General features: G+C 38.4%; 1 protein-coding gene across 1 annotated transcript; it reads right to left on the bottom strand.

The window, feature by feature from the left end:
- Positions 1-4,297: 4,297 nt before the first annotated feature.
- Positions 4,298-53,336, bottom strand: LOC146131982 (dual specificity calcium/calmodulin-dependent 3',5'-cyclic nucleotide phosphodiesterase 1A-like). The gene is made up of 15 exons (XM_083396449.1): positions 53,080-53,336; positions 25,195-25,621; positions 22,069-22,191; positions 19,933-20,048; positions 18,718-18,863; positions 15,519-15,635; positions 14,638-14,778; positions 11,400-11,500; positions 10,512-10,637; positions 9,452-9,553; positions 8,970-9,053; positions 8,504-8,622; positions 6,661-6,868; positions 6,083-6,195; positions 4,298-5,081 (listed from the first exon to the last, which is right to left on the bottom strand). Exons 1-15 carry the CDS (start codon positions 53,282-53,284, stop codon positions 4,873-4,875), a joined length of 2,337 nt encoding a protein of 778 aa, XP_083252575.1. The 5' UTR covers positions 53,285-53,336; the 3' UTR covers positions 4,298-4,872.
- Between the last annotated feature and the right edge of the window lie 544 nt (positions 53,337-53,880).

Below are 53,880 nucleotides of genomic sequence, written 5' to 3'. Positions count from 1 at the left end.
ATACGTGATAAATGAAAACAACAAAGTTAATGGTTATGGCCTAGGTCACTTCTAGTCGTATTTTAATAAGTCATAAATTGACGATTCAAAAGGTTTGTGCTATTGACTGATGTTTTACGAATGCTGCGCACATTTTCCTTTAATTTCAGTGAATCGCATTTTGCAATAATAAAATCGTTTAAAAAACATGTGTTTGTTTTGTTTATAATTGAAACGGATAAAAATCACACCAAAAAAATTGCCAAATTCTACGGTGCATTATTATTACACAAAAAAATTAAAAAAAAAACAACAATGATAACCCAAATGTTTTTACGCAAAAAAACAAAAAATTGAAAAAGCAATCAAAACGGCAAAATAACCGGACGATTTGCTTGGGATTCGTGTGAGAATTCGTCGACCACAATTCGGGCCTCATCGGATGCAATCGTCCAGTAATTAGCCGGTCCTTGGTGGTTTCGTGCGTCAAAGCATACAGGGCGTCAAGTCGGTTTGGCTATACAAGGAAGAAGAATTTCCACCTTGGTACGATTGCATGTTTTGGTTCAGTCCGCCAATTCGTTTGCAGATGACTACAGTAATTATAGGCTTCACGAAATCATCAGTAAAAACACATTACCTTAAGCCGTAATTGTTGATCAAAAAGCAGCCTTCAGAAGGGCTAGATCACAGTTGTTGAACACATGTGTATCTTTAATTAAAACAACATATTGTCGAGTCGTTGGTTTCTGTTTAGCTTAGAATGTTTCCACTTTAGAATGCTGTAGTTCACAGCTGCCGAGAATAGCCAAAAAAAATCATATAATTCTGTCCTCTTTCGATTGAGTGTTTACACCAGTGATTCCCAAACTGTGTGCCTCGAGAGATTGCCAAGTGTGCCGCGAAACTTTTTGCAATTTTTGAAAATAGAGTATTTCTATGACCAATAGGCGGCATACACGCAAGCATTTTAAACTTAAATACGTACTATTACAAAATTGATTATATTCTTATTACAAAATTGATAATTTTGAGACATTTATGTATAGTTGGTCGCGTGAAGGGCGATTGTAAAATGACTCTATTGTTGTTCTGTTCAAATTGTGCGGCGAATTATTCAAGATATTTTTAGTGTGCCGCGGACCCAAAAAGTTTGGGAACCACTGGTTTACACTTTACAGCGGGGGTGTGCAACATTTTATGCCAATAGGCCAATATGTGTATCCAGATAAGACCATAAGGTAAACGCAATTTTCCTCAAATAAAACACCTTAACCCGAAGATCCCTTCTTCAGGTGTTCAGTACAACACTGCTCCGCAACCGTTTTTCACTTCCGGCACATACACAAAGTATGTCAATAGACAAAAGAAGAAATAAATCAGAGTTAAAAAAATTACGTCTTACACTCCTTTTGTGTTCTAATTAGCGATTTTACGGTCCTCCTAAAATGTAGTTGAACTCCATTATCATAGCGAGTCTCTTGACATTTGGGGCTTCAAAACTGCATTAGGGGTTTGGTTGCACATCCATATATACGAGAGTTGATTTGTAAAACGTTAAAAGGCCTGTTTATTAAAATTCATTATTTTAGTAATTGTGAGAGTGTCTCATACTTTGAAAAAAAGTGACGCGATACCACCCGATACCAAATGACGTCATTCAATGCTTAAACAAGTAAAAAAACTGAAATTGAAACGTTCAATAGTAAGGTTTCCAGGCTATTAGCAATAAAATTTGCGTTTGCATTAGGAAATTTTATTCTAGTTGACAACCAACTATTTTTTTTGCAAATTTACCTTTCAAGTTAAATCAGATGCGTTTGATCGTAAATCATGGCTGAAATGTTCACACAAATTTGGTATAGGATCGGCGCCGATACCCAGTGTTGTAAACAAGTCATTTTGAAATGACTTAAGTCCAAGTCAAGTTCTACACGACACCTTACGTACCACACTTGTAGCTACCAAACCCTGATTGACTGTGGAAGGCGAAACTTAACTAAACAACATCAACGCCTGCTGAAATGGAACTCATATGGCACTAAAACCCAAGTAATGACATATAAAGGGTAAGAAACAAAAAAAAGTATGAGTAATAAGGCCCATGTTGTGACAACGACATTTTTGGCGCCGATACCACCCTAGTATCATAGTATTCTACCACTTACTCCGATCCGATATTATCGGACATCCCTAATGACTTGTAAGCTGCCCTGAAACTAAACTGAATAATTCCGATGAATCAGTTCTTTTCCATCAGCCAATACAGGACAAACAGAAACCGCCGCGTTCGAATGCTTTATATATAATATATATATAGAATAACAATATATGTGTGCGTGTACGTCGAACATTTAAAAGGTATTGAGGAAACTTTGAAAAAAAAGAAGAAAATGCACAGATAAGGAGTAAATAAATAGTTAATCGTCGACGAGCAATCCGCGGCTTTTCAGGGGAAAGGTGAAACACGCAAGGAAAATGAAATCAAGCACAGGAACATTGAACAAAAAATCCAAGCCGGTTCAGTTTAGGACTCGTTCTAGCGAAAGATAGTAAAAGATCTTACCGGGCCAGATTTGGAAATCAGCTTTAGAGGAATTGAAAGTTGATTATTGGATGGTTGGATTGCTTTTGAGAAGTGCTTTAAGATGATATGTGTAAAGCCGGTTGGGAAATCGATTTTTTAGCTTAAACGCCAAAATTATGATTTGCTGTCAAGAAGGACCTTAAAGCCAGAAGCTGTTTAAAAAACACGAAGCGAATTCTTAGTTGATAGCTGTGTTTGAAATGTTTATAAATTTAACAGTAAATAAAATGCGCCGTGAAAATAAAAATTGGTGCATTTGCTGTAAAGGGTAAATTTTACAGGGTGCTAAATAAATTACGCTGTACGGTTAGATCTGTATACTTCTAGCGAAGCTAGCAATTCAGGTCAGACACTTTGAAAAGATCTTAACAGCTATTATATTTCGCCGGCAAAGGCATCTTCAGTATGTCTGAATAAACAAACACAAATTTGTTTAATAGTGTCTGACCTGAATTGCCATCTTTGCTGAAGGATACAGTATTCTGCTGTTATATATCACGAATTAAAGACGATATTTATCTTGCAAGGGTCAAGGTGAATTCCATTATCACATATTCAGTGCAACAATGGTTAACTCTGTTTTATTTGGGTCTTTAGGAAAGCGGTTTTGTATAATGGTCGACATTATTTGCTGCGATTTCGGGAATTCGGCTGACGTGGGTGGTTGGTCCATCTCGCTGTTCTCGCAAGAAAAGGGGAAGAACAATAGGGTCGGACACAAAGCAGAAAAATACGCTGGCTAAGTGAATAAATGGCGCTCTACACAACCACGGAATATGCAAAGTGACTATGGGGCTTGCTGCTGTTGGCAAGCTTAGGGGAAGCGTTTTGAAACAAATAAGGGATTTTCTATAGGAGATTACATTGGTTTCTCCTAAGAGTATTCAGCCTATCTTACTGACAAATATGTAGTTGTAGTTTTATCCCTTGATTGAGAAAAAAAATATTATTTTATTTATTTTAGTGTTTTTATAATTTCTAATTTACACCGTTTTTTGTAATATTTTTTCTGGATTACAGCTTATTTATTTAAAAGCCAAGTAGGGATGTCCGATAATATCCGATACGATACTCGATACCGAGTGCTATTATCGGCCAATAGTTCGATACCAAGGTGGAATCATGTCAAATTAAATTAGGCCATTTAGCAAATGTATAAAATATTATGTTTCGTTATTAGACCATAGTTATGACGTTATTTGGTATCTAGGGATGTTAAAAATAAAAAAAAGACTTATTCGAAACGTTCAAAATGATACTTTTGTAATGCCTTTGACAATCTTATTACGTCATAGCACAATCTCCAACCATTATGCCATAAACGTATATAATCAGATCGGAAGTACTTTTTTCCAGATATCCCGGGCATCGGAATGAAAATACGACGTAAGATTAAACGTCTAACGTCGAGTATTGATTTCGTGTTTGCGCAGCGGTGCTTTTATCACGGCCGTGTTAACTTATGAAGGGGAATAACAAAAACAGCTTAAAAACGAAACTATTGCAGCCGACCACCTTAAACCAAACCTTTAAGTGAAGTAAGCGCACAACAAAAGCTGAATTCAACACTGTGGTCTTGGGGTTTAAAAAAAAAACTGAAAATCGACCAAAATTTTACAATATTCTGCGAAACAAAATTTCGTCCATCTTCAAAAGTCGAAATTTTCTGCTGAAAAACGACAAGGTACCGCAAAAAAATCTGGAGCACCGCAATAAAAACCACACAGCAAAGTAAAACGAGCGAAAGTAATGGGTCTTGAAGAAAGAGAGGCGCTCAGTGAATAAACGTAAGGTTGGTCACAGTAGGGGCAACCGCCACGGATTTATCGACGGGGGTCAGGGGTTTTGGGGGAGGGGGTGTTAAATGGCGATCGACAGTCTCTCAAACGAACGGGGATCGACAAAAAAGCAAAAAAATCAACAGCGCGGTTACGCTCTAAAAATTGCGAATAAACGTTTATAAAGAAAAAAAAATGGGCCTGTGGTCTGTTTGGAAGCAAATTTCGTTACGACAGCTCGCACGCTTTTGTAATTTTTGCGTTTTTTTTGCGATTTGTTCTTTCGTACACAAGCAACGCTTCGAAAAATGCGAACTTCGAACCGAAAAGTGGTTCTTTTTCGCGTTCCGCGCTAAAAACAAGAAAATCGAAAAAAAAGAAAAAAAGCGCGCGTTCGACTCTTTTCCACAGTGCGCCACCGTGCGGATCGAATTACAACTCTTTTTTTCGTCGCCGCCGCGTTTTATTGGAATTCGACCAATAAATAGGAAAAGTAACAAAAAACGTTGAACTGCGAACGAAGAGCGTTTAAGTGGGGTCGGCCATTTTTCCGTCGTCGCTCGTCGTGGCCGCTTCCTCAATGACCCCACTGTCCCGGGGGGAATTCCCCACTTGGGGTGCCGGTTCCAGGCCGTTGGCCATCGGGTGCGGGGTCAGGGGGAAGGTGGGTAGGGGGTCAGGCTCGAAAGGCGGCGCCTTTGTGAAGGAATCCTCGCCAAAAAGCTTGCGTTCGCTCTCTATAGAGTAGGAAAAAATATTTAATGAAATTTATTCATTGTATAATTTTTAATTTAATTAAGATTGATTTTTTTTGTTTCATTTATGCATTTTTTTCTTTTATTTAATTCGCATAGTTTAAAAAATAAAAGATAATTTTGTTTCATGTAATTGACGTTTATGGATTTAGGTCTTTCAGGTGTTTCATTTTATCAATTTTCATTATTGTTCGATAGGTCTTTCCATTATTAACTTTATATTCTATTTTGTTTTCGCATTAATGAACTTAATGTGGTCAAACAATTGATATCTTTGATTGCACTTCTTTTTGCTATTGCTTTTTTTTTTTTTAAATTATCTGTTTTTCCCTGTTTGTTTTTTTTGTTTATACCAGTGGTTCTCAAACTGGGGTCCGTGGTCCTTTTGAGGTCCGCGAGACAATTTTCTGGGACCGCGAAGCACCCAACAAAAAATGAACACGACGCTCCTAATTGAAGTAAGTACTTCACCAAACCAAGTTGATTATTATTAATTGTTTATTCACGTTATTGTACGCTTCAAGTTGAATTGTCCATTGTCACGTCATAGTGTTGCATTGTGCTAATGGGAATTGCGTTTTTACTGCTTGCTGCGCTGGCAATGTGGACTGTTCGTGATCGCTTCACTCAAATAAAGTGATTCGTCAGACTGGTTAGAGGTTAACATAGCCGAGCTGATAGCAAAAAAGCAAGTGCACCCGTCCCTCGATAACATTATTATTTTGTGTGTATTTGTGTGTATTTTTAAGGGACCGTGAGCAATTAAAACAATTACTGGGGGACCGATGCGTAAGTTTTTAAAAAAAGTTTGAGAACCACTGGTTTAAACAAAATAGAACGAGAAACTTAGGTTTAGACAAAATCGCAAACAAATCTTCAATTTTTCTTCAATTATAATTTATTTTCGTTTTTTCAGCATTTGAACGCCTATTGATGGGTAACTTTGGGTATTTTCTCGATTACAAACAAAAGTTTCAACAAACCTATCTCGTTCTTTCGCTGCCACTGGGTTCTGTTGTGGTCAATGTAGGAAAAGATCTTTCGTCGGCCTTCAACCGTCAACCTTCGGATCTCGGCTTTGTTCGTGATTGCGGAACTGCGAAATTAAAATCAATCTGTGTTACTTTGTTTTATATTTAAAAAAAGTGGCTTGCTGTTTAAGAAAACAACTGTTTTTGCCGATTAGAAAATTAAATTGGGATTCGTAGTACGGTTTCACTTTTATTTGGAAAACAAAAAGTGCGGTAACAGAAAAATTAATCAATAACCAAAATAAAGTTGCTGAAAAAAAAAGGTTCGGTAAATTTGCATAAACCGCTAGGAAAATTGTTTTACGTACACAGATATATCCGTAACAATTTATTACAGAATAAAAAAAATAAATAAATAACATTTAACAAAAAAAAAAAATTTCCCCAAAATTAAGCAAACAATCCGTCTAGTAGAGAAACTAAACCCTTAAAAACAAAAAACTAATTTTTTTTTCATACTTTTCTAACATTTTTATTATTTTTAGTTGTTTTATTTTCTAACCCTCGAAGAAAAAAAAAACGAAACCGACCTGTATGAGCTGCAGTCGCTGAACCGTCTCTTGAGCACGTCGTCGGCGGCCGAGCTGCGACTGGCCGCGGTTCCAGCGGTTCCCCTTGGGCCGCCGGCGCTCCCGGACCGCGCCGATAGAACGTGCTCGTGCACCGCCGGCCCGTTCACCTGCTTGAAGACGTCGAACAGCAGGTTGAAGGTGGGCTCGATCACGTAGTCAATGAAGCCTGGTGAGGTAAGAGGAGTTGTGACGCAATCGAGGCGAATTATATTCGGAAATTGCTAATGAAGTAGACTTAGATCAAAATTGACTCTTTACATTAGTAGGCTACTCTTAAACCGGTGTGCACGGTGTACCCTAGGGTGCACCAAAATATGTCTAGTGGGCACCGGAATGAAAAGGATAATAAGGGTGCATCACAAACTTTTAATGAACCGGTAATATTTAACATTCATGATATAAGAAACAAAGATGTAGGTTTCAACTGTTGTACAAATGAACCTGTATTTTTTTTTGAAATGTTGAAACAGTCTCTTTGCTATTTTCTCAAGTTTGTTTGAATGCTGTTTTATGACATGCAATACTACTCGCAAGCAGCCTGCAGCCATAATCGAACTCTCGCCGACAATGTGAAAAACTTCGGCAGCTCCGCTCGGTTTAATTGACATGATGATATTGATATGTATGATTTTTCATATCGCTTTTTACGTCAGTTCACCTTTTAAGTAAACAGGGTGCATGAGTTCGTCACAACAACTTTTAGGGTTAACCAAACCAAAAAAGGTTAAAGAGCACTGCTTTACATCATTAGTATAGGGGAACAGACAATAAGGCCTAAAAACTGAAAATACTTCAAGCTTAAAAATCAATAGTACTACAATATTAGGACCAGCGCCATGAAAAACAAAAACGCAGTAATATCCAGAAAACAAATATACCATCTAAAGTCTTCAATTTATCGGAATAAGGCCTACATGGCCAAAATTACGCCTAAAGCGGTAAGAAGAGAGGGTATAGGACGATCAATCGGTCTGATATTCGCCGTTTTGGTGAATACGTTTGGACGCCCAAGTTTGAATGACGTCATTAGGGCGCCGCTGTTTTGGTACCGGATTGTTGGGCCCTGTTTTGGGTTATTGGTGGGTAATAGGTGGGGTTACAAAATGGATTACGGTTGAAATTATTAACGAAGTGAGTGATTTAGGGTGGAGTTTTGGGGTAAAGTGTTGTATAGCCCTCATTATGGTCATTTATGTGTTACTACACGACAAGGCATTACACAATAACACACTTTTAACAATTTTCCTCTGGATAAAGTTGTTTCAAGCATTGCTTGCTTCCTATAAGCCTTTTTTGTAACAGGCAGGTTATTTCCAACATTCTTCAAGTCTGATTAAAGACACATATTATTTCTAAAAAATCACTAAAAAACTTTTTCCTTCAGGTTTAAATTGCCTGCAGTTTAAACAAGAAGCAATACAGGCTGTTCAAACCAGGGCTGCGGGGTCGGTTAAAAATAAGCCGAGTCCGACTCCGGTCAAATGTGCGATTTGGTCATGTCCAGAGTCCGGCCCTGACTCTACAGCCTGTATTCCGCCAATTTACTAACTAAACACTGTGGATATTTAGCAATCCACACATTGGGGTGTCGAGTAATTCATTCACTCACAACATATGGTTGGAAAATATTCCACCATATGCTATTCAACCTTTACCATTTCCAGTTGGCGTCCATATCAGTTTTAAAATTTGTTAGTGCGCATGCGCATGTCGGACTCGGGACTCAGGTAGTTTTACGCGGTCTTACTCGAGTCCCGAGTCCGACTCCGCAGCCCTGCTTCAAACGACCAAAGTAACTAACCGATCTGTGATTGAGCGACCATGGTTGTGTGTCGGTCGCACAGGGGCGATATGGGAAGTCCCAGCTCGCGTTCCTTGTCGCCTTGTTCGAAGAACTCGATTACAAGTCGCTCCGTCCAACTGCGATCAGGAAAACAAATCTCTTATTAATATAAATGTAAGTTGCGACACCAAACAGTTTTATAAAAAAATCAAATACATTTAAAGACTTTTCAAATAAAAACATAGTTTTTTTTAAGACCTACTCACACGCGCACACACACACACACACAAACACCCACCCACCCACACACCCACGCACGCACGCACGCACGCACGCACGCACGCACGCACGCACGCACGCACGCACGCACACACACACACACACACAAACACCCACCCACCCACCCACACACCCACGCACGCACACACACACTCAAACGCCAGCACACACATGAAAGGACAAGCACATTCAGTCGTGCACAAACCCGAAATGCAGGTTCCAGGGTTTGGTTGGATGGTTGATGTCGGCGCAGTGAATCATCAAGCACATCGCACGAGATTTCTCCATGCTGAAGGAAATAGAGAAATATCGGTTGATTCATTGTTGTTTGACGCGAGCAAACCGTTCCCTAAATCACTTTTTTAACGTTCCCTAAATCATTTTCAGTTTCTCAACCTTTGACCGCGGTCAAAATAAGATAAAGTTGAAACGTTCAAAGATCATTTTTTTATACTACTAAATAGATTTTTAAAGTTTTATCTCATTTAGTTTTTAATTTTTTTTTTCAAATTTAAATTTCAATCCGTCAGGAAAAGTGAAAATGTTCAATTAAAGCAAACAATTTTCAAAAATCGCAAAACTAGATAAAACAAATTACATATTAATCAAAAAGAATTGACACAGTACAAAAACAGAGCTGAAGTTAAAAATATAGTGTTTCAGAACAGAACGAAAACGCCAACTTACCCTTCTGGGTGCTGCACAGACTGCTTCATCTGCTTGATTTGTCCGAAATGTTGGCTCATGTCGGTCGCAAGGACCATGTCGATCATAAGGGCGCGACACTCCCTGCAATTTAAAGGCAATATTTTTTCTCAAGGATGTTAAGGTTTAATAATTTTCGTCCAAGGACACAATGATACGACTTCGATGGGAAAAGAGACGAGGTGAAACACGTCAGACAGCGACGATTTAGCAGGAAGGCATTGGAGTACAACTGGGATTTAATACGAGATAAGGAGAATCAATATACACTGATTCTCATCGTAATCAATATACACTGTATGTATATTATACAGCCCTCAACTTACTTCGCCTTGATTTTAAGAGAGCCTGATAGAAAGGTGATAAGTTTTGGAACAGAAAAAATGGCTTCTGAAACTGTTGGAATCATTTGGACGGTGGTTAACAATGCATATGGACTTTTCAATACAATAAATCAATTTAAAGACGTTAAAAGAGTTTTAGTTTGGGTTTGAATATTTAAATATGTTTCAGAACCAACATTGCAGTGCATGGGTTTCGTTAAATTTTTTGCCACTAAACAAAAAATTACGACTAAAAAAATGTTTTGCGTGGGCAATGTATTTTATTCACAAATTGACGTCGAAATATAAATAAAAAATTTCGACAAGAAAACACGAAAAGCAAATCTCTACCGACACCTAACGGAACTACAATTTACTTTTTTACAAGACCAAGACTGGGAACGTGTTTATTGAATAGTTCCTGTTTGAATGTTAAAGCCTATCTTTCCAAGAAAGACTTAGCTTTAATCGTTGCCTATTGTAGCAACAAGTAGACGCCGTTGTTTAATCGTAGGCGCGTGTGAGTTTACGGTTTCCGTAGAGTTTCAAACCACAAGTGGTTATACAAAGAGACTGAACCTTCTATTTTAGCAATACATGGAGTTTGAATTTGCGAAGAAAAAGAATACTAGGAAATAGAGCTTAAATAATCAAGTGTTACGTGGGCACGATATACCCGGAAGTTATTTTAAGAAAAGAAAAAAAACGTTAAATCTCACTGGTAGTCGTCCTTGTTCATATTGACGAGGATGTCACAGTCATCTTCGTTCATCAGCCGGAACGCAGAGCTGATGTGGTGGTTCTCAAGCACCGAGCGGTCGTTGTACAGCTGCGCCAATTGCGACCTGCAAAAAATAGGGTTTTGTTTATATACAAATTTTCTGTCAGGCAAAAAGTGCATCTAATCTTTTTGCAAAACTATTTGATTGTAGTTGTAAAATCTCAAAGAAAGTTGATGCAATACTTGTTAAAGACAAAATTTATCTCAGAAATCTTGCCTTCCCATTTATTGAAAACACGATTCTTTCTTCTGGAAAGAATACAATTTTACAATTGATGCTATGCCTAGCAGCACAAAATATTCATAACGCAGCTAACTTCAATTCTTTGCGAAAACTTGTCAAGATTTTAATACAATTTTTGCCGTTATGTTTTAACAATTTGCCGTTATGTTTTTACTAGGATAAGACTTTGTGGTAACTCTGGGGTAATGACTTTATATGGTCTCGGAAAGACGGTATTTTTAGCTAAAATTTCGGACATTCATATGGAAATATAATACTGAGTATATAGGAACCTAAATTCTGTTAAAATTCAAGTGGCACTGTTGACAAACGATATATTTAGAGGCATTTTTGACCTAAATAAATATGTTTGTGTGGAATTAGGACACTTAAAAGTAAAAACACATCAAGTGCACTTAAAAATACAATAAATACACTTTCTTAATTTCACTCAAGCAAAATACAGCTTCTTTCGAAAATATAAGCAAAATTTAACTAAATAATTATGAAATCACTGGACTCGAATTTTTGGTCCGTTATACAACTATTTCAGAAATTTCAGAACAAAACAAGAACAACATCGACCAAAGGCCCAAAATATACCTTGTATTTGTGTGGAAGTTGTTGGTGGTTCCAGTGTGTTCCAAGTCGTGTACAACGGCCGCCGTTATCATGGAAAAAATCTCCAGGTCGGAAAGCCAATGCTGGGAAAAACCAAAAAAGTTGCTCGTCATTTGACACAACCCAGTGTTGCAAAGAGTCAATGACCTGACTAAAGTGCACTTAAGTCACTGTTCTCATATGACTTGACTTGAATCTTTTGGACAAATGACTTGACTTAAGTGCACTTAAGTCACTGTTTTCGAATGACTCGACTTCAGTCTTTTGGACAAATGAATCAACTTAAGTCATTTTTTTTCAAATGTCTTGAGTTTACTTAAGTATTTTTGAAAATAACTTGACTTGCACTTAAGTCATTGTGTCAAATACCTAGGGTTAAAATTAAGCGTTTTCTTTAAAATCAGGTTATTTTTTTTAATTTCTGCACGTAAAACAATTGGCTTGCTATATGCGCGGTCTTCTTATTTTTTAGTTCAAATATTGCTTATCCACAGATGAGAGCCTAACTTTGTTATCTCTATATAGCCAGTATACTAATTTCAGTTTTCAAGTTTTACTATACATAGACACTCTTCGGCCGTCAATATGATTCAAATACAACAGCTACAAAACAAGCCGACAACTTATAATAGCATCGCGTGTAAACTTAAAAAAAAGTAATTATCGGAGTACTATCAGCAAGCTATATCTTTGCAAAAAAATGACCTGCCGCATGGTAAAGAATCATTAGGTTGAAAAATACTACATCAGACAAATCACGAAAAAATCGCCATTAGCAAAGCTGTATATTGCTTTTATGTATAGTTAAAAAAAAAGACCTATGGTAAACTATCCTTAGTTCTAAAAGCACTAAACTAGACATATCATGAAAAAAACGCGCTTCGCGCTTTAAAATCTGTCGATCTGCAGGGTATAAAAAACGCTCTTTGTCGAAATAACGGCGAAAAACGTTCGGAACATGTGGGGAAAGATATTGTTAAGATAATATATTTTCGCCATTCTTATCGCCTTTTACTTGCGCTTGTGCTTTTATGTGCATTTTAATTGTTTTCATTTCTACTCTGACCTGATGGAGCACGGTTGTGCGAAAGCTTGTCGAGAATTCAATGCAATTTGTCTTTATACAGTGCCACCGGATTCCTCTATTTAGAATTAGACAAACACGGCCATGTACAAATATGGTTAAGATGAATCTGCAACGAGGTTCTCAGTGGAGTTCAAAAAGCACGTGACGAAAAAATCGATTACGGCAACAGGGCGCAGCGACACGAGCAAAAACTGCGCTCACCTTTTTGACTCGAATCGACCCGCTATCCTCGTGTCCCCAAGCTCGATGCATGATGACCCCCACCTCACCCCCTCGGGGGGCGATTATTTATTTATGAGGGGGGAATTCGAGGGCGCGCGCTTTTCAAACGAAATTTATTTTATTCTTTGATAAGGCGATGCGAAAATACTGCGACTAGAGATTTCATTCGATTTTTTATTTCTTTTTTTTTTTTCTTTTTTTTGCGATTCAGGTCAGATGGTAAAGGAATTTTCGTTTTGCGGAGTTTAAGAAAAAGTTTACCGCGTTTTGTTTACTGAAATACTTGGGGTTCGGTTTGTCGAATGAGTTCAGTTCATTGGGAGGCCGCTGTTTTTACTTGCGTAGCTCGAAATGCGAAAAATTGATTTAAAACAGAAACCCAATAAAGAAGTAGATAAATTGTGCAAAAATGTTCAAATCATATTAAAAAAAAAAAATATATATATATATAGTATATTTATATTTATATGTATAGTATATATTTATAATAAAATTTCACGAGTAGGAATTTTACCGGTTACAAAACTCGTATTACAAAGTTATCCAACCGGTAATATATATATTTTTTGGTCGAATATATTGATTGCCAACATGTAAAAAAGAAATCGTAATAATTGGAGCTCAGTGTAGTGTACATACCTCAATACCAAAAAGGTAAAAATTTTGAAAGCTGTTGTACGGGTGTGTTAAGCGTTAGCACGATTTCGGTATCAATGCCTTCAGTTGTACTTGTACAGGATCGGCACCGATACCACCCAAGTATAGGACGAGTTCCGATACCCAAAAACGTATCGCAATTCGACAAAACGAATAGCAAATTTATCCCTTACCAATGACGTCATCATGTCAAAATAGATAAAATAAAAAAATTCCTATATAAATTAAAATCATATCGGCACCGATCCGATATTATCGGACACTCCTAGTAATGTAAGACCAGAAGCGATAGACCCAATACACAGCGGACCATTCGTTCGGTTGAGTTGATTGATATTATATTCGGTTGATTTTGATTGACAGGCGAGTCATTGACATTTTCGGTTGACGCGAAATACCGCGGGACCCTGTTCAATGCCAGGCCATTGTCGCCGAACAGAGATCGCGCGTCTGTTACGTCACAGTACCGTCATTGTGCTGTCAATCAAATTCGCTTGTGACGTCGACGCCGAAAAGGGCGGCTCTGCGGTCGGGCGCGACAATAATCGCGGCAAAACACGCACGAGCGTCGAATGTCGCGGCGGCGAAAAATAGACAAACGACACGCTGTGACGTCACAAAGGCGACGCGAAAATAAAAGTTTCCGGCGTGGGAGGGAAACAAAAACAACGGGCGCTTGAAATTCAAGTCTTGTTTTCCCTCAGAGTGTTCGGGAAATATTATTTCAAGGCGTTCGCAATTGGGAGTGCGTGACCTTTTGACCCCTTGACCGCTGACCGGGGTCATGGGTCAGCGTGCGATTACCCCCCCGCAATTAGGCTTGTGATGTCACAGTGCGAATGGCGAGCGCAACTTTGAAAGGCTTGGCCTCGCTTTTCTCTGATCGAGCTTTGATTTGATTTTTATCGACACCGAAAAAGAAAAATTACGTGTTGTTTTAAACGGCTTGTATCCAAAGTTGTTTAGCGCCAATTCGGTTTTAATTCATTAAATGAATCTAAGGTAATTTTCCAATTTACGGAAACTGCCGTTATGTAAACTTTCATTGCCATTTTGTCTCAGGCTATGATCAATTAGCAAAAAAATTGCTTGCATAAGTGGAAAAGAATTAATATTACAAGAAGGACGATAACAACATGGGCAAAAAAAAAGAAGAATGCCATCAAATGACATCGTGACCTTGCTATGCTAACAGCTTGTAAAATGCTTGAGAATTAATCGTTTGAGGAGGTTTGTCTAGTTTTGGGAACTTACCGCAAATCCTGACTGCGACAACATGCAGTTGAGCGACTGAGCGACATCGGCCGCGTGAATAGGGTTGTGGTAGCGGTTGTTGTGCTTTCTGTAGCCTTGCTGAAGCTTGATGCAATAAGCCCACAGAGACTTGAGTGGAATCTGGTAAAAGTACAAATTTTAAATAAATTTAACAAAGGGGTCTGTGTTTCAATAAAATAAAACGATAAATTATGTTAAACCTAACTTTTTTTCTTTTCTTTCTTTATGTTGACGCTAACTTATTTTTTATTGATAATTATGGTTTGAGGCCCTGCAAGAGGGTCATACAACTTGAAGTTGAATATTTTATGCTTCGTGGCCACTTGTATACATACACTTGGCTCCATTAAAGAAAATACCCGTGTCTCGTTCATCGCAAGTTATTGCTTTACCGTTTTCACGTATCTGGCCTTATTCGCAATGTTAGGCAAAAAACTAATAAACTTTTCAGCATAATGGTTGGAGGTTTCAGTTAGACGTGGTAGAAATATCAAAGCTTGAAAACGAATTAAGATAAACGGGAAACGTACAATCGGTTCTTTTTTCTTTTTTTTATATGGGCTAAGATATTTCTACTATAAGTCTGCATTATCTGCAGTGGTTAAGAAAAGCATTTAGTTTTAAATATAAGGGTAAGGGGTAAGGTCTTCTCAGCGTTAGCTATACGAATAGGACATTGGAATCAGCTATTGCAAAACACTCAATGAACAATCATTAAAGTTGTGTCAAAAGTAGTGTAAGGTATTTTAATTTTGGACCGATGGTGATTGGCTACTTTCTTTAAAGTGTTGCTTAATTTGACGTTCCATTTTTTAAATTTAGAATTATATTTTTGTCTTTATAGTTATTAGTTGCCTTACCTTGAACTTCCGTATGAGGTCGTACTTGTTAAGGAGGTGGTAAAAGACGAACTTGAGCGAGTTCCCGTCGCTCACCCGCTCCAACTCGAACACGTCGAACGTCCACTTGTCGGCGCCCTGGAGCAAAAAACATTAAAGTTGGGGACACGAGGTCATGGATAGGGATTCGTATAATATCGGATCGGAGCCGATAACCGATGCCAAGTGGTAGTATCGGTACTCGTCCGATACTATCTTGTATCGGTGACGATCCGATACCGAACTCATATAGGAAATCCAGCCTTGATTTGCGATCTGCAGTATTTTCTACCTTGAAAGATAGATTTATTAAGTAATAGTGGGTTAACGACTGAAGGTAAACTAAACTTCTTAAAACCTAAGAAAATTTTGGCCAAAACATCAGGTTTTTTTTTTTTTATATAGATCTACAAAACGCCACAAAACTGCACCAACCACGCTTGCACCAACCATTTTGTCAATTGCGAAATGTAGAAAGTCAAGGACGAAAAGCATAACGCAGCACCCTGATTGAACCTCTAAAAATTGACCTAACAAAGGTTTCAAAATCATCTTTTTTTTGCTTATTTGAGCCTATAAATGACGTCATTTGGTATCGGATTGAATCGCGATACTTTTTGTCAAAATTATCGGCTATCGGTATCGGAGTAAAATGTCAAGTATCGAACAACATCAACAGGGATGTTCGATGACTTTGAACAAGTCCAATAAAAAAATTATCAAAAAATAGTTAATTAGCAGGCGAACAGACGAAGATGACTGAGAAAGTAATCTTTTGAAACTCTGGAAAAAATTACTTCACATCCTTTTTTTATCAGTTTTGGTAGTTTGACCACAAATATTTAAATCGAAAATCAAACGGAATTGACCCAAATCAACCAACCTTATTAAGGAGCAAGCAGTGTACTATTAAGGTTGCTTTGGTAAAGCGAAACGCGCAACACTAGTTGGCGAACATTCCGACCAAACTGCATTTTATGACGGAGAGCGCCCAAAACAAATAAAGTCAAGTCCGCGACAAGCGAAACCGGCACTTCCTGCAAAAGCCATAACTCAAACAAATCAGCCGCCAACAAAGGTTTGTTGAATCAAGTCATGGATGAATTGCAAAGCCAAAAAGGTCGAGTAGGTCTCGACACTATCTTGATTAAGACGCTTCGACATGAACTTGTTCAGTTAATGTGACTCAGAAGTAAATCAAAGCATCACTTATAAAAGGTGACACGCAATTGTATTATTCTGAGTTTCTATAGTCGGAGCAACTCAAGGTGATACTAAGTTCGTATCGTCTTTATCACGATGAAGTCGATCTACTCCACCTTTTTGGCTTTAAAAGGAATTTATCAAGCTACATTACAGATCAGTGAATGTACCCAAGTCATGGGTGTTTTCCGATTCGATTTGATCATTTATAGATTGGATGAAACTGAGCTCTCCGTCATTGGTATTTTGTTGTTCATTAATCTGAAGAGTATTATCCATTTTTAGAGAGGTTGTACCCAATGATTATTATCAACACAGTATGTTTTTTCATGGCCTTGTGTACCACTGGGATGTAAATATTTAAGTGTGACGTTTTCCAATAACCAAAGCAGACCAATGTTGGCTGTTGCAATTGTTTTTTGATGTTAAAATTTATTTATACCCGTAATTTGTGGCGATGTTGTACTCTCTATGTTGTAGCCTTCACAGCAGACTATATAATGTGTTATATATATATGATCACGTGTATATATGATCAAGCAACTAACTTATCACAACCCTGGACACATGTTGAAATAAAATCGACGATGGATTTTTTAAGAAAGTCCTATAAAAGTAGAAAATAACTATGTTGCAGAACTTCCGAACAAACGAAAGAGTTGTTAGCTTTTTGCCAAACATTAAAAACAAAACAAACAACAAACCGCAACACCAACTAAAGTTTTTTTTAACATTTTTATCAAATCATTAATAATAATATGAGAGCCTTGAAATTTATTTTCAGGCTAAATTTTTTCCCCCCTATACTGTGTTTCATTTCGCTCGTACCGACAGAAAACGGCAATCAAAGAATCCAGGTTCTTGCAAACCAATATCAAACGCATTCAGCTGTGATCAAAACTGAGCCCAAAGTTCAAAAGTGGTCACCTAAGACGGAAAGCCGATTCCACGGCTGCAACGAAGGTGTGTATTGCCACCACAAGCTGCATGAAACTTAAGCAGATAACCGACTCCAAAATCGAAGAAAGATTGAGTTGAACAATAACTTTTCTGAACTGCGAAGCAAGACGAACTCGCGCTCATAATAGCTGAAGGTCAAATACCGAGCGCAAAACACGGCTTCTGTGGTGAGGAAATAGGATCAGTACGCTGAAGAATTTGCTCGACGTCGTACTATTGGTAGAGTTGTCTGAAACTATTTATTCCTATACCGATAACAAAATACGTCATAGTCATAAAATACTGAAACAAGCAAAATACATTAAATTGAAATGTTGTGAGATAGCTGATTTTGACAATTTTAACTCTCGAGGTTGAAGGGCTGCGTCGGTTACCAATTCATGGCTGATATTCCAGAAATAATTTAGTATTGGATCGGCACCGATACTACCCTCTAGTATCGGACAAGTACCGATACTACCACTTGGCAAGGGATGTCCAACATTTTATTATAGTGGGCCGCATTGACACTTGAAATAATTTAATGGGCCGCAGAACCTATTAAGTTTCAAGATTAAGTATTGCTCTTTAGAGTTATAACAGGCCTTCAGAGTTATATATATATTTATTTACCCATATTGTACTATTAGTGCGCCCCTAAAAGCTGACTGGTACATTTTAGTTAGGCTAATATTGAACGTTTAAAATACTACTTGGAAGTGAAAATGACTAGCGGGCCGCACAAAAATTTCAGACGGGCCGCAATGTGGCCCGCGGGCCGCAGGTTGGACATCCCTTGTACTAGGGGTACATCGAAAAAAATCATGGTTGTTTCTCGACTCGCTTCTCTCTAAGCCTGTGTAGCTCAGTTGGTAGAGCGACGTACCCGGTATGGCCGGAGGTCGTGAGTTCGAACCTTAAAAAAGCAGCTTTCGAAGGGCTCGAGCACAGTTGTTGAACACATACGTGTGTTTGAGTATCTTTCACTTATCCAGCGTACGTTTGTGCTAAATAGCTAACAAACCAAACGGCGACTCACCTTGAGCATTTCGACGACTGCTGGCGGCAGGTTGTTGGCGCTCTCGACGCTCTTACGGAAGATTCGCTCGACGAACATCCCCGCCTGTACGGCGTGCACTACACTGCGCAGCGATCGCTTCTCCGTGTCCCGTTTGCTCCGGATTTCTGTAAGGAACGGTAGCGGTTTTTGGTCGAGGACAAAGTTTGTGCTAGTTTTTTTTTTGTAGAAAACGTATTTTGGGAGGCAGAAGGCATATTATCGTATTTTGTTTCTGGGAGGAACGGTAGTCGTTTGGTCAGTAAAGAGGGTGTGGCGGCAGTGTTTATTTTTTTTTGTTTGCTTTTTTTCAGTGCGAAACGCTTTTTTCGAAGCAAAAGGTTATTATCGTGTTTTGTTTCTGGGAGGAACGGTAGCGGTTTTTGGTCAGTCAAGGAGGTGTGTCGGGAAAGTTTGTTAAGATATGTTTATATTGGTGATGGACTCAGTAAGCCCTTTTTCGGAAACGTCAGATGGCACATTCTTGTAATTGTTATGTGGTTGACAATATCTTTGGCATTTTAGCGTTATTGGCTAATGTTGCGGCAGTTTTCTGAGTTTGACAACATGTTTGGCATTTTTTTTCCTGTTGTTTCTGATTTTTTGAATTTTTTGTTACCGCCAAACGCATTCTACGCATTTCTAATTTTTTTTTTGTTTTTTAGAAGCGGAAAGATTTTTTCGACGTTTTCGTTCGTAAAGCACATTTTCGTACTTTTTAATAGATAAGATACTTCATTTTGGCACTAATTAGGCTAAAACGGATTTTATTGTGTTTCTTTAAATGGACCACATTTTTGGCATGGTTCTAAGCGTGAGTGAAAGGCAATTTTAAATAAGTAACGTATTTTAGCAGACATTTTTTAAGTTTTTTGAACTACAAAGTTATATCGACCGTAAATAAAACAAATATTTGAGAACTGACTTAATAACAGATTTTTAAAATTATAACAAGGCTTCAAATGTATAACTTGACGTTTTTATATACATACGTTGCCTATTCCTGTATAGACATGAACGGTAAATAAACCTAACTTTATAGTCCGGTAAAACTTTAAAGTCTACTAAAAACGTTGCTCAAGTAAAATTGCCTTTTACAATTTCGAAAATATACAGTGTGCGGCATAACAAAACCTAAAAATTGTAACAGGACATTATGAACGACCTGTACAGTATAATCATAGCGGCCTTTTTTACCGGCTTTGGAGTTGCTGAAGGTTTGCAGAAGCCACCTTTTTATTTCTGGGGGCACCGGGGTTTCCCCATTGGGGTGAATGGACATTTCATCTTCGAAGCTGTTTTCTTCGGCCGTGCTGGAATAAAAAAATAACGCAGTTTAATAAGTCTTTGTGTTTAACTCAAGGCATGCATCTGGAAAGCGGTATCAGCTTGTAAAGTAGAGTGTTAAATTTACATTTCGAATTTAATAAAAAGCATTTTAACAACTCATAGGGGCGATTAGATATTGCTGGAAACTTACAAATGAAAGTAGAAGGTCATTTCTCCTACTAGCGTATCATTGAAAACAACATTTGCTTTTAAAAATTGTTGCTTTTAAATTTTACACTTTATACGTATATAGTGAATTTGACTACTTGCCTATAGAAAAGATGCAGAAACACCACTTAAAATTTTTGCAAGAATTTGCCTTTTTGACAAATGACTTGACTTGGACTGAAGGTGTGTAAAATAACTCTGGTTGAAATTAAGTGTTTTAAATAAATATATTTTACCTAAATTAATTTGCTATATATTGGGTCTTAAGTTATTTCAATGAACACTTGACTAGGTCGTTTATCACTGAACCATTGGTATATAGAAAATCCGGTATCGGTCAATAAAAGTAATATCGTTCGACCTGTATAGTTAACTATGTGGTTCATTTCGAGAAACCTATAGGCAAATCGCCATACAAATCCAAACGAGTATAAAATAGAGTTAGCTCAGCCAGGTACATTTTCACATTCCAATTTAGAACGTAAAGAAGCATGTTTCATCAGTTAAAACAAAAAAACTGTTGCGAAAGAACAAATAGTAAACATCCGATCAGCGAATATGCCACTGAACCACAGCAATCAATTATAAAGGTGTGGAGATTACCCGTACAAATGAATGAATAAAGCGCTGAACCATATAATGCAGTGGTTCGTAAACTTTTTGAGACACGCCCCCCTTTTACAACTTTAACCAAACTCGCGCCCCACCTTATTGTTTAAAATCAAAAAAACATAAAGAAGAACAGCAATGTATTTCCAGGTAAGTTGCATTAATGCGAAGGATGCAACTGATTTTTGGATGCCAATTGTTTAATTCGAGTATTAGTAGCAGGGAAATATCACTTCGCCTTAATGTTTAGCCATAATTCATACACAATTTGCTAATTTTCGCGCCCCCCTTTTGAACCTAACCCAAAGGGGGGCGCGCCCCCCCAAGAACCACTGACATAATGGCAAAGCTGCGTCAGGTCAGACGCCTAATATGACATTTTTTTCAGCAGCGTTTGACATAAGCCAACCGCCAACATACATGGGACAACGTAAAAGTCACTTACGCGCATAAAACGAAGCTCTTCGACCGTTTTAACTCTCGTGCAATTGGGGCACGACTTTAGGAGAAGGTTCAGTAGAACGGTTAACGCGTATTAATTGCACCGAGGCATTTAACGCTTGTCTGGTACGAATTTAAACTTAAAAACCTAACGTGAAAGGTCGATTACAAGATGGAAAACTGCCATTTTGTAGATTGCTTTATTAAGGAAAGATTTAAAAAGGCAAAATGTCAGCCGAAATCGTATTTAGTGTTGGGTTTAATATGCAATTGGTATTGGGGATGTTGGAATGCGTGAAAAATGCCAACACAACTATAGTGTTTTATACCCTTTGCTTTTCTAAATATGTTAGAGAGCCCCAAAGTCTATAGTTTTAATTTACTCTCTACATTCTACTTTTAATATAAATGAAAAGTACGAATCTCATTTTAGCCATTGACTAAATAAGGCGGCAAAAATAAAACTATAGGAACCTTTATTTCGAGCGTAAACCATTTTTTTGGCATTTTGCTCAGCAAAGATAACAGTTTAAAGATGTGTAGTTCAACAGTTGTTATTTACATGGGTTGAACCCAAACAACCAATTTCGACAGGCAACCAAAACAATAAGAAAACTTTGGAGCATAATGGTTGGAGGTTGTAAGACGTAATAAGAATATCAAAGCTCATACAGAAGTAGATATCATTTTGAACGTTTCGAATAACTCTTTATTCATTTTCAACATGTGAGAAGGCACATAAGTGTATAACAAGAAAATTCTCTTTTAAAAGCAGCCCAAACTCACCTGAGGTCCTTTGCGTGTCGGTGCTCAAGCACATCGATGACGTACTTGAGGTTGTGACGTAACACTTCCGGCGAGCAGGCCTCGGGTTCGTTACGGTCAAGGTGGCCCAGGAGTCGCCGGAGTCTGAAAGCAAAGAAAAAAGGTCAAAAATCCGACGTGGCATTGCTTATAAAATTCTTTGCCAAAAAACGTTTTTTTTTTGGTTCATATCTTTTTGTTTGCTGTTTTTATTTATTTTTGCTATTACCACATTGCAATTTGTTTGTAGGGCACATTGTGGTTTGTTTTTTGCTATTAAAGTATTTTATTTGCCTTTCTAATACTCGTTTGTCTACTGTGGCACTTTGTTAGATTTTCGAAATCTTTTGATATTGTAGCATTTCATTTACATTTTGTACGAAGCTTGGTCAAAAAGCATTTCGTTTATATTTGAAACGTATTGTGGCATTGTAAAACTGAGTTTACCATTGTAAAATTATTTTGCTAATGTAAAATTTCTTTGATTTAAAAAAAAAAAAAAAAAAATGCTTTGCTGCTAAGGTTGTGAAATATAATTGGATCGGCGCCGATGTCCGATAACAGAAGGTAGTATTTATCGGTGCTCGTCCGATACCACAGTGGAATCGATGTCGATCCAATACTAACTTATATTATAGTAAATTTCGGCCATGGTTTGTGATTAAAAGCAACGATTTACAGCTGGTAAAGTAAATTTCTTGAATTAAAAAACTCGTAAGTACCAAAAAGTCGTTGAGGCTAATACAAATACAATTCGCATGTTTCAATCTTATTTCGTTTTGAACATACTAATGACGTCATTATAAATGGGATCAGAACGTGAAACTTCTTGCCGCAAATATGGAATATAAATAAATAAGAAGTACCGGACATATAGATATTTTATGTATTATATATATAAGTACGGCTCGTATCAAATTAAAATACATTTTGCTATTTTTGCAGTTTGCTTGCTTTTGCTAGAACTGCTATTTTGCATTTATCGAGCGCAAAGCGTGACGACATTCCGACGTTGGTTCATTAATTTTTAATCGAAATTCCACGCGAAAGGTCGCGCAAAACAAAACGCCCATACCGGTGATGTGCTGGGCGACATTTTGCTTTAGAGGCATCCTTCATTAGGTATTTCATTCTGCTACTGGTACTCGATTTATGGACGAAAATGTGCTGCTAGAATTCTAGATCGGCGCCAAATTTGTATTTATTAGCATCATTTTCCACAGGTTATTTATGGTGCACACATTTGATGTTATACTATGACTCTCGTTTAAATTATTTTGTTACTTTTGATATGCTATATAGCCATTTCGATGCTGATTTTTGTGGTCGGATTTATACCCTTTTGCTGCATGGACGTTATTTTTTATTTTCTTCAGCCGTCCGATTCTAAACCTAATGACGCAAATTTTCTTATATTTCTAGGACAAGTGTATTTCTAGACAAAGTGTATTAAAATTTGGTAAGAATGTCGGATTTCGCCAAAAGAATGCAACAAGGTGCTTTTATGACGTAACAATGATTACAACCACGAGTGGTTTACTGAAGTAAAAGCCAAAATTTTAGTTTATATTATTTGTGTTTTTCAATGACAATTTGTCAGTTTAACAAATAGTACACGGCGACCTGCCAGACAATTTCTTTTCGCGACCCCCCGGGTTGGGACAACCCCAAAATTGGGTAAAATTTTGGGGAATTTGGAGAAAATTGCGGAAGCACTACGGATATATGGCCCATAATCATTGAATTTACATTCATGTATCCTATGGGATTCATTGTGTTTTGTAAACTTAAGCTTACATAAAGTTCAGTGACGACAATTGGGTCGCCTAAGCTTAACTGCCTTAAAACCAATTTAGGATTCACAAATGCCATACACAAGTTCGAAAATTCATTTTTCGTCCAATTCCGGCGACCGCGCGTCAAACGGAACACGCCAAAGCGGCTAAAGCGGGCGGCGGCTTCCGTTTTGCCCGTTTTTTAACATTTAATCGCGAGAGCGTTGACCTTTCGAGAGAGATGCGGCAAAAAGGAATGCGTTTCCAAAACGACGCTGCCATTTCGCGTGATACGGTGCGTCCGCAAAAAGCCGCAATTAGCGCCGCGTGAACGAAATGCGCCGCGGCGAAAAAGGGAAAGCGAGAAGGTGATCAAAAACCACTATATTAATTATTATTATCGTGGTGTGCGTCGGTCGCGCTCACGTAAACGGCTAGAATTTTTTTTATTTTTTTATTTTTTTTTATTAATATTTTTTTTTATTTATTCATTTTTATTTTTTTATTTTTCCGTTTTTGGTAGCTTTGTGGTATATTATTTTGGCATGTTGTCCGATATTAATTATATCGGAGTCAATACAACGTAGTATCGGTTATCGACCTCGCCTGTCGGTATATATATAATTTTATTTTTTTTTTCAATTTATCAGTTTTTTTGGTAGTTTTATGGCATGCTATTTTTTTGGAACGTTGTCCGATATTAATTATATAGTATCCAAATCAATTTCAAATAAAAGTAGAATTTGAAGAAATTTGTGGCGATTACATGTTTTAGTTGTTTATTGGAATTTGATACAAAAGTATCGATATAATCTTTCTAGCCCATGTTACAGCAGAAGACAAAACGTGGCTGATATAGTTAACAACACACTTGAGTTTAGTCTTTCATATCGGGCAAATATTCAGCAGTACATTTTACATTAACAGCGCTAAAGCGCCAAATCTTGGCGTAAGAATATTTTCTATTTAAGTTCCATTAAAAAATGTATATTGTTTTACTGAGAATACAAACGCCGACGATTTTTATTTCTTTTCGAATATGACAATTTTGAGTTGAGTTTTTAGAATTTTAGGTCCATGATTATTAAGATTAGGGCAGACACACCAAGATTTTATACATTTCTCCAGTTGCTTTATTCAGCGAAACAAGGGTGAATTCCTCAGAAAATTTGTCAAACTATAATGCTTATATACCATATCGTCAAACAGCAAAGATTTAAAACTCCAAAATACTGTTTTTCGAACACCAATCGTGTATTTAAAAAGGCTCCAAAAAATATTTTCAAATTTCTTTCGAAAAAAGATTTTTCCACCTGAAAATAAAAAAAATCACCTGAGCGCGGCGTAGTCGATCGCCTCGTCATGGCGGGCCTCTATTACGTCACAAGCGCGCTGTCGGGCGTCGACCACCACCGTCGCGGCCTTGGCGTCTCGCTCCACTGACCAAGCCGGTTCCTGCAGGCGGGCGAGGACCTCGGGGGATTCCCCGAGCTGGGAGGCGGGGCCGTTGGGGGCAGGGGGGCCTCGTCGAAGATCGGGGGAGGCGTTCCCGGTGCGCCCGCAAGGGGGTCGCGAACACGCGTTGCCCCCCAGGGTTCCGCCGGGTCTGGCGCCGCTGCCGCCGCCGTTCAGGCGTTGCTGTTGTTGTAGTCGTGTCTTTGTCTGTGTTTGTTGTTGTTGTTGTTGCGATTGTTGCTTCTGTTTGGGCGAGGCGCCCGGCGAAGGTTGGGAGTTCTTGCGCGGTCCGTTCTTTGGCGGCTCTGCGTGTAAAATCACAATAAAGGTTACTTATAGTAACGTTGGAATAGATAAAAAAAAACTGCGACAGCTCCGTACGAGTGGTACGTCTTCTGTCAACACGTCGACGGCGGATCGAACTTAGGCCGTCTCACTGAGCATGTCAGAGGCCCCTATGTTGTCTATTTTTAGGTATTTTCTCAATTAGTCGAGCTGGATTTGAAAAGAAGAATTTCGGCCATCTTGTTAGAACATGTTTCTGGAAATTTAGCAGACCAAAACGTTTAGGAAGTCCAGCGATTGCGACATTGAAAGGACCTGTTTAAAAAATTGTCAAAGTTTAGTAACTGTAAAACTAAATTCACACGGTCAAGTTTAGTGAATCCTGTAAAACTAAATTCACACTGTACTAAACATGTGTTAAGTGAGTGATATAGATTCAAATTAAACGCCTGATTAAAAATGATGACGTTTTGATTAGCAAAATAAATCCATGAAATACACACATTTTGTATAAACGTCCTTTCTACCGGTAAAATGCTGTGAAGGAAAACAATTAAGGTCATAACCTAACGATGTACTCGACGAGTAACTTTGTAATTGTTTTCACTCGGCGAAATTGGTATTTTGGAATGAAAATATCCCATATCTAGCAATACAACTGCACGCGAGATTCGAACAGTTTACATTTCTGCACGCTATATGCTCTTCCGACTATCGCTGTATCCGTAGATTTCAAACTTTAGAGTGGCGAAGGCTGGCAACCTAGCACATGTACAACTCAGTTACACACGTTGTATTTTCTATCCATTTTTTTTGGTCCTTTAGAAATACAACCGCAGGATTTACACCGGGTGGTTTTATGTACATCTACCTTTCGGATACACCTGTCATTAAAGTCATCGTTGTATTTAGCTTAAAATAGTTCACGCCCTTCTAAGGACGGCTTGGCTAAAGCCATCCGTCTGAGCGATTTTAATTCAGTACATGCAAGAAAACGGCAGTCACAATTGACAAAACAAGGTTACACACCTGAATCGAACAGTGAAAAAATTGAAAAAAAGCAGAAAAATGTCTGTTAAATCGCATCAATGTTTCTAAGGTCTTTACCCAACATTACACAAACACTTATAAAGATAGCGATAAGTTTTTTGACGCAATACAAACCGAAGCAATCTGTAAAAAGCTGCCGACTTTTTCCAAGTTGTCAAACTTATTTGCCGAAAACAGCTTTTGCAAAATGATCCCTGACGAAGCAACAAAGCCAACGGAAAAAAGCTCTTGGTTTAAAACATCCCAGAGTGCAACTAAATCCAGACGAAGTGCTCAAATTGGAAGCCACAGGTGCAGATAGACAGCAGAAGAAGGTCTAACGTATCCTACGGGGACCAGTGATGAACAGCGAACAAAACGGTATGCCGGATTTTCGAGGCAAAACAGTGAGGCTGCTGTTAACCCTATCGATCTGCTGTCTACGGTAAAGAAAAGGCGCTTTAAACAAAAAGAAGAAAGCCTTCGTTAGGCGAAAACAATGGTTACATGGGGACGTCGTGTAAAACACAACTGTCGTTTTTTGCATGTTTGCAATTTTTGTGTTATTTTCACCCAATGTTGTAATGATTTTAAGTCAATGACATATAGCAAGCAATGAGTTGACTTAAGTGCATTTCAGTTACTCTTATCAAATGACTTGACTTGACTGTTTTGGGCAAACAGACTTGACTTAAGTCTTTCGGACAAATGACTTGGGTTGAAATGATTTCTTTAAGCATTTTTCATATTTTTTTATAAGTAAAGTTCAAAGCCCATACAGAAGTAGGTAGCATTTTGAACTTTTCGAAGAACTCTTTATTCATTTTTAACATCCAAACATTTGTTCTACTTTTGTTCACACTTGTTGACGTAATGTAATCCCCGAGGGAAAAAGTTTTAAGCTGAACTTGAAACCAACATTTTAAAACGTTAATCTGGGTAAAACAGGTTCATTTTAATTTGATGTCAATATTATGGCGACTGCAACCTCCAGTTTGAAAGGTATGCACTAAAGCACGCAGCAAAAAGCGGCTCATTACTTGTGCAGAACACTTTACATGAAAAATCACCAACACAGCAAGGTCGAATGATTGATTTGCGAGCTTACAACCGTGTTGCTACACAGCTTAACTCGCTATACTCTTAAAAAATGCGCAGCACTAAAAAGTATGTTGCGCAAGCGTAAAGGCAAGGCATCAGGGGCCACAAAATAATTTTACGGATAAAATACGGATCACACACAACAAACTCCGTTCTAGTATTTGTTTAATTTGAACTTGTTAAATGATCTTTTATTTTTCGTAAAATTTCGAAACTGCATGAATATAGTCGGTAGGTGACATTGTACAAAACAGTGTTTTAAACAAGTCATTTATAAATGACTCAAGTCCCAGTTAAACCCTTTGTAAAGTAATTTAACTCCAAGTCGAGTCTTTGATTAAATAGGAAGGCAAGTTCTATAAGTCCACGTCATCAGTTGCCCAAGTTTATTCCGTGTCAAATCAAAATTAGAGCAGTCCAAATTCAAATCCTTTCATAAAAAATGAAGCGTTAACCTATTAGAATTGGTAAACTCGTACTATTGGGGGCAATAACTGAATTAAAAAAAAAGAAAAACAGAACATACAGCAAGTAAATTGTTTACAATAATTAGGATATACAGCTCAATTTTATAAAAAACATGCTTAATGAAAACACTTTATTTCAACCCAAATTATTGGACCAAAATACAAGTCAAATCATATGAAAACATCGACTTAGGTGCGCCTAAATCGAGTCATTGAACATCACTGTCACAGACCTCCTAATCTAATGGTACGTGAGACAAAATATGGCTGACATCGCTGAATTAAACAATGTTCCGCCGGCCGCATATAATGACGTCACGGACCGCATATGACCCACGGGCCCGAGTTCGGACAACCTAGAAGTTAGTAATAAAAAGGAGTAAGTGAAAAACTATGCGTTCAGACCAACGAGTCAGTAGAAAACGCAGCTAGCGATACCACAGGGTTGCAATACACTTTCATTTAAAAAAAATATTGTATTTTCAAGAAACATTCATAGGTTTTGTAGGCTTGAATTTCAATAAAAAATTCATAGACCTGAATTTCGATTGCTTGACGTTTTTTGTAGATAATTAAAAACAGATACAGTATAAATGCCTCGGCCAAAACAATTTAAAAAAGTTCAAATTTGCTATACAACTGCACTTTCTCAACACGTAACTTAAGCTGCACATAAAACAAATTAAAATACTTTTATGAAAAAAAAAACGTATAGGGTTGTCAAACACTTTTCAATACGCAAATCAATTCAAACACTTTATAAGATTAAAATACTCTGTGGCATTTATGTAAACCCTGTATCGGAGATAAAAGCTGGTTCCCAATTGATTGCTTCCCAGTGTTAATTTGTCACCTGCTGGGTGATAAAAGGGAAAAGGCATTTCCTATTTCAACAGCTGCAGTAATACAGCACGATCGAAAATGCATAAACCAAATAAACAATTATTAAGGTGGAATGCTAGGCGCTTAGCAAATCGCCTTGGAATAAAGACTTTACACTTTAATGTTTCGCATATTATTCCTACGTGCGTTAGCCGTTAACTAATATTTGGGTTTAAAAACATCGACGTTAATCTTTTATTTTTTATTTCCAAGGCAAAATTAAACTGAACTGTTAACAATCCTATAATATATAGTAATTATTTTGGGAACACACAATGAGACCTAAAAAGCAAGAACACTTAAAGAACAAAAATCTGTAAAACCATAGTATTAAGACCAACGACATAATAAATCCAAATACGCAATAATATCCATTATCCACGACAGAATAAGATCTTAACCGTCTAAATAAGACCTGAACCTGTCGGAATAAGTCCTAAATTTATCGGAATAAGGCCTGAATGGCCAAAATAACGCCTGAAACTGTAGGGAGAGGGTATGTGACGATCGGGGGTCATCGGTGTCGACGTTTGGGCGCCGCTGTTTTGGCACCGGACTTTTTGGCCTTGTTTGAGTTAGTACTGCTAAAAATCGGGGCCACAGTAAGAATTGGGATTAAAGCCACCTTCATGCTGTACGTAAGGCTTGACATATACTTGCTTTGGCATGAACGATTAAAAAACTTTCGTTTTTTGACGAAAATACAAATATTTATAATAGGTTTATAATAAGTTTTTTTTTCGGGTAACAACTTACTTACAATATATATATGTAATGCTACAAAGCGAAATACTGACTCTCAACGACGCCTTTGTAGCGCCTTAATAGATTGTTTTGCAAAAAGCAAGTATCCCCTAAATTCCTTCTTTCATAAACAGAAAAAAAAAGCTTTTTACTCGATAGAAAACAACGACCCTCACTGATAATAAAACTCATGGAACATGCGTAAGCTCTACCCAACCAAACAACCTGCAAACTCAAAGAGAGAAGTGAACAACAGCAACAACAACAAACATGTTGATTGCGCGTTCACAAGCAAGGCCATAGCAGTAAACGCAACAGCAGCAACAACGGGAACTCTCGCGGCACACGGCGGTATGCAGCGGCATTGCATCGCGTTTCCGTCTTTCAACGGCGCGCCGCGTAAACAAGTTGTTGCAAAAAACCGGCGAGAAAAAAATCGACGCTCAGTGGAGGCCAGGCCCGTTATCCAAAAAGCGCCCTTTTTGCGGCCTGTTTTTCGACTTTTTGGCCGACTTCTAAAGCAACGGAAAACGGCCTAGGCCTATTTGGACACTTTGTGTGTCGTTTGGTTTTAGAAGACGGTTCGATGCTGCATTATTTATTCATGTTGACGCGTGCACGCCTGGCCAAGGCCTCGACATTGCCCCGTGGTTAAAAGCAAGGGGTGGAGGGTTGAGGGGGGCAGGTCGAAAAGGAACCGCCACTGCGTCGAGCCTCTTCGTTTGGCCAAGCTTAGAGCTGGGACTTCTATGTCATTAATTACGTTTGGCAGTATACGACAATATAGAGCCAGGGTTAAACAGGGCTCTAAGATTGCAAGATTTCCAAATTTCTTGATTCCCACATTTTCCGATTCCCAGATTTTAAAACTGCCCGATTCCCACATTTCCAGATTCCCTGGTTTCCATTTTTTTTCCTGCATTCCAGATTCCAAATTCTCAAATTTCCCGATTCCCACATTTCATATTAGCAGATTTCCCGATTTTCAGATTCGCAACTTGAATACGTTGAAAACAACAAGAAAACAGAAAAAAAACACATATAGGCAGCGAAAAGACCTTACCTTACGGCCATTAAGTCGTGCTGCTCTTCAAAGATAAATAAGTAGCTTATAATGATTTGGAAAATGAAATGCGAAGTGGTCAGAGAAAAAGTCCCCAAAACAGTTGAAAAAGGTAACCAAGACGCTGTACCGATACTAACACTTGGCAACGGGTATCGGCTCCGATCCGATATTATCGGACATCCCTAGTTATGTGTGACGATTACAGCAAGATATTGCAGATCGTACACCAGGCTATTTATAATCCAGTATAGACCAAAATAGAATCGTAAATTGCGGATATATCGAACGCTCTTCGATACGGCTTCCCAATGCACAATCATGTTTTGAACAATTTTTAATCGTGATGACGTCATGCGACCTCTTGCACGAAAATTAAATCTGGCACTTATATTTAGCTCCTGAAAATGTATTTCTGGCTTTCAATAAACGGTTATCGATTCGTTACGAACGGCAAGCCCACGCGATGAATTTCAATTTCGTCGTTACGTCTACCTCAAATTAGTCTTGGTTGAAAATGCAATTCAACATGAACAGCAGGTGACATACAGAATCGCGGGCCTGTAAAACACTGGGCGGAATGTGTCGTTTTCGTGATAAGTGCTTTCCCGCACAAACGTACAATGCTGTGCTTTACTTAGTTTTGGATCTCGGGTTTTACTCGGTGAGTTTCTATTTTAGCAAGAACACTTGAAAAATGGCAAAAGACAATACAGGTGATCTAATGAACGCTGCTGGCCCATAAATGCTTTGTAATCGAAAAGGTTAAAACCCAATTTTTGGTTGCAGCACCTTTGCAAGTTTTTGAGAAGCCTTGCAGGTTTTTTGTTATTGATAGCACAGGGGATTTCACATTGAACACGCAACTTCCGAGAGCTTGGGTGGTGACGTGGAGGATAAATTTAGAAAATTACAGGTTTAACCGATTAACCTTCAGGTCGAAACCACGTATGAGCCATTTAAAACGGGGAGTTTGACAGAAAAAATTAGGTACAATTCAACAAAGAAGACCCTGAAGTAGGTTTCATTAAAAAAAGTGTGTTTCTGTGGCTCTTTGTATGATATCAACCGTTTTTGGGGTCAACAACAAGAGGCTAAATTCGTGTTGATTTTGAAGCGGGCGGAAAAGGGCGCTAGGAATTTTAAAGTGCTTATGTAATATGACCTACAATAACTTCACAACGGGATTTAAGCCAAGAAATAGGCTTATATATAGGTTGGGTTTAGATGCGAGAATTCTCGGTTTATTTAACGATACTCTAAAAGTAAAACACAACTGTATATTTATCCATTAGGGTTGTCCGATAATATCGGATTGGAGACGATACCCGATGCAAAGTGTCAGTATCGGTACTCGTCCGATACTAGGGTAGTATCGGCACCGATAGCAAATTAGCAAAAAGAATCACCGAATGCTACTTTTTATCATTCTGAACATCAGTTTTTTTTTTCGAGTCTGACAAGCTTCAGACATGAAGAAACACGTTTAGCAAATAACCTTTGACAAAGATCGACAGATAAATAGAAAGACGAGCGTAAACTTAACAATGTACCACAAAAAGCACACAAACACAAACATTATTCAGACTCTTCTGGTCTAAATTACATTGATTTGGACTAAGAGAGCGATAAAAGCTATTATAAGCGAAATCATTTATGGTAAATACAAGTAGGTTATATAAGGGCGATCTTTATTGAATCAAATACGATTGGCAGCAGGTTTCTGCTTGTTGATCACTGTTCCCTAACAATAAAAGTTCAAGTTTAAAAGCTCAAAAAAAAAAACAGGATCAGACGTTCTCATTCGACTGACGGTGCTAATATAGGCGAAATATATATTCATTTAAAAAATGTCTGATCTTGGTTTCACTTGGGTTTTCAAACTTTGAGTTTTATTGTTAAAATACTCTTCAGCGGAACAGTGATCAACAAGCAGAAACCTGCTGCCAATCGTTTTGGATTCCATTAGGATGCGCCCTTTTTATAAAACCTACTTGTATTTACCTCAAATAATTTCGCTTATATTGGCTTTTATCGCTATCTTCATCCGATTCAGTTTTTACTTGTTTATTGTTCACAACTAGGTTAAGATTCCCGGTTTGTGAAAAGCTGGAAGGCGGGAAAAATCGACTTACTTGTTCGCAGACGCCTCTTAGCGCCGTTGTCTGTCGAAGTTAGGGGTCGGTGTCGGCGGCCAAGCAAAGTCGTTCTCGGCATATTCACTCGACGGGGTGAGGGGGGTCGGCAAGTTTTTTTTCGGGGGGGAGGGGGGGGGGGCAAGCGTCACCAGATGTCGCCCCGCGTTATCTTTCTGGCAGGCGCGACGGCGTTGCTGGCATAGCTGGCGGTTCAGACTTCAGAGACAGTAAACGCCCGTATCTATACACTCCCTATATACTCGTACATGTTTAACTATGCGGGACGGCGATTAGGCCGACAAAGCTATTTTCCTGTAAGACGAGAAAGCGGAAATGTTGTTCATGGAACTCGTTATTGCTGTTTTTTATACTATCTGAAGATTTCTTTCTCAAAATACAGCCACAGATCGAAAAGCGTTGTCAAAGTTAGCACTGAGCTTTTACTATAGCGGCGTAAATTACCCAGATGGTAAAACAGTAACTATGAGTAACGCGAAATAATTCGGAAATATGACGCGCCTATAGAGCTCTAATCTAATTTGAATTCTGGCGGGCGTTTTTCAGCTTCTTTGCAGCATTTCCAATTGTTTTTCAATTTAGATTACAAATCAGACATGCAGAACACAAGTAAACTATGCTTTCTGGTGAAAAAAAAGAGTATAGTCACTTTATTATACACAAAAAAAATAGTTGATTGTTATATAATGCAAACGCATTCCGTTGAGAAGCCAAACAATTCGCCGTAAAGGATACAGTTGTATTACGATAGCTACTAGCATAAAAAACACAATTATACAAACTTCCTACAACCGCCTCTGTTAATTTTTTTTTTTTATAATTTTTTTCGATTTCTTTAAACCGATATGAGCGACAAATATGGGCTGGAAATTGGCCTGCTCCTTTTTTAATTAGATATTAAACTTTGAAGAACCCTAATCGAATCCCTTCGTCCGCCATGATTTAATTTCAAACTTTAAAAAGTCGCGATACGCGGTCGCAATTACAGATCGTCGATTTTCGAATTTCGATCAAGCGGTCTGCGTTGAAATTTAATTCGCGCTTTTAATTGAACGCCCAAATCCGTCGCGCGGCTTTTAACGTGGCGTTTGTTTGTTTGTTTCTTGCGTGATAGGGGGGGGGGGGGGTTCAGCAGAGAGACGCCAATGACCCCTGGAAGCCCCCCAAAACGTCGATACGGTCGCATTGATTGCCACGCAATTGCGCCGTCAGTGCTAATGGGCCTACTTAGCGACAAATTGCTATTGGCATTTGGCCAAGGCAGTCAGCGTCGCCCTAAATTGATTATTGATCGGGGGTTGGGAGGGTGGGGGGTTTAGAGGAAGGTCGGCGCTGTTAGAAGAGGCACAACAACGTGTATGAAGCGGCTTTTAAGATTAAACGCAATTTATTACTTCTATTTCTCGTTAGTTGTCTTGTGTTCGTTCTTTGACGTTTCGTCTTTTGGGGGTCGATGCCGAGCCGGTAAGACAAGAACGAATTCGTGCGCGACAAAATAACTAGATTTGACTTTGGCATTTTTTGGGGGGCGGAAGACTTTTTTGGGGGTACACTATGCACGGATCTGTATTCTGTAATGTAGCTTGATAATAAATTGCAAAGCCAAAAAGGTCGAGTAAATGCTGTCGATTTACTGGACTTCAAGATGCTGTCGATTTACTCGACCTTTTTGGCTTTGCAATTTATTATCAAGACTTTTTTTGTTATAGAAATAGACGATTTTTGTCGAAATTTTAATCAAGTGTGGTTTTAATTTTTTTATAATACATCGTTATGACCAACGGAAGGCAAATCAGTAAGCTTGCGAAACCTATGCTGGTTCGACAACAAGTAAGGATTTTATGAGAAAAGATAAAAACGTGAATGCCTAACTGATATATTTACGACAAGAGATGCGACAGATCAATATTACTGAAAGAGCAAAATAGACGCCAAATTGTTTTGTCAACCACTGTCTTGGCAACGCTGACAAAGTAGCTTAATCCTGACGACAATTTTAGACGATTCTGGGTGGAACTAATGACAAGTCTACGCTCAAAGTCAAACTAAACCTCGTCAGTCATATATCCAATACCAAAACTTCAAACACAAATCCACAGCGTCAAATATATTTCTGCCTGTCTGCAGCGCCAAGTGGCGTAACTAACTCCCTTAAAAAGAACATATAGCCCGATTTCCAGTTAGCCGCGTATATAAACACATGGCGACGTTCCAACTAAACTTCAGTTTGAAAGGGAGCCTGTGCAGAAGTGTGTAGTACTTGCTACGTGCCACGCGGCTCCCGGAAGGGCTTTGTAGCAAGTGGCAACACTTGTTTCGGGCGCCTTGGCGCAAATTTTCCAGGTCGGGGATAAGTTGTGAGTTGTGACCACACGAGAAGCGATAAGGCCCTTTCTCGCACACAACAGTTTAGCGCGGCGAAACCGTGTATTTGCACAAGGGCAACTTTGAAAAGCGACGTTGTGTAAGTTGGTCAGTTTCATTCAATTGACGCAAGCACACCTACGTGTTCCCCCGTAAACCAGTGCTTTTAGTAAAAGGGCGTATCTTTATGGAACCCAAAACCATTGGCAGCAGGTTTCTGCTTGTCGATTATTATCGTTCGACCGACGCGTTTATTAACAAAAAAACTCAAGTTTACAAATATACCCAAAAAAAGTGTCTGATCCTGGTTTTACTCGGGTTTTTCAACTTTAAGTTTTATTGCGAGTGCTTTTAAAACGCGGCGGGCCTCTAAGGATTCTCAAGCTTGTCGCGAAAACTTTTTTTTTTTTTTTGGCAAATTTTGTGAAAAATAAACTATTCGCACTACAAATAGACTTGAAAACATGAATTCAATAGTTTTCAAAGCGCACTGTTTACTAACAAACATAATAATGTTACGGAGTTAACCTTATATTCGTGTATTAAGAACGATGGTCAAGTTAACACAATACTTGTTATAAAAAAGAAAGCATAATTTTTTTGTTTCCTCTCCATCGCACGCAAAAAAACTTAACAAATTGGCGTGAGGCATAATTCAGTTATCTCAAGCGGAAATTCCCACAGGTGGTAAAGCTAAGGAACTGACGCAGTCATTCTTGTATATAAACTATTAGCGACTAAACGGTAGCGTTAATGAGGTACCTGGTATAAGTACGTCATATGCTGTAAGTTATTTTGAATTACTGTTTAGTTTAGTGTGACGACAATGAAATTTTCCGTTTTATGAAACATTCGGTAATACTATTGTTCTGTGACTGCTAATAATCAAGAATTGTGCATTTGGTTTGTGCGCGGTTCTATTCACCTTTTACAATTCACTTTTTCACTTATTCTTTTCCGTCTGGCCTTTTTATTGCTAAACACTACTTAGTGTGTTTTAAAAATTAAAATAGCTTACTTTTCGATCTTTTTGATCTAAAATGTTATTGCTTATATGTGTTCGTTTTTCATAAAAAACTGAGTTCGGAAATTGCCAGATAATAATGAATGACCTCGCAAATGTCAATAAAACAATCCAAGAATGACGCAAGAATTTGCATTTAAAAAAATTAAACAATTGGACGGCCAATACAATACTTTGTATCCTATCAAGCTGTCAATGTCATAAAATTGTTAAAACGTCACGTTAAACAATTGATAAAACGGCCAACCCTAAATAAATTAAAACCCTTTTAACGGTACAAACCAAAACTTCCAAAAGGTTCATACAAACGCCATCAAGCCTAATCTTTCACGGCAACGTTCAAAAATACCTGGCATATTTCGACGGGCCCTTGCGGCCGATTGTTTGGCTTATGGCAGTCACAGCGGTCGCTTGTAAGTTTGTTTGTAGAAAAAGTCAAAGGTATTTGATAGAAATGCGCGCACGGGGTAGGGGTGGGCCGGGTCTGGCTCTTTGGCAACAGGAAAGCCGCTGATGCATTTCCCGCCATTCGACCACACGGCATGCGATTGTGTGTGAATACAATACGCACACCACACAAGCGGTAAGTGTGTATAGGGGTGTACGCCGCTCGCAAGCCGCACCAGGTTAGGTCAACTGATTCATGGATGCATAGCAGGTTGGGTGAAAGGGAAAATGGGGCATGCTAACCCCAGCCTGCGCGCTTTGCGGGTTTGCGGTGCTGTGTGGGGCGCTGCAAATTAAAACGGTTGATAACGGTGCATTTAGCCTAAGCTATGCATACAATGGATTAATCGCGTATCGTTAAGGCAAAAGCGAACGGTCAAAGTCAATCAAGTGCAATAACAGATTCTCATGAATTTTTATGGAATGAGAGTCCATTTTTTTTGGTTTGATGCAGATGAGGGGAAAAACATGCCTGATGAACAAATTTTTGGGTTCAATTCTAGGATTTACGTCAAATTTTTTTTGCGTGTTATCGCATATAATATGAAATCAACGCTAGTTGGGGCATTTCTTTTAAATAAGAAACTTAGAATACCATACAAAAATATATATTTACAAAGGCTGGCCATTCTGTAATATCGATAACTCTACATCTGCAAATAGTTATTTATAAAGCATGCTTTTATAACGAATCCTAAAACCCCTGGCCTATATAGCGTTGGGAACATACTATAAGACCTAAAAAGCAACAATATCTAAAGCAGAAAAATCTAAAACCATAGTATTAAGACCATCGATATAATACAGCCAAATACGCAGTAATATACAGTACAGCATAAGATAAAAATTGTCTGAATATGATCTAAATCTGTCGGAATAAGGCCTAAATTCTTCGGAACAAGGCACAAATTCAACGGAATTAGTTCTAAATTCTTCAAGATAAGGCCTAAATTTATCGGAATAAGTCTTAAATTCATCGGAATAAGTCTTAAATTCATCGGAATAGGGCCTAAATTCATCGAAATAGGGCCTAAATTCATCGGAAGAAGGCCTAAATGGTCCAAATAACGCCCAAACCTGTCGCTAGAGGGTATGGGACGATCGGCGGCCATCGGTCTGGCATCGGCTTTACGCTTGGACGCCCTACCTTTTATTACGCTTGGACGCCCTACTTTTTAGGTCTTATTCCGACGGATTTAAGACTTATTCCGATTTAGACGGTACTAATACCATTAACTGATTAGTCCTATTTGGGCCTTTATTCCGAATTGTGTTTTATTCTGACGTTGGTGTTGTTCTTATCTCGGTCTTATGGCTGGAGTCCATAGCGTTATAGTTGCGATGCGTTTATGGTGCGGTGACGGCGTGATTTAGCGACTTGCCAGTTGGGTGTTGTGACTGATTGCTCGGGCAGGATTCGAACGACAGTTTCCGCGGCAGAGCGATGGTTTTGGCTGCCAGCAACAACTTTTTAACGCATCTGAGGCTCTCACGAAAGGGGGCTGCTAAGGCTGAAGTCTAATGTCGTTCGCATGTAGGCGTTTGCAAGGAAACACCACACGATAAGGCCTACATATCAACAGAATCTAAAGCAGAGTAATTTATTTGGGGTCACTATGCACGGATCTGTAATGTAGCTTGATAATGATTACAAAGCCGAAAAGGTCGAGTAGGTGGACATCAGAGTAAATCGACATCATCTTGATAAAGATGTTTTAGTACGAGCTTTGGTTATCTTCAGTTAATTTTTGACTTCGAAATTCATTAAGAATAATTCAAAATACCATCGATCAACGACATAATAAACTCAAATACATAGTAAGCTCCGCGACAGAATAAGATCTAAAACCTTTTGAATGAGACCTAAACCTGTCTGATTAAGTCGTAAATTCACCGGAATAAAGCGTAAATGGACACAATACCGCTCAACTGCATGAAGAGGGTAAGGGACATGTGCCTGGCATCGGCCGTTTTAGTCTCAATATTGGGGCGCACTAGTTTGGACGTCGCAGTTGGTGCGCCGCTGTTTTGGCACCGGGTTTTTGCCCTTATTTGAGTTAGGGGCGGGAAAAGGGTGGGGTAAGAAATGGGCTTGGCCGCATGGAGTTGAAATTATTAGGGGAGTTAGTATTGAAGTTAGGGGTCAGGTTTGGGTTGGGTAAACGTTTGTACAGGCCTTGTTCTGGCCTGTTAGGCCTTATTCCAATGGGTTTAGAAATGATTCCGATTGAGACGTTTTATACTAATATTGGGTGTTGGTTCTATTTCAGTCTTATTCCGAAGTGCGTTCAATTCTGAACTTGATGTTGTTCTAATTTCAGTCTTATGCCTGGAGTCCTTTGCAAATCCAGTCTGTACGCGCTAGCGTTAAGCAGAGTCCCCCCACCCCTCTTACTTAAGCCAAATGTGCATTTGTCAGTTTAGGTATTTTCGAAAGCGAATGGCTACTTTTTGTCCATTTACTATACATTGGGGAAAAGTAACACCTGAAAAAACTTTAAAAAAAACTACGCGGGTCCCAAATTGGAAATGATAATCCTTCTTAGTTATTTTTTCTGTTACATTTCTTTATTGTGTTTTTATGTTACAATCACAATATTCCTTCGTGGGTTTAACAGAATTCAAACGACAGTCCTGTAAAAAGGAAAAACTGGTATAAATACACGGAAAACTATTAATATAATCGAAAGCGCATCATATTACTAAAATAAAACTGACAAGGCTCACATAGTCAAATTAAATGCGCACCACGTCAACTGTGGGGTCAGTTGGCAGCCAAAGGTTGTCACATACATAAGGGGATTGGATTTTCCTAGTCGTGTCAAACCAGCGGACGCAGCATCGTCTTTCTAACAAGAACAAGCCGCTAGAATTCCCGACCAGCGACCGACGTCAACTTATCATATGTCGGATGTCGATTGTACAGCGACGCTTAATGCTTGTATCATAAGGCGGGTTCACATAAGGGTAATTTGAAAATCAACTGGTTGCAGTTAAATAATAGGCGCCGAACGTGGGTGTGCAGAGCGTTTGTAGACGCCCTGGATTTCTGACAGGGCGTCAAAATAGAATTCGCCCAAAGCTATCAATAAAAGTTGTCAAATTCAATTTCTGTAGCCCAGTTATTTAGTTCACCAAAAATGTTTCAAATTTTTTTCTGAATTACCATATAGGCACAAGGCCGTAGAATCCGAAACCTTACCTTTTGATTATGGTTATTTTTTTTTAAGTTTTGTAACGTTTTGATTAGAAAGTTTTAAAACGCAAAATGCTGTGTTTTAGTGATGACATAACAGCACAAAAGCTGTTATTTAAAAGCTTACACTTTGTATGTATAGTTAATAACAGTTTTGCACTGTTTAGAGACGTCCTAAAATTTTTAAAGTTCGGCGCCTATGGCTAAAAAAATATACTTCTGTTACCTTGTTAACTCTTGCCATTTTTTATTGGTACATTTTGGCTATTTTTAGTGGACGCTTCACAAAGCACTTGTCCAAGGTAAATGTCGCTCTTATGGCACTATGATGAGTAGTCTTACTTTAAGTGAATGTTAAGTGACAATAGTAAAAGTGACATATTTTTTAAAAACAAAGCAAGTAATAGCTTACAAATGCCTTGGCCTAAGTTTTTAGTGTCGCAGTTTCTCCTCTGGTGTTAATTTTGACATATTTAAGAACTGATTTGCATCGAATCGGCCACTACTTAATCGCAAAATATTTAACAACGATATAGACAAAAGGGGAAAAAACGACATTCAAAATCTGCGCGCTTAAGGCTAGGGGACAATTTCGCAGTTTCCTTACCCACGTAAAAGAACGTCAAAGGCCGTAAAGGGACGGAAAAGGCGCCGCTGCGGATTAAAAAAAACGCGCTATCGAGAAACGCACCCAGATTTACCGGTCGTCACGCAATTATGGCGGACCAAAAAGGTATCTGAATACAATACCAAGTATCGGACATTCCTGTGGCATATAGTGGCTTTTGGTGCGCAAGACGTAGCCGTATTGTACGCAAGCGTCACTGGCCCCATTAGACGGGGTGAAACGCGGTCAAAACACGTCGTTTTTCGCCGAAAATCGTCCCCTACGACTTTCACGATTCCGGCGTTTTGCGACGCAAATTTCACCTGGCCGTGTTTTGAAAAGGAAGCGTTTTCCAAACGAGAGAGCGATCCGCTAAAGACAACAATCAAAGCGTCGCCGAAAACGCTGGACTCAGAGCTTGAATTGGCAGCGTATTTCGACCTTGAATGCTTAGTGGCCCTCGTCTGTAAGTTGCCCGCACTTTTCAACAATAGTGAGGATATGTTTAAAATCGGTTTTAAGGCTGTTATTTCATTTTTTGTGTTGAATGGCAAACAAAAACAAGCCGGACAACTATTATATATATATATTTTTAATTTTTTTTTTTTTTTTAACAAGCCGGACGCAGTATAGATTTTTTACGCTTTCGGTGGAAAACTTTAGAGTTTTTTTAAATGTATATATACCACTAAAGAAGGCCTTCAGCGTGATTTTATATAAAAAAAAACAGTATGTTGGCGGTAAGGCATATAATAAACAAAAAAAACCTGGTAATCTTGGCTTGTGTGAATTGACGCGAACAAAAATAAAGTTATGGAAATCTTTATTCGGGTAATATTGTTTTTAGGAACACTAAACACGGATCTGTTCATAATCTTCAGTAGAAAGAGAGTGGCCCAAATAATAGATAAAAGATTCATTCTTTTATTAGCAAACGTTTCTGCAATTTCTTTTGCCACCATCAGTGCGGTAAGTGAGGCTAAGATAAAAACGAGTCACTATATAGACGCTCGGACGTTTTAGAACGCTGTATAAACAGAAAAAAAAAACGTTTGCTAATAAAAGAATGAATCTTTTATCTATTATTTGGGCCACTCTTTCTACTGAATATTGTTTTTGTTTTACAGAACATATCTTGTTTAGTTTTTCGACGTAAATGTTTAAGACATTACACACAAATATACTTAAATACACACCGTCCTTGTCTGTTTGAAACGCAACTTTTTTGTAAACTGAATGGACTAAAACGTCGGCACGCACAACCTGTTAAAATGACGCTGCAAGTAAAATACATATGACAAGCATTATTAGCGTAAACGCGAAGTCGTTAGGTCTTTAAAAAGTGATTAAACACTCGTTAAGCTTGCTAAATTGGCACGAACAAACCGCAAGTGCTTTATTAGACGTAAACCGAAGAAAAATATATCGGCTATTACACGGTTGCCACACACCTTTGGCAAAAGAAATTCTATTTTTTAAAGAAAATATATCAGTTTCTAAAGTCCTAAATTCGAATCGCTTTGAATATAATCCGTAGGAAAAATAGTATAGCTGCCATATAGTCAACACAATAACAAATAAGTTAAATTTCGTTTGCTACCGCATTCTCTAAACACCTAATACTGCATATAAAATAAATCTGAAGGCTAGTTAAAGACTTTTGGGAAAATATAGGTTTTTCAAGGACTTAACATGGAAAGCTAATAAAAGACAAGCAAAATCCGTTTAAAAATTCAAAGACTTTGTGAAAACCCTAGGCTAAAGTGAAAAGACCAAGGCCAGACTACGAAAAATTGACGGCTAAACTGTATATGACGGGCAGCGAATATGCTTAACGAACAAGGCTATATCTGACGTACAGTACACAACATGTAGATCTTCTGGGCGCATTAGTCGGGCAGCAGACGAATATATAGAGCGGTTTGCAGATGACCGCGTTTGAACTAATTACGCTACGGCCCAAAGCAATACGGGGCCATTATGATTATGAGTATGATTACTATTGTTATTGCTGTTGTTGCGGACTTACCGGGTGCATTATTAGACGGGTATCGATTCCCCCTATGCAATATTGCGTGACGTCATATTGGGCGATCAGAAAGCGAGAGTGCTAAAGGGTTTGTTTTCTCGTCTGAACATATGTGATCGCCTTTGCTGCTAAGTCAGTGGTTCCCAACCGGGGTGCCGTTTCTAATTCTTAAGGGTGCCGCGAGATTTTGGGAATCTTTGGGAATTTTATTTTTGCATAGTTTTGTAAGACTTTTGATACACAGTCTTAATATTAGGGTACAATAAATTTGTGCATGATTAGAGTACAGAGAACCACTGTCTTTGATGGTTTGTTAATATGCGACCACCTATAAAATAAACTGTGAAAAACGTATAAAGCAAAAAGTTTAAAACGCTATTCCAATTAAAACGCTACCCTGGAACTTCGAAAGCATTGGCGAACTCTCGCAAATCAGATTATTAAGATTTTACACATCTCTTTTTAAAACGCATATTTTTGGTAATTTTCTCAAAATTAAAAAAAAAACACAGAAAAAGCTATAGTTTTAGTTTATGGAACGATGGAAGTTTCGAGACTGCCAAAAGAAATAGACTCAGGATTCAGAAATTCTGTCTCATACACTTTTAGTAAAACTCACGGGTAACTTTTGGCCTAGAAATTAATCCTAGAATGGCATTTAAGAAATACACACGCTTTTCTAAATTCAATTAGGGTACTGTGCTAACGGTAAAAACTAAAAAAAGAAACCGGTAACGGTCTCGATAATTCTAAAGTCAAAAAATAAACCAAATGTGTACGCCTTCAAAACGTCCTTTTGTTCTTAACGCATTAGTAAGCAATAAACCGGATTTTGTGCTTTTAAGTTTTTCTTAAACGATTGGCCGTTCATTGTTTGATTCTTGGCCGTACAAATTGTTGCTGCATTTTTTGTTGCTAATGTCCTCCCGGATAGTTTGTTTTCAAACTTATTTATTTTGTCGTTGAAATTTTCTATTTCTGCTGCAAGCTAAATTTATTATACCTTCACGGTAAACTGACTCGATAAAAAGTTTCTGGTACTTCGTTGAACCTTTGGTACTGCGTTCGCATTGGTAGCAAAAAATAAACAGCCATCTAAACAGCCAAAACACTTAATCAGTCGGTGCGCGAGCCTAGCACTACTTGTAAACGCTGCTGTACTTCTCGTCTCAGCTCAACGACGTAAAACTTCCGCGAAAAATCCCGATGACGGTGGATTTAAATAATTTATCGTCGAAAGGTGCGTCCTACGTGGGTAATGGCGGGACTTGAGCTGCTATTTATATCTAGCCGAGAGAAAAGGGGGGGGGGGGGGGGGGGTAAACTTTAACCGCGTTTCGCAATTAAAAGTAGATATGGCCGATATTTTGCTACGAAAATAAGTGTAATTTTTTCTGTACAACAAAAAACTTGACCACTTTTTGATTGGTTTTTAGCATCACGCCAAGTTAATTTGCAAAATAATAGTTTAATTATAATAAAGGTTTAATCGGTTGACAAAATTGTAAAAAATCGGATATCAGTATCGCTCAAAAAAATCGATATCGGTCGATCTCTAATAAAAAGCGTTTCAATCGTACTTGGAATGCGCCTATCCGGTGGCCATAACTAAGTGCCCGTTTTCCTGAGATATTTGGAGAAAGTTTTGTCGCTTTCACGCAGACTGGGAACTTTTACCACCATTGAAATTGAAAATAAATATGGACCGTGCGTTTTTTGTTGTGAATTTGCCAAGGCTAGAAGTTGAACTAAAATCTAAAAATATTTTAAAGCACAAATTTGGACCTTTTTAGGCTATTTCATTCACCTATACATTTCTGCAAACTTGTTAAGAAATTAAAAAAAAACAGTTGGAAACAGTTGCATTTTCGGTAAAATATGATCAGAACTATAATCAGAACACGCAAGTATTTCGCAATTGGGTTATAACCAGAATTCGCCAGTTTTGTAAACAATTGTCATTTTGAAATGACTTACGTCTAAGTAAATAGCCTAATTATGTTAAAAAATATTGATTGAAAACACTTAATTTTAGCCCAGAATGACTGAAGTCCAAGTCAGGTCATTTGTCCAAAATACTTAAGTCAAATCAAGTCATTTTGGTCAAAATACTTCATTGCCATGTCATTTGAAAACAGTGTACTTATGTCAAGCCATTAAAATCATTGACATAAGTCATTACAACACAGGAATTCGCAGTCCATCGCTCTAATTCGTCGAAACCGACAACTCGGAGCATTACATTAATCATTAAAGCCAAGGCTGCTTCCACAGTAAAACTGCTGCAAAGATCCACAGCGCTAATTTTTCCGCGGTCTCATTTGCGTTTACCGTTCACGCGTCGGCGCAAAACGCATTTGACGTGCCGTGAATTAAATGCACGTGCACACTCGTAGACTCGTCCGACATGTATGTAATGTATGCCCTCGACCTGCTAGGCCTTGTACGTCCGAAAGCCCTTGCAGGTTTGCTGTAACATGCTCACACAATCGCACGACCGACCGGCGGCGCACAATGATTGATTGGCGCCAAAACAACAGCAGCGATTTGCTGTGCGTTATATCTGCTGCTACTGCTGCTGCTTGGTATACGCCAGGGTTTCTTAAATTGGGTAAAGCAGTGTTTCTCAACCTTTGGGCCGCGACTACAGTAGTTTTATGTGGTTTGATTTATGGGGATGGGCTCTGAGAATGATTTTTCCAAAGTTTAGACACGGCCCATAATAACTAAATTCGCAGTTGTATGGTAGCGGGGTGAAAAAAAAACTGGGAAATACTGAAAAACGCCACTACACGTGGAAAAAATGACTTTTTATTCAGTGCGTAGTCACACTGACGTCATCGCTACATCACTTAAGGCAATTGAAGATACGTGGAAGGTAACTTTTAAGACGGTTTACTAAAAACGCATTTTTCCAAGTAGGAATCCATAGTTGTATAACAACGCCTGGCGATTTATTTTTTTATTTCTAGCCTTGTCCTTTATACGCTTTTTTGGTGTACAAATTTTCATTTAGTAAAGTCAGTAACAGCCTTAGATATTCCTAATTGTCGCAAAAGTTCTCTTTTTCTTGCATGCAACGTGTTCTATACACTTCGTGACTGTCGCTAAACCACGTACAAAGCAAAATAAAAGTTGAGCATATGCGAAAAAGGATTTATACTTCAGGGGTGCGGACTGAAGCAAACTTTTATATCTCTTTCCGTGGTTCACTACTTTCGCAAATAACAGTGCAAAATGCATTATGGTCCTAGACATAAATAATGCGTATCATGGCAATGTAACTGTCCAGGCACCTTTCGCAATTCTTATGCGAATTGGCAGCTGTATAAGTTGCCTTGGTATAAAACGAAAACTGTAACTCGAGCGCAACCTTTTCATGAATGCAGCATTGAGTATGTGATAATGGAAATCACCTTGAGCCTTGCAAGATAAATGTCGACCTGAATTCCTGATCACTAACAGCAGAATAATATAGCAAAGCTAACAATTCAGGTCAGACACTATCAAAAGATCATAAAAGATATGTATAATTTAGCCGGCAAAGGCATCGTCAGTATATCTAAATTAGAATGAAGCAAATTCATTGCTAGGTTTCAACACTGTTAAAATATCTAAAAATATATCTTTTTTTACTATAAAAATACCTTTTTTAAGATATTTTAATAGTGTCTGACCTAAATTGCTAGCTTTGCTAGAATATTCTGCTGTTACTGATTAGGAATTGAGGTCGGCATTTATCTTGCAAGGGTCAGGGTGATTTCCATTATCACAAATTCAGTGCTACACTGCTACAGTATTCTGCCTTTCGTAATGCAGCACAATTTTCCACGGTGCTCAAGACGCGGCAAGGCGCCGAGCTCACCTACCCTGCTAAACAGCAAAGGAGCTACATTACATCGGTTGTTCCGCAGTCTCAGCGCACGAAAGCAGATTAAATCTCAGGTTTCAAATGGCGACAGAAGAAGGTGTAGCCTTACACCGGGCGTATATAGGCAATTCGTCGCGCTGAAAAACGACCAGCTATATTGGTGGTGTTGGTCCAAACAGATTAGACGGCGTCGCGGTTTGGCGAATAGATAGCGCACTATAGCAGCAACAACATACACTACCATGTTAACTGAATCAACGTCGGGCTTGGACACTATAATTTTTTATGTCAGATTATGCGAAATAGAGCGAAACAATGATAACTTAGTTTATGGTCGTGTTTCTATTCAATTTCAGGTTTCGCTGAAAGTGCAACATTGATCAATAATCGTGTTCGACAAGTTGCTTTCGCTGAAAACGACCTATCTCAACGAAATGATCACGATTCCTGGCAATTCTATAACTTAACGGGCACGTATTTAATTTTGATTCAATTCTCAGTGAACCTGATGACGTTTCCCTGACATTTTCTCAGTTAACCTTATTTTTATTTGTTTAATTCGGTAACTTCAAATGCAATCTCGTTGCACAGAAACTCTGATTTAAAATTGTTATCAATACACAGGAGCCTTCATGGTCCAATCGAAATTAGTCGTTCTATTAGGGATTAAAAGCAAGCGGTAGGACATATAATCCTAACTACAACGTTTTAAGATTCTGTACCTAGATTTGCGTAAATCTGTTTTTCGGCCATTTAGTTCTACTTTTATTTTTTGCGACTAGTTCCAAGTACAACATAACCTAAAAAAACAAGATTCTAAGTAATTTTTAGGGATGCACGATAATATCGGATCGGAGCCGACACCCGATGCCAACTGGCGTCCGATACTAGGGTCGTATCGGTGCCGATCCGATACCAAATTGATATAGAACTCTCAGCCATGATTTGCAATTCAATGTAGCGATTTCTACCTTAAAGGGTAAATTAATAAAAAAATGGAGGTTTATAACCGGAGGTAACTAAACTTCTTAACACTGAAAAAAAAATTTGTTCAAATAATTTAAAAAAAATTACCAGTTTTAATTTCTCTATTTTGCTTGTTTACGAAAAGTAATGACGTCATTGGTATCGGAACGAATCGCGATACTTTCTGTCCTAAATATCGGGATCGGTATCGGAACAAGATGTCAATGATCGTACATCCCTACTTCTAATCAAATTTGAAAAAAAAAAAAAAAAAAAACTTCTAACAGTCCGATTACACTTCAGTAAAGTGCTGACTTGGCGGAATTTCAACTCGCAGCGCCTCCAGCTTTAAAGTCGAGGCCACCCGCTTCGAATGCGAACTTTCTAAATATAGCCGCGCGTGTTTGTGTAACCTGAAGCTCCGGCCAAGAAAATCGTTTGCGCAACGTTTTTGCGGGAATATTGCGAAGGTCCGCGAACCGGTTTCGCGAAAGTTCGCGAAGAGGATCAGTTTCCTAACTAAGGCCCTCAGAGTCTCGCTACGTGTATTTTGGTAAAAAGTATGACTGTGACTAAATATAATTATGCGGGTATTACAAAATTCCTAAAAAACATGAAAATAAGTTTTTGGGCATATTTTGGCATACCGGTATTATGTTAGCGAATTTGATTCGCAGAAGTTTGGTTCTAATTTTTCTAAGGTCCTTATATTTTACATGTGTATGCAAATTTTCCTATGTTGATGTGGTTTCAGAAAGTAATTAACGCTTGACCATCGTGAACAAAACAAATTAAGGCTGTATTCGAAATTCATTGCAAAAAAATTATACCTAAAAGCCAGCCATTCATAAAAGCAAGGCTGCGGTTTTAAATCAACAAGACTTTGACTTAAGTATTTTAAACAAATGACTTGACTTAAATCTTCCTAATGACTTGGGTTGAAATTCAGTGTTTTCATTTGATACTTTATTAATAAATTGAGCTATTTATCTCAAGTTTTGCACGTAAAACGATTAGATTGTCGCATGGTATTGATTGCTTAGTTGAATTGCTCATAATCCAATTTTAATGGTTTATATATCGTTTTATCATTATTTTAGTTACGTATTATTATTTTAGTTACGTTACTGTGATAATTGGACATGACTTGCTCTAACCAAGGTTTGACTGGGACTTGACTGGGATAACAGATGACCTGATATAAGACTTGTTCGTTTTTTTAAAATACTTGACTTAGATTGAAGGTATTTAACAATGACTTCACCGGGACTTTGCTAGGAAAAACAATTCTAGGGACTATACGACTAAACAGGTGCTTTTGAATTGCCGATTACCTCACGGCGCGATTAATATGAAAACAGTAGCGCTTTCCAATTCTGAAAGTCAAATAACTACAGTGCCTCAACACCAGCTGCTAAGCCCTCCCAAGAAACCCGATAGTTGGGGAACCTAAATAGATACTAATTCCCGGCAATCTGGAACGCCCGGAATAAATTCGCGCCGATCGCAAAAACCGCTAAGTATCAGTTGTAGTTCAAATCGCTTCCCTTTACTTGCCTTGTTGCGTTGTTTAGAGTTCCGCGAATTTCGTTTTGGCGCCGTTTTTGTATTTTGTCAAGCTATGTTATACTATTTACGCGTTATACCTTACGCTGCTCAAATAAAGGCGGCTTTGCATGCTTTGACCGCCTTTATTTCCTGTCATATGCCCTTTACTGCTCTACTGTACAAAAATTGAACGACTTCACAGCAAAACGCTTTCAATGTCAACGAAAAATACTTTTACTGTTTTTACCGTTAAGTGGTCTTGCTGTTTTACTGTAAAAAAACTTACCGGCTTCACAGCCAAATGCTTTCAAATTTTAACGTGAAATGCGTACTGTATTTTTTTCTCTGTCATATGCTCTTGCTGTTTGACTGTGAAAAAAACTTACCGGCTTCACAGCCGAATGCTTTCAAATTTTAACGTGAAAATATACTTTTACTGTTATTGCGAGTGCATGTACTTCTAAATTCGACGAAAACTCTTACTGCTGTTAATGCAAAATCTCCAGCCTGCTTTACAGCAAAAGCGTTTACCCGATAAACACGATTTTGTTCTAAAAAAATCTACTTCACTGGGCTGGCATTGTACCGTGGAAAAAACGCCGTTTTTTTGTTGTTTTTTTGCCCTTACTAATGAACCATGAGTACAACCCGATAAGCTACCATAGTATTGTCATAACTCGCTACTTTGTACAATGTACATTGTACAACATGTTACAATTCCCAAGTGGCGTACGCCGACCACAGAAAGAAAACATTTTAAAAGCAAAGCATCAAGAAGAGCGTCCTATACTGTAGAGCAGCCCTTCTTAACCTGGGGTAAATTTACCCCAGGGGATAAAATTTCCTCGTTTTAGGGTCTAAATGCAGGAATAGGTATTCAAGCTCTGATTATTCTGACTTCGTTTCTTCAAATAACCTATGTAAAGCGGCTTCTCTGCATTGCTTACTATAAAATCTAAAGCACAAAACCGACTCGAGTCCGATATTCGTTGTGCATTACCTACTACTTTACCAGACGTTGAACAATTCGGTGCTAAAAAGCAAGGGCAGCGGCCGCACTAAATATAACTGATGTAATTTTTTTCTAACTTTTTTATTAAATGAGCACCACTTTATATATTTGGGTTAAATCTGATATCCATCTTTGTCAAAAGGGTAAAACATACAAAAAAGGTTAAGAACCCCTGCTCTAGAGTGTCATCAAAACAATAAGAACTAGACAGCGGGTGCTTCGAATTGCGGGTGGCCCGTGTCAACAGCGGCATATAGCAATGACAACACGTCGAACACGATCACGTAAAAATCGATTAAACCGTAAATCCGCGCTGCTAGGATAAGTCACGCTACACGAAATCCAATCCTCTTCTAAAAACAAGACGTCAGCCTACGCAATAGAACGGCCGCTGCCGTCCCTCTGGGTTGACAGCTTTCTGCCTGATATATATGTGTATTCATTACAGGCTTGAACTCTACGACTTATAATGCGCGTCAGATTGAAACGGGTTTTTCCCCTGGAAGCTGGCGGCGCGCCAGGGATGGACGATTGCCCCCGGAGCCTGGGGGGTGGAGGTTCCGAGGGGTGCACTACGTTTCAAAAACGTGCCTTTTATAATGCGTATTTTTTATCTTGTGAGTCCGTTTTTTCCTTACATAGATATCAAAGAAAAATTTAAAAAACAAAAACTATTATATTTAAACCAGTAGCCAAACCTGAACACAAACTGCTCATTTAGATTAACTTGAAATCTCAACAAGGACGATGGGTCAGGTCAATTTTTTGTTTGTTTTATTTTAATATAATATTCAAATCAGTTCCCACACCTGTGTTCACATCCTGATCAATGATTTTTATTAGCGTAAAAATCTCAAAATATACGGTTTGCTCAGGCTAAAAGTTTTTTTTCAGTTTTTCCGAAGTTAAATTTCTTTTGCAAACACCTCGGAACTTCCACACGGCCACCAAGTGTTCGCGGACCAAAATTTAAATACCACTGTTTTGATGGGTTTCAAAGAACCTCAAAGGCCAACAACAAATTACTTGAAGGACATCTCAAGATACACTTTTGCCAAAACCACAGCGGGAAAATTAAGAAACCAACGTTGTGGTTTTTTTAGAGTTTTGGTAAAAACAGTTTCAAATTCTCAAACTTATCTTTTAATCAACACAATCAACGAAACATTGATAACGTTTTTAAGCAATTGTAAAGCAAGCTGTGTTTTTGCAATGACTACCAAACATATTTTTTCCATGTCTACTGTACATATTTTTGTTATGTCTAGCGTACATATTTTTGCCATATCTACCGTACGTATTTTTTTCCATGTCTACTGTAAATATTTTTGCAATGCCTACCGAACACATTTTTTCTATGTCTACTGTACATATTTTTGTCATGTCTACCCGTAAATATTTTTTGCCATGCCTATCGTACATAGGCGGTGCACATTGTTCACAATCTACATTCCATTCAGGGTAAATAAACTGCTTGTTCGTGGCTCACAGATGTCCACAGTAACCGGTTTGTCGTTACATTATTTAAAAGAGCCTCGTAAAAACTGTTGGCGTCTGACAAAGCAGGGCCAAACAGTGCTTTGCCACTGAATGTGAACCCACAGCTGACAGGTAAAAACAAATGTAAACAAACGAATGGTGAATTGATCGAAAAACCTGAAACAACAAAATGAGTCGTCGGCATTTTTCGACCACAGGATTGTGGTTTGTAGCTATATTTCGGGGTTGCGCTCGCTCGCCAATTGCCATTGAATCAATATTTGCGCAAATTATTGAGCAATAAACAAGGCGGCCCACTCGTTGGTTCGCGGCATACGCGTCAATTTGGAAACACCTCTGCCTAAACCTACAGAAATACCCGGTTAAAACTGGACTGGGTACATTAGATTAGGGTAGACAAGTAAAAAAATGATGTCCATAGGCGGTATCAAAATATCACGCAACGAATCTTAGTATTACATAATGACAAGTTATAAACAAATCACAATAGAAAATGCAAAAAGATAATAATAACTGTCAAAACTTTAAAGCTATTTGAATGTGTTAGAGTTAGACCAGTGATTTTAACCGGTGTTTCGTGAAATAACGTCATGTGTTCCGCAAAAAAATTACTAATTTTACAAATTTGGAACACTGGTCGAAAATCACCGATTTAACACATTTAAGCAGCTTTTTGGTATACTATGCACGGATCTGTAATGCAGCTTGCTTTATAATCATTTTAAAGCCAAAAAGTCTCTCACATTAACTGAATATGATGGAAGTTCGTATCTGAACGTCTTCAAGATGATAACTCGACATTTTGGGCTTTGAAATTTATTATCAAGATAAGTAGCTTTTAATTTATGAAAGTATTCATAATATCGCTAGTTGCTTAACTTATTGTGATGTAATAATGGACCCGTTGGTTAATATTCGAACTGTATTGTTGTAGCCTGAATATCAATTTTGTGCTCATCTAAACAGAGGCCCAGATATCGCACTAAAAACTGAATAAACGTAATGTTGTGTTGTTTATTTTACTGCATTAACATTTACAAACTTCAACGTGCTGTTTCGTAAATTTATTTGATACCTGAAGTGTTCCGTGGCTCAAAAAGGTTGAAAACACTGGCTTAGATGACAACAGCAACAGGTTTTATGCTGCCTGATACAATTAGGACAAAACAATAATTTTGTGCCGTTAGGACAATTACTCAAGCTAAAATCATAGGTTGGTTTAAACGTTTAAAAAAAACAAGCAATAATATCACCCTACACAAATCTACCAAACCAGTGCCTATAGCTTCAATACATTTAATTAAGTGATTGAAACCTTAGCTTTCACAGATTCTTGAAACTGTGACCTGCCTTGTCCTTATCTTTGGTAAAAAGTCATACCACAAATGCTCGGTAGACGCACATTGGGGCATCATATAGATTCCCATACTGATTGAAATTGACAAAATCAAAAGAAAAAACACTTCACTTACCCATTGTGACCTTGTAATTTACTCCGTCAACGTGAATAACCTTGGTTGAAGACTTCTGAGCCAAACTTCTGCTTGTCACCTCCGAAATAACAGCGCCGTTCGACTCGGGCTGGGGGGTGTTGGCAGAGCGGTAAATCCCAAAATTGCGATTATCCGTTATCTTGCTTTCGTCCGTTGCTACAGTACCAACGGCACCGTTGTTCATTTTAGGGGAGGAACTAGTTTTGGAACCAGGCGACTCGCCGGTACGGTTGCAGGTCGAATTGGAGTTAAAATCTTTTAGATCCTTCGATTCGGCCGGGTTCGGTATGAAAAATTCCCCGGGGACGGAGCTCTTTTTGAAAATTCGTTTCCAGTCAAACGTCCGATTGCGAGTCTTCAGTGCGGGTTTTTGATCACGGGCACTTTCCTGGCGATTCGCTTGACAGTTTTTCGATGGGGTCTCGGAGGTTAACTGCACACCAGGGTCTATTTTAATGCCGTTCTTTTCCCCGTTTGAGGCCTTGCTTTTCCGTGCGCTTTTTGACTTCGACTGGTGTCGGCCAGGTCGCTTTCTTGCAGGCAAGTTTAGATGCAAAACTCCATCGCTCTGCGTCCTGTAAATGCCCGAATCAGATTCCAGGTGTCGGTTTGATCTCAGCAGCTCGCCTCGCACTAGGCTCTCAGTAACAGCGTCCAGGCGTAACTTGCTTTCCACAGCGGTGGGACTTGAACCAGCAGCATTTGGCCTCACCAAGCAACTCAAATGATGACACTCGCCAGTGGCGAACATCGCCCTTTGTTATGCCCTACTGTTGCGTC

The sequence above is a fragment of the Ascidiella aspersa genome, chromosome 9 (genome assembly GCF_963924565.1).
Source record: "Ascidiella aspersa chromosome 9, kaAscAspe10.2, whole genome shotgun sequence".
Taxonomy (NCBI): Eukaryota; Metazoa; Chordata; class Ascidiacea; order Phlebobranchia; family Ascidiidae; genus Ascidiella; species Ascidiella aspersa.
Note: the sequence above shows the minus strand (reverse complement) of the source record. Positions and strands in the feature narration are given on the sequence as shown.

Excerpts from the sequence above, each read along its gene's own strand:
- LOC146131982 (XM_083396449.1), bottom strand. The coding sequence starts at position 53,284 with ATGAACAACGGTGCCGTTGGTACTGTAGCAACGGACGAAAGCAAGATA. Across the intron at positions 25,622-53,079 it reads AAATTACAAGGTCACAATGG|AGCCGCCAAAGAACGGACCG; the intron begins GTAAGTGAAGTG and ends TTTTACACGCAG. Across the intron at positions 9,554-10,511 it reads ATGAACAAGGACGACTACCA|GGAGTGTCGCGCCCTTATGA; the intron begins GTGAGATTTAAC and ends TTTAAATTGCAG.